The sequence below is a fragment of the Lactuca serriola genome, chromosome 3 (genome assembly GCF_051521515.1).
Source record: "Lactuca serriola cultivar US96UC23 chromosome 3, Lser_US96UC23_V15, whole genome shotgun sequence".
NCBI classification, from domain to species: domain Eukaryota; kingdom Viridiplantae; phylum Streptophyta; class Magnoliopsida; order Asterales; family Asteraceae; genus Lactuca; species Lactuca serriola.
Window position 1 is genome coordinate 248,192,831 of NC_136410.1, and position 72,089 is coordinate 248,264,919.

The 72,089-nt window shown below is 38.1% G+C and overlaps 1 protein-coding gene, 2 non-coding genes and 1 pseudogene across 4 annotated transcripts; 2 read left to right on the forward strand and 2 right to left on the reverse strand.

The window, feature by feature from the left end:
- The first annotated feature begins 31,100 nt into the window (after positions 1–31,100).
- On the forward strand, positions 31,101–36,696 carry LOC145093853 (putative disease resistance RPP13-like protein 1; annotated as a pseudogene). Its single transcript, XR_013703113.1, has 3 exons — positions 31,101–35,569; positions 36,074–36,204; positions 36,339–36,696. The product of XR_013703113.1 is annotated as a putative disease resistance RPP13-like protein 1 (transcript).
- A 684-nt stretch (positions 36,697–37,380) lies between these two features.
- TRNAL-UAG (transfer RNA leucine (anticodon UAG)) lies at positions 37,381–37,460 on the reverse strand. Its single transcript has one exon. It is a non-coding gene; the product is annotated as a tRNA-Leu (tRNA).
- A 6,332-nt stretch (positions 37,461–43,792) lies between these two features.
- On the forward strand, positions 43,793–44,365 carry LOC145096160 (putative disease resistance RPP13-like protein 1). Its single transcript, XM_079033925.1, has one exon. It carries the CDS (start codon positions 43,793–43,795, stop codon positions 44,363–44,365), a length of 573 nt encoding a protein of 190 aa, XP_078890051.1.
- A 19,272-nt stretch (positions 44,366–63,637) lies between these two features.
- TRNAL-UAG (transfer RNA leucine (anticodon UAG)) lies at positions 63,638–63,717 on the reverse strand. Its single transcript has one exon. It is a non-coding gene; the product is annotated as a tRNA-Leu (tRNA).
- Positions 63,718–72,089: the final 8,372 nt, after the last annotated feature.

Here is a 72,089-nt window from a genome sequence, read left to right on the forward strand (position 1 = left end):
TTGTATAGTATGTGGTATGATGGGGGAACTCATTATGCTTCGTGCTTACGGTTTTCAGTTTTGATTTCAGGTACTTCGCGTTAAAGGAAAGGAGCCGGCTTGATCGCAGCGCATCACACTATGGTTTTCCGCACAGGAGATCTTTGGGATTACACTCTGATATTGTTTTATGATAACATGTTTGATTATTTCTACTTTGGTTTTGACATGACATGATATCACAGATGTGTTATTACACTGTTGATTTTATAATGACATTTAAAAATGAAATTTTAGGCATGTATTTTTTAGATGTTACACGATTATTTGATGAGTGGTTCCCAGTGGATTTGGTTTCTATTCCCCCGCGAGGGAACAAGGTCATAATAGGTACTGGTTGAGCCCCAATGGGGCAGTGATATATTGTGAATAGCAGCTGGTTAGAGTTCGCACTCCCATTTGGGGGAGAGTTAGTGATTCATGGCGAGAGGCCACAACGCGAACCACTTTATTGCTCTGTAGCGAGAGCGAGACGTCACATTCAGTAGGGCTGTGCGGGATATGTCGCGTAGGGGTGCAAACGAGCCAAGCTACTCGTGAACTACTCTAGATCGGATCATTAAAAGCTCGACTCAAAACCGGTTTTAAATGAGCCCGAGCTGAGCTCGAGCTTAATATTAAGCTCGTTTATTAAACGAGCTCAAGCTCGAGCCTATGTAACTAAACTCGATTAGGCTCGCGAGCCTAAACAAGCCTTGATATAATATAATTTATTATTATTTTCAGATATTAAAATAAATACATATTTGTGAAATTATGGATTTCAGGTATTAGTAAACGAGATTCTTAATGAGCTTAAGCTTATTTAGGCACATCAAACGAAAAATGAGTCGAGCCCGAGCCTGAGCCGACCTTGTATAATTCTTTATGAGCTCGAGCCGAGCTCAGTAAAAGAAAGCTCGAATCGAGCCGAGCTCGAGCCTCGTATAACTTAAACGAGCCCGAGTTGAGCCTGGCCAGGCTCGGGCTCGGCTCGACTCGTTTGCACCCTAATGTTGCGTATGTCATGGATACCCAAGATAAGGGTAAGGCGACAGTCGATGATGTACTGGTGGTACGAGAGTATCCGGATGTATTCCCGAAGGATTTTCCCGGGATACCTCTAGAGAGACAAGTTAAGTTTCATATTGACCTAGTCCCTAGTGCGGCTCCGATAGCCAAGGCTCCATATCGGTTGGCTCCTCCCGAGATGTAGGAGCTGTCTATACAGCTGCAGGAGCTGCTAGACAAGGGTTTTATCAGGCTGAGCAATTCGCCATGGGGAACCCGATCCTGTTTGTGAATAAAAAGGACAGGTCGCACCGTATGTGCTTAGATTACCGTGTGCTAAATAAGATAACGGTGAAGAACCGTTACCCACTCCTAGGGGTGCAAACGAGCCGATCCGAGCCCGAGCCTGGTCAGGCTCGGCTCGGGCTCGTTTAAGTTATACGAGGCTCGAGCTCGAGCTCGGCTCGATTCGAGCTTCTTATACTGAGCTCGGATCGAGCTCGTAAATAATTATACAAGCTCGACTCGGGCTCGGGCTCGGCTCGTTTTTTGTCTGACATGTCTAAATAAGCTTAAGCTCGACTTGAGCTCGTTAAGAAGCTCGTTTACTAATACCCTAAATCCCTAATCCCGAAATATGTTTTTATTTTAATATATAAAAAAAATAATAAATTATATTATACAAAGGCTCGTTTAGGCTCACGAGCCTAATCGAGCTTAGTGACATGGGCTCGAGCTCGAGCTCGTTTAATAAACGAGCTTAATATTAAGCTCGAGCTCGGCTCGGGCTCGGTTAAAATCGATTTCGAGTCGAGCTTTTAACGATCCGATCTCGAGTAGCTCACGAGTAGCTTGGCTCGTTTGCATCCCTACCCACTCCCGAGGATAGATGATTTGTTCGACCAACTTCAAGGAGCATCTTGGTTTTCCAAGATTGATTTACGGTCCGGATATCACCAGATGTGGGTCAAAGATGATGATGTGCAGAAGACCGCTCTTAGGACCAACTATGGTCATTATGAGTTTGTGGTGAAGCCGTTTGGTCTCACCAATGCTCCATCCTTATTCATGGATCTCATGAATCGCGTGTGCAGACCGATGCTAGATCGATCTGTAATAGTATTCATTGATGACATCTTGGTTTATTCCAAGACCGAGGAGCAGCACGAGGATCACCTGAGGGAGATGCTAGAGACCTTGAGGAGGGAGAGACTTTTCGCAAAGTTCTCCAAGTGCGAGTTCTGGTTGCGCGAGGTGCAGTTTCTGGGGCACCTTGTCAACCGGAAGGGTATATTAGTCGATCCGGCCAAGATAGAGACCCTGATGCAGTGGGAGGTCCCGAGCTCTCCATCCGAGATTCAAAGCTTCCTAGGTTTGGCAGGGTACTACAGGAGATTTATCTAGGATTTCTCCAAGATGGCAGTTCCACTGACCCGACTGACCAAGAAGTCGGTGGTGTTTCGCTAGGGTCCTGAGCAGCAGACAACCTTTGAGATGATCATGCAGCGACTGTGCGAGGCACCGATTCTCACCCTGCTAGAGGAAATAGATGACTTTATAGTCTACTGTGATGCTTCGATCACAGGTATGGGAGCAGTGTTGATGCAGCGGGGGCATGTGACAACTTATGCCCCGAGACAGTTGAAGCCTCACCAGGCTAACTACCTGACGCATGATTTAGAGCTTGGGGCGGTGGTGTTCTCCCTCAAAATTTGGCGGCTTTACCTTTACGGGGTTCGGTAAACTATCTACACGGACCACAAGAGTTTGAGGTACCTCATGGATCAGCTAAATCTGAACATGAGGCTGCATCGATGGTTAGATGTGGTTAAGGATTACGATTGTCAGATCCTTTACCACCCGGGCAAGGCCAACGTAGTGGCCGACGTCCGTAGCCGCAGGCGGTAGTGGCTTCGATCCAGGATATATGTCTGAGGATGACAGTGATTACTCCACTGCTGGAGCAGATTAGAGAGGCACAGGTTGAGGGCCTGAAGCAGGAGCGCCGGAAGTGCGAAAGGATAATAGGCCGAGTGGCTTCGTTTGATTACGACAACTGAGGATTGTTGACCCTACATGGGAGGGTCTGGGTACCGTACTAGGGCGGAGTACAACAAGTGTTGATGGATGAGGCCCACAAGTATCGGTTCTCAATCCATCCAGGGGCGACAAAGATGTACAGAGATCTTCGACCCGATTACTGGTGGCCCTGCATGAAGCGGGATGTAGCTTGGTATGTGGAGAGATGCCTGACCCACATAAAGGTCAAGGTAGAGCATCAGAGCCTCACGACAAGATGCAACCGTTAGACATTCCTGTGTGGAAATGGGATGATATCACTATGGATTTCATTACTAAGCTTCTCAGGACCGCACGTGGGGTTGATTCGATATGGGTCATCGTGGATCGGTTGACCAAGAGCGTCCATTTTATATCGATCCAGGAAAGAATATCGGCCGAGAATTTGACCGAGATTTATGTGCGAGAGGTAGTGGTACGTCATGGAGTGCCTGTCTCGGTGGTGTAAGACCGAGATGTCCGTTTTACTTCCAGGTTTTGGAAGTGGTTTCACGACTAGATGGGTACTCGTCTCCATTTCAGCACCGCTTTCCATCCTCAAATGGACGGACAGAGCGAGAGGATGATTCAGACTCTCAAGGACATGCTTCGGGCATGTGTGTTAGATTTCGGTGGCTGTTGGGATACGTATCTTCCGTTAGCGGAATTTTCATATAACAACAGCTACCACTCCAGTATAGACGGGCCTCTCTTCGAGATGCTCTAAGGGAGGAAGTGTAGGACCCCGATTTGTTGGGGTGAAGTCGGTCAGAAAGTCATGGGGATTACAGAGGTAGTACTTAAGACCACGGAGGGGATTCAGCAAGTCTGGAGCAGGCTCCAGACTACTCAGAGCCGGTAGAAAAGTTACGCTGACAAACAACATTCAGACTTGGAGTTTCAGGTGGGGGACATGGTCATCTTGAAAGTGTCACCCTGGAAGGGTGTTATCAGGTTTCGGAAACGGAGCAAATTGGGCCCCAGGTTCATTAGTCCATTTAGGGTTTTAGCCCGGGTGGGTCGGGTTGCGTATCAGTTAGATCTTCCAATATATCCTAGCCAGATCCACAACACGTTCCATGTTTCTCAATTGCAGAAGTGCTTAGTGAATGATTCAGCAGTGATACCTCTTGAGGACCTTCAGGTTGATGATAGCCTAAACTACATCGAGAGACCCGTGGAAATTTTAGATCGCAAGACGAAGGAGCTAAGGAACAAGAGGGTAGAATTAGTAAAGGTGCAGTGGTAGCACCGCAAGGGTTCAGAGTGGACGTGGGAGCCCGAAGAGGAAATGAGGTAACACTACCTAGAGTTGTTTCCCAAGGCAGCAGACTTCGAGGACGAATTCTAAGACAAGTGGGGGAGAATTGTAACACCCGGTCTCAGGTATACATATAAAATCAAGTCAAACTTCATATTTTACTCTTGGACTCGGTGAGTTGGAGGCTCAACTTGTCGAGTAGTATCGACTTCGCGTTGGGGGATTAAGTGACCTACTCGACGAGTCGGAACACCATATTAAGAGGGTTTTGGATCAAAAATCTTGGTCTTCTTTCTCTTAGATGTATTTGTCCCCATATTAAGAGGGGTTTGGCTCAAAAATCTTGGTCCTTGATGTTGGGACGTCCCAAGTGGTTCATATCTAAGATTGAGGTTCATAGGAGGAGTACAGGCTTAAATATGCAAGCTTTATGGCCATGATAGCCCCATGCATCTTGTAGACGTCATTTTTGGGTCTTTTGAGCTTAAAGTCCCATGCATGGACGTAAAGTTCATGACTTTACATGTTATATCGACTGTAGGAGCCCAGATCTACCTTTTGAATGAGTTTTGCACAACAGAAATCGAGTTATGGACATGGACATTAGTCGACTCGGTGAGTCGTTCTTGGGACTCGACTAGTCGGGGGTTTGGTTTCCCCAACCTTTTATGATTCGAAGGAATCCAGTTTAGTTTAGATGGGATTTAGATGAGCCCAGAGGAAGGACTCAATGAAATAGACATAGTTATGGACCTGGAAACAATAGGACTCGGCGAGTTTATGAACGTACTCGGTGAGTCCAAAGCAATCTCCCAACCCATGAAGATGGAATCAATGGTGAGTCACAGACTAGAGACGCTCATATGATGAAGATTAACTCGATGAGTTCAAGGAAGAACTCGACCAGTTAGTCGAAGATTGTCCCGATGATATGATTGAAGGAGAGCTCGTCGAGTTCTTGCTAGACTCGACGAGTAAAGTCGGGGTGGGGACAGGTGAAAGAATAGGGCCTCGGCGAGTTGGCAAGCCAACTCGATGAGTCGAGTCAAATGGAAGTTGACTTTGACCAGGATGTTTGCTTTAGCCAGGGGTAAAATGGTCATTTTACCCTAAGATTAGTTATCAGTTTTTGACTAAGTGTCTTTATGGAAATTATAGCTGGATAGTCGCCGGAGCGGCAGGCAGAGATTTCTCACTCAGAGTTTCAGCGGTCAGACATACAAGGTGAGTTTCCCTTCAGTAGGAACAGGTCTAAGGCACCAAGGCCGGCCCGTTTATGTAGTTACAGTATGTCGGGGTTAGCTCGATGCAATTTATATGTGCAATTTATGTGTATAGTTTATTCTGTACTTTGGTCCGATGTCGGGGTGGTCCGGAGAAGTAGTTATGTATGCTTGATGTCTTTGTGATTCATGCATGTTTATGTTATGTGTTATATGTTCCGGACTCCGGTTCGATGTCGGGCAAGTCCGATGCAGTTTATGTGAATATGTTATATGTTTACGTTTATGTTATGCTCAGTCTATTCCGGACTTCGGTCCGATGCGGGGCGAGGCTCAAGTTATTCCAAACTAAGTTTGATGCCGAGCGGGGCCCGATGCAGTGGGCGAGGCCCATTAGTTGTATATGTGCTTTGTATGGTATGTGGTAGTTTGGGAGAGCTCACTAAGCTTTGTGCTTAGTTTCAGTTTTGGTTTCAGGTACTTCAGCTAGCAAAGGGAAGGGATCGAGCTGATGGCATGACACACACACCACAGTTGATTAGCCTGGGCGTTACTATGATATTTTATGAGACAGTTATTTGTTGACAGATTTTATGAGATTCGAATGTTTGATGATTTTATTTTATGATGATGAGATTATGTGTTGTCAAATGATTTTAAAAACAAAATTTTTGGCTTGTATTTTTGGGATGTTTCAAGTTGGTATCAGAGCCTTGGTTTGAGGGATTCAGACACGCTTTCGGGTGTGTCTGAACTCAAACTAAGGACTTTGTATAGAAATTTTCAAAAGGAAAATCAATTTTTGCAAAACAAAAGAGTTTTAGAAAAAGCGAAAATAATTTTTAAAAAGAAAAGAACTTTGAAAAGAGAAAAGGGTGTGGTGCATACAATCAGCCGAGCTCAAGTAAGTAGTCCCAAATTACCCATACAAGTTTATGCTATGTTATAATTATCAGCTTTTTTAGAGCAGCATGCTAGATTAGGACTAAAGATCTAGGAAGGATGCCTTATGTACCTGCTATATGTGTTTCAGCTTTATGAGAACTGCATGCTTGTACAGATTAGTCAGGATGATAGCCTGAGTAGTATATGCTTGATTATGTGTACTCGATGTCCGAATGCTGCTTGCTTTGTGCTTTTAGGTGTTTTAGTTGTCTTTCACTAACTAGTAAATGGATATTTTACGTTGCATATTGCGAGGATTAAATAATTTCAAAAGGTTAGGTCTAGCTCTTTTTCGCAGCTCCCGTTTGATTCCAACCGTTGTAGGGTAGGATCTCTCATTCAAATAATTATTTAGTCTGAGTAATATGTAATAGTATTCGCGAGCTAGTTAGGGGAAGAAAGAAGGGACTTATTATGCAGCTGATGGCGGAGAGTGGGATGGTGATTACCCTAGGGCAAGCCTAGGATGAGAGTAGCAGAGAACATTAGTAGTAGAAGGGACTTGGTGGAGTCAAGGCAGTTTTTGAGGAAAGTACGGATAGATGTGGAAGGTAGTATGGGCCCATACTACTGAAAGAAAGGATCCGTACTCGAATCAAGGAAGGCTGGGACAAGACCAGGGAACTTATAATATATGTGATCCCTCGAGTTATAGTAGTATTCTGACGTTTGTCATTATGTGTTTTCAGAATGGTGGTTTTACGCCCGAGACCAGCAGTCGGTAGTTTAGGTTAGGGGTGGCAATCCTCGACCCAACTCGTAACCCGACACCAACTCAACACGAAAATAAATGGGTTTGGGTTGAGATTTTTGACCCGCCAACCCACCAACCCGGCAATCCGTTTATTTCATGGGTTGGGTTGGGTTACCCATTTGGGTTCGCGGGTCAACCCGCCAACTCGATTATATATAAATATATATATATATATATATATATATATATATATATATATATTATGTCTAAAAAATATATTTAATTATTTATCAGTTTTGAATATTTGATTATCGTTTAATCGTTTTCCGATTTCAAAAATGCAAAAACTTCTTTGAGTCGACTTAGCGTGCCCTAACCCCTAAGAAGCCCCTAATCAAAAAGATATTCACTCTCCAGTATCCAAATCGCAACTCCATGCCTCTCGTCTCGTCGATTGAGGCATCGAGCCATCAACTGTCGTAGTGTCGCACGCAGTGTACACCACTCGTCTTCTCATCCTCCAGCTGTCGCACACCACTCGTCGTCGTCACTCCTGTTTATGACTTTATGTTGAATATTTAAGACTTTATGACTTCATTTTATTTTTATTTTTTAATTTCATTTTAAAATGTGTTGCTTATTAAATGGCTTATACGGGTTGGGTTCGACCTACAAACACACAAACCCATATACTTATACGGGTTATATGGGTTGGGTTGGGTTGATGTTTTCAACCTGCCAACCCGTGACCCGCTAACCTACCAACCCACATATTATATGGGTTGGGTTGGGTCAATATATTTTGAACCACCAACCCGAACCCAACTCAATTGCAAGGCCTAGTTTAGGTGTCGGGGAGAGATCAGGTTCAGGCTCTGGAGTTGAGCACTTGGATGAGCAGACTAGGGAGTTCATCTCCTCAGAGATCACGCGTAACATACTTGAGCAGACTCTTGTGATCTTCGGTTTGATCAAGGAAGGTATTTTGGAGCTCATGGATGAGACGTTGAGTGCGTTTCGCACTGATGTGGCGACCATGATAGGGTCGCGCACGCTTACGTTCAAAGAGTTCAAGGCATATGGAGCTCCTGATTACCAGGGGGCACGAGACCCCACTACTAGTACCAGATGGTTGGCAGACGTCGCCAATGCATTCCGCACCAGCAGATGTCCCGATGGGGACAAGGTTAGGCTCGCGTATTGTCTTCTGAAGGGCAGGGCAAGTGACTGGTGGGAGGAAGTCGGTAGGGCCACTAAAGATGATACTATGTTAGCTGCTATGACCTGGGGTGATTTCACGACCAGGTTCAGAGTCGATTTCGCACCTGTTATTGAGGTGCATCAGGTTTTTAGGGAGTTTCAGGACCTCTAACAGACGACAGAGATTGTGGAGGAGATTACCGCCAAGTTTAGGGTGAGGGCCCTCCTTGTTCCGCAGTATGTGGCGGATGAGGAAATGAAAAAGGCCCGATACCATGAGATGTTGCGGAGCGATATCCGCCAGTTTGTGAGCCGGTCCAACTGCAAAACGCTGGAGGATATGATAGCGAGGGCTCGTGAGAGGGAGATTGATTTAGAGGTGGAGAGAAAGAGGAAGCCAAAGATGATGTCTAACGCAGAAGATTCAGGCAAAAAGCCCAAGGTGTCTGATCACAGGTCGAAGGGACAGCATAGCCACAGTCGATGTGGCAAGTGTGGCAGATTGCACGATGAGGTGCGCAAGGCAGGGAGTTCCAGCTGTTTCAAGTGCGATCGGACCAGACATATGAGTAAGGATTGTACAGCTTCTACCTCTACCACAACATCTGATCTAATCTTCTTTCATTGCAATCAGAGGGGACACAAAAATTCCCAGTGTCTGAGTCTAGCGTCAGTAGGACAGGTGGTGGCACTCGCTCCTGCTAGCTTGAGGATTACATACAGACGATAGGGTCGGGCCGAGGCGCCGGTGGCAAAGAGCAGAGCTTTCCAGTAGACAGCTGAGGAGGCACGAGCGACTCCTGATGTGGTTGCGGGTATGTATTTTCTCCATCACTTCTTTATTGTTATTGTTTATTTCTTATGTTTATCTGTTTGGTTATAGGGTCGTTCTTAGTGAACAACATTTCTGCTATGGTATTGTTTGATTTGGGGGCTACTCGATCATTTGTGTCACTCGCTCTTAGCAAGCGGTTTAGTAGAGCTCTGGGGGAGCTCTACTTGCCCACTTGACGTTGAGATAGCTAATGACAGAACCGTCAGGGTCACGAGAGTTCATAAAGGTTTTACGCTTCGATTTGTAACACCCGTTTATTTATTAAATAAATAAATAAAATAATGAACGATTAGTAGCACTAAAATAAATAATTATATGGCAAGGCGTTGGTTTCCGGGAACCAAAGGCTACAATGTTAGAAGGCAGGGACTAAAAATGTTAACATGGCTGAAGTTTGAGCATTGGACCTTAATTGAAAAGAAATTGTCAAACAAGGGGTGGTTTAGTAAATTTTGGATTAGTTTTGTATATTATTGAAGGTAGGGCTATATGGTAACTTGTGGGACTTCATTGAAGAGATCTTGGAGGCTAAAGGAATAACTTGTGAATTATTGGGACTTTATTGAGAACAAATTTGTAAAGGAGGGGTAAAATTGTAATTATTGGAGCAGATTAAAAAGATCCCAAGGGGGAGGGACCGGACTTGTAAAAACGAGCAAAGGTGTGATTGAAGCGGGATTAAAACCTGATAGCTGCTTCCTCCCGGTTATCAACCCTAAACCTATCACATTTCTATAGTCGCCACCATTTCTTCTTTGGGCCTTTCCAGCCGCCATGCGTGAAGACTGTCGCCCCCCCTCCGTTCATTGTTCCGACCAGTCAGGGGCCCGTTGCCGCCGCTCCTTTGCTGCCTAACGACACAACAACCTCATTATCGTAGACGTCGTGTGCATCGGAGGTTGCTGAGACCGAGGAATACCGGCAACGTTGTCACTGCGTGATTCATGAGCAGTTGGGAGCTCTCGGTTGGACCATCGTCTTCCATCAACACCTTTTTCTTCGTTACCCGGTGGCCGATGTCGTGTATGACGAATGAGATGGACGGTGTGCTTTGGCCGCCGTTTCTAGGTTCCGGTCGTCACTTTCCGCGGCTGAGTTGGGGGATATTGGTCTTCAGATTGGGTTTGCTAGCATGTGTAGGTGCTAGTTCGGGTGGGAAAAAGAAGGACCGCCACCACCATCGTGAGGTGGTGGCTGTCATCGCCAAACACCACTTGGTGGGTGCTGGTGGGTATTCTGCATTTTGGAGTGTGTATTTGTGTGGCTGGGTGATTTCAACCGGAAGAATGGGTGGGTGTGTTTCTGTTTTCCTTGGTGGGTTTGTGTGTGTATAGTGTAGCTTGGCCGAAAAACCGAGAACCACCACCACCGGCCACCACAAGGTGGCTGTGTGTGTGTGTGTGTGTGTTTATGTTAGGTCGGCACCCCAGAATGGCCGTAACGGTAGGTCGGCACCCCAGAACGGTCGTACCAGGTAGGTCGGGCACCCCAAAATTACCCGACAGTATATATATTATGTGCTTGTATGGTATGTGGTATGATGGGGGAACTCACTATGCTTCATGCTTACAATTTTCAGTTTTGGTTTCAGGTACTTCGTGTTAAAGGAAAGGAGCCGGCTTGATCACAGCGCATCATACTATGATTTTCCGCACATGAGATCTTTGGGATTACACTCTGATATTGTTTTATGATAACATGTTTGATTATTTCTACTTTGGTTTTGACATGACATGATATCACAGATGTGTTATTACACTGTTGATTTTATAATGACATTTAAAAATGAAATTTTAGGCTTGTATTTTTGGGATGTTACACGATTATTTGATGAGCGGTTCCCAGTGGATTTGGTTTCTATTCCCCTGCGAGGAAATAAGGTCATAGTAGGTACTAGTTGAGCCCCAATGGGGCAGTGATATATTGTGAATAGCAGTTGGTTAGAGTTTGCACTCCCATTGGGGGAGAGTTAGTGATTCAGGGCGAGAGGCCACAACGTGGACTACTTTATTGCTCTGTAGCGAGAGCGAGACGTCACATTCAGTAGGGCTGTACGGGATATGTCGCGTAGGGGTGCAAATGAGCCAAGGTACTCGTGAACTACTCGGGATCGGCTCATTAAAAGCTCGACTCAAAACCGGTTTTAAACGAGCCCGAGCTGAGCTCGAGCTTAATATTAAGCTCGTTTATTAAACGAGCTCGAGCTCGAGCCTATGTAACTAAACTCGATTAGGCTCGCGAGCCCAAACGAGCCTTTATATAATATAATTTATTATTATTTTCAGATATTAAAATAAATACATATTTGTGAAATTATGGATTTTAGGTATTAGTAAACGAGCTTCTTAACGAGCTTAAGCTTATTTAGGCACATCAAACGAAAAATGAGTCGAGCCCAAGCCTGAGCCGACCTTGTATAATTCTTTATGAGCTCGAGCCGAGCTCAGTAAAAGAAAGCTCGAATCGAGCCGAGCTCGAGCCTCGTATAACTTAAACGAGCCCGAGTCGAGCCTGGACAGGCTCGGGCTCGGCTCGACTCGTTTGCACCCCTAATGTTGTGTATATCATGGATACCCAAGATAAGGGTAAGGCGACAGTCGATGATGTACTGGTGGTACGAGAGTATCCGGATGTATTCCCGGAGGATTTTCCCGGGATACCTCTAGAGAGACAAGTTAAGTTTCAGATTGACCTGGTCCCTAGTGCGGCTCCGATAGCCAAGGAACCATGTCGGTTGGCTCCTCCCGAGATGTATGAGCTGTCTATGCAGCTGCGGGAGCTACTAGACAAGGGTTTTATCAGGCCGAGCAATTCGCCATGGGGACCCCGATCCTATTTGTGAATAAAAAGGGCAGGTCGCACCATATGTGCATAGATTACCGGGAGCTAAATAAGGTAACGGTGAAGAACCGTTACCCACTCCCGAGGATAGATGATTTGTTCGACCAACTTCAAGGAGCATCTTGGTTTTCCAAGATTGATTTACGGTCCGGATATCACCAAATGCGGGTCAAAGATGATGATGTGCAGAAGACCGCTCTTAGGACCGACTATGGTCATTATGAGTTTGTGGTGAAGCCGTTTGGTCTCACCAATGCTCCATCCTTATTCATGGATCTCATGAATCGCGTGTGCAGACCGATGCTAGATCGATCTGTAATAGTATTCATTGATGACATCTTGGTTTATTCCAAGACCGAGGAGCAGCACGAGGATCACCTGAGGGAGATGCTAGAGACCTTGAGGAGGGAGAGACTTTTCACAAAGTTCTCCAAGTGCGAGTTCTGGTTGCGCGAGGTGCAGTTTCTAGGGCACCTTGTCAACCGGAAGGGTTTATTAGTCGATCCGGCCAAGATAGAGACCCTGATGCAATGGGAGGTCCCGAGGTCTCCATCCGAGATTCAGAGCTTCCTGGGTTTGGCAGGGTACTACAGGAGATTTATCCAGGATTTCTCCAAGATAGCAGTTCCACTGACCCGACTGACCAAGAAGTCGGTGGTGTTTCACTTGGGTCCTGAGCAGCAGACATCCTTTGAGATGATCAGGCAGTGACTGTGCGAGGCACCGATTCTCACCCTGCCAGAGGAAATAGATGACTTTATAGTCTACTGTGATGGTTCGATCACATGTATGGAAGCAGTGTTGATGCAGCGGGGGCATGTGATAGCTTATGCTCCGAGACAGTTGAAGCCTCACGAGGCTAACTACCTGATGCATGATTTAGAGCTGGGGGCGGTGGTGTTCGCCCTTAATATTTGGCGGCTTTACCTTTACGGGGTTCGGTACACTATTTACACGAAGCACAAGAGTTTGAGGTACCTCATGGATCAGCCAAATCTAAACATGAGGTAGCATCGATGGTTAGATGTGGTTAAGGATTACAATTGTTAAATCCTTTACCACCCGGGTAAGGTCGACGTAGTGGCCGACGCCCTAAGCCACAGGCGGTAGCGGCTCTGATTCGGGATATATGTCTGAGGATGACAGTGATTACTCCACTGCTGGAGCATATTAGAGAGGCACAAGTTGAGGGCCTGAAGGAGGAGCGCCGGAAGTGCGAAAGGATAATAGGCCGAGTGGCTTCGTTTGATTACGACAACCGAGGATTGTTGACCCTGCATGGGAGGGTCTGGGTACCATACTAGGGCGGGGTACAGCAAGTGTTGATGGATGAGGCCCACAAGTCTCGGTTCTCAATCCATCTAGGGGCGACGAAGATGTACAAAGATCTTCGACCCGATTACTGGTGCCCCTGCATGAAGCGGGATGTAGTTTGGTACGTGGAGAGATGCCTGACCTACAGGAAGGTCAAGGTAGAGCATCAGAGGCCTCATGACAAGATGCAACCGTTAGACATTCCTGTGTGGAAATGGGAGGATATTGTTGGATTAATGTCTAAGTCCATAACTATAATTGGTAAGACTTGACCCGACCCGACATGGTCCATTTGGGTTGCATACCATCATGCACTTGGATAGACTATAATGAGAGAAATAAGACACTTATGGTTATTAATATATTATAAGTTCTAGTATATTAATAATAAGAATAATAAGATTATTTAATTAGTATTGATCAAGAATTAATCTAGGATTAATTAAGTGATCAAAAGAAGACTAATTAAATATATGGGTTGATTGTGTAAATCATCCATACTTGTATAGTGGGCTAATGCTCCATGGATAATCAAGTTCGGCTAAAGCCCATAGGATGGTCCATGGATGCTCCATGGTGTATTTGTACCCATGGATCATGGAAATGAAAGGCCATGTCAATTAGGGTTTACATGGTGTAACCCTAACTATATAAGCATCTTATTCTTGACCAAAATTGGCCACTAGTGTGTGAAAAGAAAGGGCTAGCCGATTTCATGAGTTGTAGAATTCTCTCAAGTTATTCTAAGTGTTTTGGTGATTGTGATTCCATTTGAGGTGTCACACTTGGGGCACTAGGCACTCAAGCTTCATGAAGACTTTCTACATCAAAAAGGTATGTATTCTATCTTGTTACACTCATTGTTTTTGTATGCTAGATTAGGATAATACCTTGGAAGTTCTTATTTGCATGTATAATAGAGAAAACATAGATCCAAGGTATTTAGGGTTGCATGTACACTTAGGAGTGTTAGAATGCTCAAAACCCAACAGTGGTATCAGAGCCTCGGCTTGTTTTCTTGATATACCTGCAATAGAAGCTGAAAAAAACGAATTTGTTGCTGTCTGATCATCAGACTCGGCGAGTCCATCAGGAGACTCGGCGAGTCCATGACTAAAATGTGATCAATTCGATCCAACTCGCCGAGTTGGTTCATGCACTTGACGAGTTGGACCCCCAGACAACATATTTTCGAGTTTTTTTGGCTAGAAATGGACTAGGAACATTACCCTAAGTTGTTTTTGAACTTATAAACTTGTTTTTTGATGTGGTAATGTTCATGCTAATCCATTTTCAAAGATAATTGTCAATAGATTCATATTTTGTATTAGTTTAAGGTTTAGACTAATTACATGAAAAAGTTTGATTTGAATTATCTTGTACTTATGAGTTGCTTAGATTAATAGAAAAGTTAATTGAAATAGTTGTTTTCAATCCATTTTAATCTAAGAGTTGAGTATAAAATGTGTTTGTGTAACTTGTCCTCAAGTTACATGAAGAGTCACATTAAAGACTCATAAAATTCATAAAAGTTGGCAATGGTTACAAAAGATGAAGAGTCTTGTCCTTAAGTTATGGAGGTTCAAGAGTCACTTCATTAAGTAATAAAATATGTAACCTTAATTAATTTCATAAGTTATAAAATAAAGAAAAGTTAATTCTTTTATTAGTTTAAAGTCTTCCATAACTTGTCCTCAAGTTATGGAACTTGAAGAGTTTTTGGATTAAAACTACTTTAAACACATAAGTTATGAAATTAATTAGTTTTGAATAGTTTCAAAACTTGCCCTCAAGTTTTGGAATTTGAAAAGTTTTCACTTATGAAGACTTTAATTCCAAGTTAGCCCTTAGAATTTTAAAAGTTAAAATTCAACCCTTATACTTTATAATATTATAAGTTAATAATATATATATGTATAAGAGTAAAGTCAATCTTACCGCTAGTACGCCTCATTCACGAAGCCGGTCTATAAGGTGGGTATAAGGTTGTTGCCTATAAAATGGCAACTTAATGGGTGTCCACTCTCACCCACCGCTTGCTTGACTGGTGGAGGGTCGTTAGCCGAACGAGTTTGACAGGACTAGAATTCTCCCTTCATTAAAAGTATTAATGAAAATACTAAGTAACTAAACTCTTAATAATACCCAATCTTAGTTACTTAGGAAAAATGTGAATAAGGTGCTAACCCATGAAATTACACTTTACACTTTGTCTAAGTCGTTAGTGGAGCGTGTGTGGTTAACCGGCACACTAACTTGGACTTAACAAGGTAGGTAAAGGGTGACTTAATATTTATCATAGTATCGATGGAGCGTGTGTGGTTAACCGACACATCGATTGAGGGGTAATTTATTAAGGGTACCAAGTGATTTGCATGGTTACTTCACACCTTGTTTTGTGATCCTCGGCATCCCAGTCACAAAACCTGAAGGGCACACTCGAGATTGAAACATGCCTTTGAACAGTTCAATGAATCTCAAAGATCTAGGAGTTTCAAAACCAATTAAAACCTAATAATACATTTCGTTTATCTTGGTGGAAATTGGTGAATCGTCATTCACCTACCTTCAAATATTTTATAGCTTGGATTACGGCATACCTCTTCTAAGTTATAAAATAGTTTGTTGGGTCCTAGCCTTAATATTTCATATTGGGTGTCATATTAAGGACTTTAAATCAACTATCTTGAATATCTCCCAAAAGTTGTCTGGTTTAGGCACCTATGATCTTCCCAAATCTTTTGAAACAAGGTTTCCTAATGAAGATGATGTCCCATGGATATCATACTTCTTTCTCCTCCTCCAACTATTCTCCCTAACCCACATGTTCTCAAAAAAAAGTTTAAGGTCACTCAAGTCCTATTGGCAAGGCAAGGTCTAGGTGTGATCACATCTTGGAGATGTAGTCACATATTGACAAGCCGGGAGAGTTGGGTGTCAAAGTCTTGAGAAAGTTGGTGGTTCAATCACTTTCTAAGTCACATAGTGAGTTCCTTTGGGACACCTATGAAACAGACTATGACAAGACCCTTAATGATCTTATCTATTTGCTAAGATCAACTTCCTAAAACTTTATGGACATTGACAATGATGACATTGGATATCTAGTAAAGCTCGCTCTTCCCGATGGAAAGGGATCGGCCATAGTCAACTCGGTTGACCAAATGGTAAAGAGAAAAGCTAAGTCTGTGATAGTCTCGTGTACCATTATCAAAGGGTCCATATGTTTATATTGCCAAAGGAAGGGGCATTGGTCGCAAAACTGCCAAATTTACCTAAGGATGTTAAAGTCAATAAGTTTGACTCTACTTCAGGTAAAGTCCACTATCTAACTCTGCTAAGTTTCTATTCTGAGATTCTTGATACATGATGTGACTGGGTCACATGGTGATGTTTAAGAATCAAAGAAAAGTGAAGAAACTTAAAGTAAGAATATGTTGAATCTGATGGCGTAGATGGATTTCTATCGCATAGCTTGAAGATCGGATTCTTAAGCTACTTCTTGGGAGTTATGAGATATTGCTTAGGAATAGATAACAACAAGTTTTCATATGGGTTGTAAGGATAAGTTTTTTCCGCAAAGTTTTAAAATAAAACAAAATTTTTGATTTTATTTATTTTAAAATATCCTTACAATAGCATTTGAGGAAAACTTGTTGCTTATATGATTCCATTAAGAGCAAGAGTGGAAATATGAAATTGATTCTTTCATTTGTGGTAATGTCTAGATTTACCAAATAAGGAAAGATTCTCATCACCCAAGTTTCAATTGGACCGGAACTTGGAATCATGCAAGTTGTATAGCATGATGAATGAGAACTTTCAAGTATTGGAAAAATTAAGACTAATTACTCGGTCATATGGATGTGTGAGTCAAGTAAAGGACTAAGGGATCGAGTACACATTCTTGTGCACTGGTCAAGTCCACCACAAAAAGATTGCTAAAACTATTCGTCATAGTTTACTAAAGCACAGTAAATATGATTATACTTACAAGCTTAAGTGTAATTCTGAGACATTGGAAAAAGGTTCCAATGTAAGGCAGAGCGAATAAGAAGAATCAAATTAGGCAGAAGGATAAAAGTTTCTCAAATCTGAAAAGATGGGAGAGTACTTTAGTATCAATTTTGTGATCATCTTAATGATTAAGAAACCATATCAAAATTAGTTCTCTAAGGAAATCTTAGTGCATTCTTATGACTAAGAAGAGGTATCTTGAATTGTTGAAATGGTTAAATCAAGAAGATGAGTCATACTTCGTTCCAATACAAGTCTTAGAGTCATACTCCAAGATTGTAACTTGAGTGACATGTCTCAAAAGAAGGTTTAAAACACTTGTCAAATGTAAGACTAAAAGTTTTCTACTCTTGTACATTTGAAATTGGTAAGTTGTGATGTTTTGGATAAAACAAAGACCAACTTAGGCCAATTGTGTGAAGTGTTTGTCTTGATAAGAATCCACACTATCTCTTGGATGTTTGACAAGGGTGTCTTATAGGTCAAGAGGACAGTGGGAGTCTTAAAAGTCTTGAAAGTCTCAAGAACTAATCAAGAATAAAACCAAAAGTTCTTCACTAGCACACAACTTGAGGTTCATAACCTATCGTGTTGACATATTCTGTGCCCATTCCAGTTAAAGTTGGTTTTGCACATGAGTTCTTAGAGTTCTCAATTTGTTGCACAACAACTTGGAAGCAATGGCAGGCCCTTGAGCTGCCAGGTGGCAAGAAATTAAGATTGAGTTCAGTCCATATGAGTTAGGATTTGTCATTATCCTTGTCTTGTGACTATGGTTTTGATAATTCACATGGATAAGAACACATACACCAGTAAATCTAAGTGTCATAAGGTTTCTCTCCGATTCATGAAAATGATGGTGAGGAAACACTTTCACTAAGTAGATTTTATCTAGATAGAAATTGTGATATTTGCATTCTCAAAGTCGTTAGTGGAGCGTGTGTGGTTTACCGGCACACTAACTTGGACTTGTGAGAAGTGGCAAAAAGGTCTAACCATTATGATTACGGCATCCCTCTTCATAATTGTTTAGACACACAAGTGTGCTAACTAAGGGAAGGTGTATGCTTTTGATAAAGTTTTATCAAAACAATCTAGTATCAGAAATCTGAACTTTGGTAAGAAAGTTAGCTGATTTTTGAGTACATGTCAAAGCTAGTGGGAGCATAAGTGTTATGCTAATAATCATCATGTTAGTGGGAGCATGATAATTATGATAAGTATTGCAAGTTAGCAATGTTAATTATAGAAAACAAAAAGTTTCAATTCGTGAGGTTGCAGGGTTGGAAAAGTTGTTTTGCTATAATTAAGGGAGAGGAAATTATGCTTCATCTCAAATCTATAAGCTTAGATCGTGAGGTTTTAATCATTTAGTCAAGGATATATATATGAATTTCATGTTGGAATGGCTCAACATAAGGAAATTCTGTATATGGGTCCATTATTTGCGTTCTAAAATTCGATTATGATTACGGCATCCCTTTTCATAATCTGAATTATGAGAACTTGGCAAATTGAAATGGAAATGTTATAGCAAAAGACTGGTTTAGTCTTTATGTGAGACATCATGAATCGTGTCCCATATGCTTCGGATATAGGATCGATTACATGTGCTATATTCACCCTTTCTAAAATTTTCCAAATGCCTGGGGCATTAAGAAGGGAAAAGGTTTAGAACTGGATATGACTAAAAGGATTAAACAATTGTCAAGGACAATCTAAGGTTTACCAAAGATTGGTTACTCAAGGACAATTGGAAGTATAGTGATAATTCTGGAAGGACCATATTGACATAATCTGTAAGGAGGCAACTCTTGTTCAGAAGTGATAGTCAAAATGGAATCTGGAAATGTTTCAAAGTTAGAATTTTCAATCTGTGTAAGATTAAGGAAACTTAATGCAAGAAGGATATTTCCAAGGAGTTGATCTCCTTTGGAATACTCTGTAATGATTGTTGCCAGGTCTTTGTGAGTTTGTGCATAATCGTTACAAGAGGATCAATGCATATAAGTTTAGAATCTAAAACATTTCAGTAAATGGCATGAATTTGGAATTCCTGCATTTGCAGTAAGGATTTGGGAGTGTGAAAAGAGAATCATTGAAGTTATGTTCAATTGATGTAGTTCACAAAGTAAAGATCATAGACAAACATAGTATGCATACTTGGTGTGTGGCATGACTAGTGTTTAAGAAAACATAGTGTACATGCTTGGAGCATGGGACAACTATTGTTTTAAATTCAAGAATAAAGTTGATAGCTGAAACAGTATACAATGAATAATGTGTAATCATATGGTGATAAATAAAAGGTGTTTTATTTATGTTCAAAGGGTTGATACCATATTGGATTCAATTATTATTGTGTTTCATTTTGCATGTTTTGACTTCCCGAATAAACTGGGTTATTCTTCCGGAATGACTAAGTTATTCAAACCATCCACAGTCGGTCATATGTTGGAAGTAGATATGAATTAAGACTGTCATGGGTTGGCTTGTAGAGGTCTAAGGTGTTGGACAAAGGGCTACAACACTCATGAGTGCTCATAAGTTCTGAGTATTGGATTCAACCCGCGCTCATTGGAATCACTTCATGGATTTTATCATGAGTGATCATGAGACGATATTATCTTATATTCTTCAAACCTAGAGATATGAGTTGTTACTATGAGTTGGTTGTACATTGATTGCACGAAAACGCATACGGTAACTCGGTGTTATAAAACGTGCCTTTGTGTATGATTCAACAAGTAGTAGAACAAGCCATATGAGTCGAAGTTTATCCGTTCCTTTTACCTTCGGGATAAAAGCGATATCTGTGGGCCCCTCGATGATTTAATGATGACAAATGGAAGTGCTCGGCCGGGCCAAGACTGATTTGATTTGTTCAATTAGTCAGTCGTCATAAATTGAAAATCGGGAAACAACAAATGGACAGAGAGAATGATTATAATCCATGTCTCAGTCCATATGATATCTAGAATGGAGGAATATATGATCCCTTATCTAATGGACAAGTCACTGACAAAGGTCAGAGTTCATCTACAAGGTCAGAGTTCGACAGAAGCTTTTGAGAGCTACGATTGCCGGTTGGTTCCTGAAGTCATACGCAATAATAGTTTTAGACTTATCCAAGTGGGAGAGTGTTGGATTAATGTCTAAGTCCATAACTATAATTGGTAAGACTTGACCCGACCCGACATGGTCCATTTGGGTTGCATACCATCATGCACTTGGATAGACTATAATGAGAGAAATAAGACACTTATGGTTATTAATATATTATAAGTTCTAGTATATTAATAATAAGAATAATAAGATTATTTAATTAGTATTGATCAAGAATTAATCTAGGATTAATTAAGTGATCAAAAGAAACTAATTAAATATATGGGTTGATTGTGTAAATCATCCATACTTGTATAGTGGGCTAATGCTCCATGGATAATCAAGTTCGGCTAAAGCCCATAGGATGGTCCATGGATGCTCCATGGTGTATTTGTACCCATGGATCATGGAAATGAAAGGCCATGTCAATTAGGGTTTACATGGTGTAACCCTAACTATATAAGCATCTTATTCTTGACCAAAATTGGCCACTAGTGTGTGAAAAGAAAGGGCTAGCCGATTTCATGAGTTGTAGAATTCTCTCAAGTTATTCTAAGTGTTTTGGTGATTGTGATTCCATTTGAGGTGTCACACTTGGGGCACTAGGCACTCAAGCTTCATGAAGACTTTCTACATCAAAAAGGTATGTATTCTATCTTGTTACACTCATTGTTTTTGTATGCTAGATTAGGATAATACCTTGGAAGTTCTTATTTGCATGTATAATAGAGAAAACATAGATCCAAGGTATTTAGGGTTACATGTACACTTAGGAGTGTTAGAATGCTCAAAACCCAACAGATATTACTATGGATTTCATTACTAAGCTTCTCAGGACCGCACGTGGGGTCGATTCGATATGGGTCATCGTGGATTGGTTGACCAAGAGCGTCCATTTTATACCGATCTAGGAAAGCATATCGGCCGAGATTTATGTGCGAGAGGTAGTGGCACGTCATGGAGTGCCTGTCTCGGTGGTGTTAGACCGAGATGTCCGTTTTACTTCCAGGTTTTGGAAGTGGTTTCACGACGAAATGGGTGCTCGTCTCCATTTCAGCACCGCTTTCCACCCTCAGACGGACGGACAAAGAGAGAGGATGATTCAGACTCTCAAGGACATGCTTCGGGCATGTGTGTTAGATTTCGGTGAGAGTTGGGATACGTATCTTCCGTTAGCGGAATTTTCATATAACAACAGCTACCACTCCAGTATAGACCGACCTCTCTTCGAGATGCTCTACGGGAGGAAGTGTAGGACCCTGATTTGTTGGGGTGAAGTCGGTCAGAAAGTCATGGGGATTGCAGAGGTAGTACTCAAGACCACGGAGCAGATTCAGCAAGTCTGGAGCAGGCTCCAGACTGCTCAGATCCGGTAGAAAAGTTACGTCGACAAGCAGCATTCGGACTTGGAGTTTCAGGTGGGGGACATGGTCATCTTGAAAGTGTCACTCTGGAAGGGTGTTATCAGGTTTCAGAAACGGAGCAAGTTGGGCCCCAGGTTCATTAGTCCATTTAGGGTTTTAGCCCGGGTGGGTCGGGTTACGTATCGGTTAGATCTTCCAACATATCTCAGCCAAATCCACAACACGTTCCATGTTTCTCAGTTGCAGAAGTGCTTAGTGAATGATTCAGCAGTGATACCTCTTGAGGACATTCAGGTTGAAGATAGCCTAGACTACATCGAGAGACCCGTGGAAATTTTAGATCGCAAGACGAAGGAGCTAAGGAACAAGAGGGTAGAATTAGTAAAGGTGCAGTGGCAACACTGCAAGGGTTCGGACTGGACGTGGGAGCCCGAAGAGGAAATGAGGTAACACTACCTAGAGTTGTTTCCCAAGACAGCAGACTTCGAGGACGAATTCTAAGACAAGTGGGGGAGAATTTTAACACCCGGTCTCAGGTATACATTTAAATTCAAGTCAAGCTTCATATTTTACTCTTGGACTCGGTGAGTTGGAGGCTCAACTTGTCGAGTAGGATCGACTCCGCGTCGGGGGATTAAGTGACCTACTCGACGAGTCAGAAGACCATATTAAGAGGTTTTTGGCTCAAAAATCTTGGTCCTTGATGTTGGGACGTACCAAGTGGTTCATATCTAAGATCGAGGCTCATAAGAGGAGTACGTGGCTTAAATATGCAAGCTTTATGGCCATGATAGCCCCATGCATCTTGTAGACCTCATTTTTGGGTCTTTTAAGCTTAAAGTCCCATGCATGGACGTAAAGTTCATGACTTTACGTGTTATATCGATTGTAGGAGCCCAGATCTACCTTTTGAATGAGTTTTGCACAACAGAAATCAAGTTATGGACATGGACATTAGTCGACTCGGCGAGTCGTTCTTGGGACTCGACTAGTCGGGGGTTTGGTTTCCCCAACCTTTTATGATTCGAAGGAATCCAGTTTAGTTTAGATGGGATTTAGATGAGCCCAGAGGAAGGACTCAATGAAATAGACATAGTTATGGACCTAGAAACCATGGGACTCGACGAGTGTATGAATGTACTCGGTGAGTCCAAAGCAATCTCCCAACCCATGAAGATGGAATCGATGAGTTGTTCATACAACTCGGCGAGTCACAAACTAGACACGCTCATATGATGAAGATTAACTCGATGAGTTCAAGGAAGAACTCGACCAGTTAGTCGAAGATTGTCCCGATGATATGATTGAAGGAGAGCTCATCGAGTTCTTGCTAGACTCAACGAGTAGAGTCGGTTTGGGGACAGGTGAAAGAATAGGGCCTCGACGAGTTGGCAGGCCAACTCGGTGAGTCGAGTCAACTGGAAGTTGACTTTGACCAGGATGTTGACTTTAGCCATGGGTAAAATGGTCATTTTACCCTAAGATTAGTTATCAGTTTTTGACTAAGTGTCTTTATGGAAATTATAGCCGGATAGTCACCGGAGCAGCAGGCAGAGATTTCTCACTCAGACTTTCAGCGGTCAGACATACCAGGTGAGTTTTCCTTTAGTAGGAATAGGTCTAAGGCACTAAGGCCGGCCCGTTTATGTAGTTACAGTATGTCGGGGTTAGCCCGATGCAGTTTATATGTGCAATTTATGTGTTTAGTTTATTCCGGACTTCGGTCCGATGCCTGGGTGGTCCGGAGAAGTAGTTATGTATGCTTGATGTCTTTGTGATTCATGCATGTTTATGTTATGTGTTATATGTTGTGGACTCTGGTCCGATGTCGGGCAAGCCCGATGCAGTTTATGTGAATATGTTATATGTTTACGTTTATGTTATGCTCGGTCTATTACGGACTTCGGTCCGATGCCGGGCGGAGCCCGATGTAGTGGGTGGGTACCAAGTTATTCCAAACTTCGGTCCAATGTCGGGCGGGGCCCGATGCAGTGGGCGAGGCCCAGTAGTTGTATATGTGCTTTGTATGGTATGTGGTAGTTTGGGGAGCTCACTAAGCTTCGTGCTTATAGTTTCAGTTTTGGTTTCAGGTACTTCAGCTAGCAAAGGGAAGGGCTCGAGCTGATGGCATGACACACACCACAGTTGATTAGCCTAGGAGTTACTCTGATATTTTATGAGACAATTATTTGTTGACAGCTTTTATGAGATTCGAAATATATGTTTGATGATTTTATTTTATGATGATGAGATTATGTTTGTCAAATGATTTTAAAAACAAATTTTTTGGCTTGTATTTTTTAGATGTTTCACTTTCTTCCTTTGAATTAAGAGCTCTTTATTTGTTTTTTTCTTATATTCTTTGTCTTTATTTATTAGTCGTATTGTAGCATTTACATTAGGCCTTGAAAAAGTTGCATAACGCCTAAACCAACCTTTTGACCAAAAGTTGCATTAGGTAAAGTTGCATTGGATCTAAGACAACTTTTTCCTTCGAAAATGCAACCTTTTTTTAGATAGTTGCAATTTTTTTTTAAATGCAACTTTTTTTATTGCAACATGTGTTATGCAAAAGCAACTTTTTAATGCTCATATGCAGCTTTTTTTAACCGTTTTAGTTACGAAAATGCAATCTTTTTTTATAATAAATTGCAATCTTTATTATGTTTCTAGTAAAGAATTGCAACCTTTCTATACAACATATGCAACATTTATTATGTCTTTAATTGCAAAAAATGCAACATTGTTTACAGTCAAACGCAACTTTATTTTTGTGATTTTTCTAATTTCAGTGTGACATTTTTTTCCTAATCATATAGATGCTACATATGTTTACTACATTGCTACAAATATTCATTACTACTAAAATTACAACATAACAATAATAACATAAATATATTATATAATTTTATGGTCTCCTTTGACATGTCTAAATTCAAAATAACAACCATAAATCAAAGTCAACACAAAATTGTCAACTATAATCAACTATATATATATATATATATATATATATATATATATATATATATATATATATATTAAAAACATTCTAGTCATGTATTAAAAATAGAAGATAAATCATATTAGCAACTATCAATCTTCTGGAGGTTGTTGTTCCGCCAACTTTTGCATCATGGCTTCAAGGTTTTCTTGTTGGTTTTTAATATCTATTCACATAAGTTCTAATTCAGCCTGTATTTTTCATGGTTCTCTTGAATCTCTTTCCGCATTTCAATCAACTCATTTATTCCAAGTTCATTTGCTTTGAATGATTCCATAAGTCTCACCGAAATCATGTATGATGCATCACCACCCACTTTTTTTATCAGTCTATTAGTAACACCTCTACCATAAAGTCGACAGCATCCATCATTATCTTTTTTCATCACAATCATATAAGGATCTACGACATCACTTTCATTTTCTAGATGTTCGCACTTCTTCATTTGTTCCTACAAGGTTATTAAAAATGAATAGGATAATTTTAGTAAAGCATCTACCATTAAAACATTATTTATATTGTAAAAAACTGCCCTTTAATGGAAAAAACAGTTTTTTAATTGTGTAAAAGACAACTACTTTATGTCTAAAAATCTCCTATCAAAAGATTGTTTTATGTAAAAAAACTGCATTGTAACATCTAAAAAAACTACATTTTAACATGTAAACAATTGTACTTTAACGTATAAAAAACTGCATTTTAATATATAAAAAATTGCAATTGAATGTCTAAAAAACTACAATTTAATGTCTAAAAATATAGTTTACTATCAAAAGGAAAAACCTATTGTAAAATTGAAATACAAACTTACAATTTTATTTGCCGTATCATCATCTGTATCAAGACATACATGCTCATCTGTCCTTTTACGTATATGTTCAAACATTTGAGTTAGAGTGGGGAATTCCTTGTTTGTATATTCATTTTTCTATACTCATGATAACATAAATTTCAAACAGAAAGTATCAAAGTGTAGGAAGATAAAAACACAAATCACAAGCAAAAAGATGACGTTAATTACCATCTCGTCACAAATTCTAGCAAAACTTTTTGGACTAGCTGTGTGCATATTTTTTGGAGATTTGCGTATTTCTTTTGCCCGCGAATAGCGTTTCTACACACACACACACACACACATATATATATATATATATATATATATATATAATTCAACTGAAATACACCAAAAAACAAGTCAAATATTAAAAAACACTAGAAATAAAGATAATGTTTATGAAATTACCGCCACATCTTTTTTTATTCCATAACACTAATAGTTTTGAGAACTCTTCTTGAGGAATGCATTCAGGTTGGTTCTTTCATCTTGTTTTATTGTCCTTAAATTAATAGAAGTGTTTTTTTTTCTTGAACCTACATTTGTATACCTTATACGAATTTCCAATTGTCCCAAGAACCCAAGTTTTAGCATCATCGGGCACATCGTATTTCCCCATAAAAATCAGTAATTAGTAAAATGAAAGGAAAATAAAAGAAGATGGAAGAATAAAGCTACTTAAAAACTTACCAATGCATACTCCTATATCTTATCTTTATGAGGAACTTTGTGCCATGAAGTACATGTCAATGGGGCATAACTATGGGTACAAGCTATTTCCTACTACGTCCTTCCCCTTTGTTATCGGTTCGACGGGTTGTCCATACTCATTACATATAATGACCTCACATTGATTAACTTTCCACGTGTGAACAACATGTAACATTGTTGGTCCTCTTTTCTTGGGTGTGGAAATTATTACATTCCAACATAGAATTATATATATATATATATATATATATATATATATATATATATATATATATATATATATATTTCAATAAGAGCCAATTGTCTATTTTCTCCGCTTTTGATACAATTATGCTTTTCTGCATTTTGTTTGAATACATCCCTTCCTCTTTGCGGTCCTTTATTCCTTAAGATTAATTCACTCATACTAGTTTTTGCTCTAGATTGTTTTTCTTTTGTTACATTCGAAACCAATGGATACTTATTAGAGACATTTGGAACAATCACCCAACGTTGCCTTGTTAAATTAGCAATTCTGTTCATGGACATTGGTGCAATATACTGTGGATGATTTTGCTGTAACAAATTTACTTTTCATTATATAAGATCAACATCAAAATGAAACAATTAAAGATTTGCTAATCTGATTACCTTTTTGGATACTTCAACACTTCTAGCAACTTCGTGGTAATCTCCATCATTATTATCACCAAAATCAGGAATATAGTCTAAATCTCTAGCACCGGTATATAATGGTTTCACTTGTTTTTTCTTTGATTTTTGACTTTCTACCAAACTTGTCAAAGAATATGCAATGCTTTTAAATCCTACATCTTTTAGTCTTGCTTGGTTTTCTTGAACCCTCAAAAGCCTATTCTTCGCGTAATCATTCATTTCTTTATGTGTACTTTGATGTTGCTTGCTTTATTTTCCCATTACTGGCCTGCTCAAAAGTGAAATTATCAATTTAAGTTCAAAATACATAATACTAGCATTGTAGTATCACTTACATGTAATATTTTCCTACAAACATAAAATTAAATAAAAAAAGAAACAAAAACTTGACAAATAAGGCACAATGCAACTCTGATGCTTATGATTAAACTGAATTGAAAGGAACCTGCAAAACAACCATACATACACCTCTTGTTCAAAATCTAAAAAAAAAGATAAAAAATAAAAAACATGAGAGTTATTCCAACAAGATAAAAATACACCAATGAATGGAAAAAAGATAGATTTTTTAATATAGACTCATAATTCGTTGCATCTTCAATGTGTGATTGAAGTGTATAAAACATTTCATGTTTTTCAAGAAATTATCTAATAACAAAAAGTCAAAAAAAATCAAGGGTTGATGTTTGATCTACATAATGATTAACAGAAAGTGTCTTGAAAGAATCCCTTGCCATAAGGAAATTTGGCTCATTGAAAAAATCATTGGTTGATGTCTAATGTTGTCGTGATTAGGTTTTTGAGATGACACATTCATGGATTGCGCCATAGCATGCTTGGTGGAGTCATGACATGTCTTTTAGAACCATGATATTCATAGAGTTTAGCAAGAAACAATTAATGACACGAACCGTTTTAGTTTTTATTATTAGTTAGCTCAAATTGTCTATATTTATAAAAAAAATTATAAGGAAACAGAGTTATTGGTAAGTTTATCTTCTCCAAAAATCGATGTCTATTTTGATGTCCCGATGTACACCCTTTGTAAATCTGTTGATGTTGATATTCTCCCCTATTTCTCGATTATTTGTCAAAACTACATCAAGCTGGTTGAGTTAGTGTAGGAAGTAGGAACTCCAATTGTTGCCAAGCGTTTTTGTTTATACTTCAGCAGTTTAGGTGTCTTTGTAAAACTTTGGAACTCATGGCTTTGACTTTTGATGAACCACGTGTTGGCCCAGAGTAGTTATAATTGTCAAATGACTTATACTTACCTTCTAATAGCCCTAAAATTCTTAATCCTTGGATTATCAAGAATGTTTAGGGATGGGGTGTTAATCAACTTCTTTTACAAGCAAAGTTTGAAAGTGATGCGATCATTCTTGATAGCTATGTCATATTCTTTTGGTTTTTATTTAAGTCGGATGTTTGCTTCTTTTGGTAAATAAGATCACATGGATTTGTACATTATATATGAGGCAGTCAATCTAGTAGTTAGTTTCTGAAATGAAAAAGAATTATAGTAAGTAAACATAAATTAAGATGCAAATTGATAATGTGTGATTTTGATTATGTTCCTTTTGTTAGGTTGATTGTTTCAATTGCTTGAATGATGTTTGGGGTAGTTTTTTTATTCCTATATCCATTGTTGCTTGAATGTGTTTACACAAGAGTTTGCTTATGATGTTTTAATTCTTGAATCTCAACTATTGTAATTATAGTTGGACCATGTGTCATTGCAGGGATGCATGAGACATGGTTGCTGAAATTTGCTTTTCTTAACTTCCAACTATATGGTAGATATCTACACTACCCTTAGTAATATTATCACATATTTGAAATACTTACAGATAATATTTCTTTGTAGGTTATTTGACCCTTTATTCAATTTTCATTGACTTGTTACATGTTTCTAAATGTATGTCATATTGACTTAAGCCTTGCTAGGTGGAATATATCCATCAAGAGAGGAAGTAAGAAATGGTATACTTTCATGCATGACAACGATACTCTAACATATGATGAAATTTGGATCCTTCAGGTTGAACCATCTCACAAAAAGATGTTGATGGAACCACTCAATTTTATTTGCAACTGCAAGAAAGACAAGCTAAAATGGATGTGTGATTGCAAATAAGACAACATGAAATTAATGTGCTACGGTCATTTTGAGACATTTGAACAATTAACTTGGTAATCTGCTAAATAGTTTTTAGCTTTATGTTTTTTTTAAAACATTTGTAATGTATTTGATACATTTTTCTTATAATGAATATTTGTTTTGCGGTTGAATATGAATGTGATTTTAGGTCACATGTATTTGGTTTTTCTATATTTTGGGCTGAAAAAATATGGATTTTATTACAACTAAATTTTAGTCTTTTTAAATAAAATCATTTTAGTTACGGATATCAACGGATACATATTATGTAGTAAAATATTCTGTAGGCAATTCTTAGGAAATGATTTTGTAGGGAATCAGTAGGTAATAATGATGTAGGGAATCTGTAGTAAAATAGGTTTTTGTAGGTAATCTGTAGGTAAATTACCAACAAAAATTTCCGTAGTCAATATGTAGGAAATTCTGTAGGCAAAGCGTGGCAACCAATTACCCACGAGCTATATTCCTATGGAGCTGTTTCCGTAAGCAATCCGTAGGTAACCCCTTTTATCTACAAATTACCTACGAAATCTGTTGTAGGTAAATAGGTAGTTTTCTAGTAGTGAAATAACTAATTGTGAGACTCATGTATTACATGTGATAATTTAAAAAAAATAACTATATATATATATATATATATATATATATATATATATATATATATAATGTCAAAATATTTAAAAACTTTGAATTTATAAGAAAATAAGAAAAATAATGAATTATTAAATTGAAAATGTTTTTTTTTTATATTTTAAATTTAAACAAATAATTTAAATAAATAAAAGAAAGTAATGAGATTTAATTTTGGTAATTTTGAAATTAAAACGTAAGTTCGTTAATAAAATTGATATATATTTATTACTATATTTATTGCAATTATTACGTTAAAAGATTATATGAAATTTAATAAAATAGAAAAATTTATAAAATGACATGTGTAAAAAAAATTCAAAATAACCACAAAATGACATTTGACAAGTTGAATGAGAGTGTGACAAGTGGAAAAAAATAACCTTCATTTATTAGAGACTAGTTGTTAGCCCATGTATTACACGAGTTAATTTAAAAAAAAATTAAATATAAATGTCAAAATATTTGAGAACTTTGAATTTATAAGAAAATAAGAAAAATAATGAATTATTACAATAAAAATGTTTTTAATCTTTTAAATTTAAACAAATAATTTAAATAAATAAAAGAAACAAATAAACTTTAATTTTGAGAATTTTGAAATTAAAAGATAAGTTTATTAATCAAATTGATATCCATTTATTACTATATTGATTGCAATTATTATATTAAAATATTATGTGAAATTTAATAAAATATAAAAACTCATAAAATTACATGTGGAAAAAAAATTAATTTACAATAACCATAAAATGACATTTGATAAATTGAATGAGACTCTGACAAGTGACAAAAAAATCTTCATTTATTAGAGAGGACTAGGTATGAGACTTATGTATTACATGTGTTTATTTAAAAGAAAAACTTAAATAGAAAATTTTAAACATTTGAGAAGTTTGAATTTATAAGAACAATTAGAAAAATATTAAATTATAAAAATAAAATGTTTTTTATTAAATTTAAACAAATAATTTAGATAAAAAAAACAATGAAGCTTTAATTTAGTAATTATAAAAATATGGGTTTTGAGTCGTTTAAAAAAATAATAATGAAAGTTCAGTAAGGAAATTAATATTTATTTATTATTGAATTTAAATATAACGTGGAATTAATAAAATAAAACAACCATAAAATTTTATGTGGATTAAAAATTAATTGAAATTATCATAAAATAAATAATAATCCTATTTAAAGAAATAGACAGGGGACCTCACGTATTTTTTTTTTATCTTTATCTAAACTAAAACCTAAAAAACGTAGCTCCACAAGTACCCTATGACGAATCATGGGACAGTTCAGAAATTTCTGCACCGCGGAATCGCCACTGGCTTCAATTCTTTGACTCTTCACATTAAACATCATGGAGAAGGAGACCAGACGGTGGAGGAATCTATTCCGCAATGTCGAAATGTAACATGAATTGATGGCAGCCGGAGTCAGAATCATCGAAGTTGGATGGTGTTGGGCGACTCTAACCTCATCGAAGATCCGAAATAACTGATTCTTGTCATCATGGGCTGCCTGAGTAGTCGGTTCAGTTGTTCATCAGTTTTCATGGATAGAAGGTGAATTATGGGTCCATGGAACTTTTACATCAACAAATAAGTTTCACTTGCAAAGTGTTATTCGCTACCCTACGTCGGTGTAAACCGTTTAATTAATATATTTTAATTGAGAACAAATGGATATTAATAGTTCTCTCTCTTTATCTTTCCGTTGAAACTCCTCAATTGCAACTTTAACTTTAACTTTGTGCAACTTTAACTTTAACTTTGAGGACATTAATTTAATCTGAAATGGATCTCACTCTTCATCCATTTCTGCTGCATATAATTGAAATCATTCCCTCTTTGCATCCGTTTGATCGACACCTCTACTATATTCTCTGCTGTTACCATAAACCATGGCTGAAATCGTTCTTTCTGCATTCTTGACAGTGGTCTTTGAAAAGCTGACCTCTGAAGCCTTGAAGAAGATTGCACGCTCCAAAGGAATTGATTCTGAGCTCAAGAAATTGAAGAAGACATTAGACCAGATCCAAGATCTGCTTAATGATGCCTCGCAGAAGGAAGTAACTAATGAAGCCGTTAAAAGATGGCTGAATGGTCTCCAACATTTGGCTTACGACATTGACGACCTACTTGACGATTTGGCAACCGAGGCTATCGAACGTGAGTTGACTGAGAAATCTGGATCCACTAGCAGCAAGGTAAGAAAGCTAATCCCAAGTTGTTGCACAAGTTTCACACTAAATAGTAGGATGCATGCCAAGTTAGATGATATTGCCACCAAATTACGAGAACTGGTAGAGGCAAAAAATAATCTTGGTTTAAGTGTGATAGCAAATGAAAAGCCCAAAGTTGAAAGATATGAGGCATCTTTGATAGATCCTAGTGGTATTGTTGGACGTGAGTATGAAAAGAATAAATTGCTTAAGAAGCTATTGGGGGATAGGGATGAATTTAGTAGTCAAAACTTCACCATAGTGCCCATAGTTGGTATGGGTGGTGTAGGCAAAACAACTCTAGCTAGAATGTTGTATGATGAAAAGGAGGTGAAGGATCACTTCAAACTCAGGGCTTGGGTTTGTGTTTCTGATGAATTTAATATCCTCAATATAAGCAAAGTAATTTATCAATCTGTAACCGGGGAAAAAAAGGAGTTTGAAGACTTAAATCTGCTTCAAGAAGCTCTTAAAGAAAAACTTTGGAATCAGTTATTTCTAATAGTTCTGGATGATGTGTGGTCTGAAAGCTATCGTGATTGGGAGAAATTAGTGGGCACATTTTTTGCGGGGTCTCCTGGAAGTATGATTATCATGACAACTCGGAAGGAGCAATTGCTAAGAAAGCTGGGTTTTCCTCATCAAGACCCTTTGCAAGGTCTATCACATGACGATGCTTTGTCTTTGTTTGCTCAACATGCATTGGGTGTAGATAACTTCGATACACATCCAACACTAAGGCCACATGGGGAATTGTTTGTGAAAAAATGTGATGGCTTGCCCTTAGCTTTAATAACACTTGGGAGGTTATTGAGGACAAAAACAGATGAGGAAGAATGGAAGGAGTTGTTGGATAGTGAGATATGGAAGTTAGGAAAGAGAGATGAGATTGTTCCGGCTCTTAGACTAAGCTACAATGATCTTTCTGCCACTTTGAAGCTGTTGTTTGCATATTGCTCTTTGTTTCCCAAGGATTATGAGTTTGACAAAGAGGAGTTGATTCTATTGTGGATCGCAGAAGGGTTTTTGCACCAACCAACTACGAACAAGTCAAAGCAATGGTTAGGTCTTGAATATTTTGAAGAGCTGCTGTCAAGATCATTTTTTCAACAAGCCCCTGATGACAAATCGGTGTTTGTGATGCATGACCTCATGAATGACTTGACTACATTTGTTGCTGGAGATTTTTTTTCAAGGTTAGACATAGAGATGAAGAAGGAATTTAGGATGGAAGCTTTGGAGAAGCACCGCCATATGTCATTTGTTTGTGAGGATTACATGGTCTACAAAAGGTTCAAGCCACTCAAAGGAGCTAAAAATTTGAGAACGTTTTTAGCATTGTCTGTTGGGGTGGTAGAAAGTTGGGCTATATTTTACTTATCAAATAAGGTCCTGAGTGACTTACTTCAGGAGTTACCATTGTTAAGGGTCCTCAGTTTGAGTGATCTTAGCATAACCGAGGTACCAGAAGTCGTTGGTAGTATGAAGCACTTGCGGTATCTTAATCTATCTCGAACTAAAATTATCCATTTACCGGAAAATGTCTGCAATCTTTATAATCTACAGACACTGATCGTTTCCGGCTGTCATAAATTGATTAAGTTGCCGGAGAGCTTCTCCAAGCTTAAAAATTTGCAGCATTTTGACATGAGGGGTAGTTTCAGGTTGAAGAAGATGCCCTTAGGGATTGGTGAGTTGAAAAGTCTTCAAACTCTCTTCAGTGACATTGGCTTAGCAATAACCGAGCTTACAAAATTGCAAAGTCTCCATGGAAAAGTTTGTATTGTGGGGCTCGGCAGTGTGCAGAATGCAATGGATGCACGTGCGGCGAACTTATCGCGAATGAGGTTTAGTGAGTTAGAGTTGAATTGGGGTTCTGAGTTTAATTCTCTTCGAACGGAAACACATGAAAAAGAGGTCCTCAATGAGCTGAAGCCTCATAATAATACTTTGAAAAAGCTTGAAATCGTGTCATATAGGGGTATAGAGTTTCCCAATTGAGTTGGGGATCCCTCATTTCTTCGGTTGACTAAAGTGTCGATTGATGACTGTGAAGAATGTACATGTCTACCAAGACTTGGGCAACTACCATCACTGAGGAAGCTGATTATTGGTTGGATGAGTAAGGTTAAGGTTGTAGGCTTGGAGTTTCTTGGGACCGGCCTTGCATTTCCTTCACTTGAAATCCTACGGTTTGATAGTATGTCAGGGTGGGAGGAATGGTCAACAAATAGTGGGGCGTTTCCTTGCCTTCAAGAGCTTCGTATTGAAGATTGTCCTAATCTGGTTCGGGTCTCCCTCGAAGCACTACCTTCACTCAGGGTTTTGAAACTAATAAAATGTGATCATGGTTTATTGAAAAGCCTGGTCAAGGTAGCTTCATCAATCACCAAGTTGAAAATAGATGATATTTCAGGACTTACCGATGAACTGTGGAGAGGTGTGACAGGGTATCTTGGTGCAGTTGAATACGTAAGCATCAAACGGTGTAACGACATAAGATACTTGTGGGGATCAGAAGCAGAGGCAAGTATGGTTCTTATGAATTTAAAAATGTTGGATTTAAGAGAATGTAAAAGTTTGGTGAGTTTAGGGGAGAAAGAGGAGGATATTATTAATAGTGGGAGCAACCTAACATCTTTTCGGATCTTGAAAGTATCGGATTGTAACAGCTTGGAGCATTGCAGTTGTCCAGATAGCATGGAGGATTTGGATATTGAAAGTTGTGATTCAATTACATCCGTCTCCTTCCCAACAGGAGGAATGCAAAAGCTCAGGTCACTTGTCATCACCAATTGCAAGAAACTATTGGAAAAGGAGTTGGTTGAATCTGAAATCAACATACATAATTGGCCAAATCTGAAATCGATCACTACGTTGGGTTACTTCATTAACCTCGTCAGGTTGACAATAATAGAGTGTTCGAGTATGGAGTCATTTCCTGACCATGAGTTGCCAAATCTCACCTCTTTAACACATCTGGATATACAAAAGTGTACAAGTACGGATGCATCTTTTCCTCGTGGGCTTTGGCCTCCAAAATTGACTTGCCTTGAAATAGGAGGGTTGAAGAAGCCCATCTCCGAGTGGGGCCCACAGAATTTTCCAACCTCACTTGTTGACCTAAGATTATATGGCGGACCATATGATGACATTAGAAGTTTTGGTGAATTGTTGCATCTTCTTCCTTCATCCCTTACTGATTTTGGTATAGATGGATTTGAGAAACTGGAATCAGTTTCAAGTGGACTGCAACACCTCACCTCCCTCCAACGTCTCATCATTCAGAACTGCCCAAAGACGAGAGATCTACCAGAAAACTTGTTGCCTTTGCTTCTGGTATTTTGGATCACTGGATGCCCAAATCTGAAACAAAAGATTAGTAGAGGAGGCATCTATTGGCCCCACGTCTCCCTTATCCCTTGCTTGCGGATAGACCGAATTTTACCAAATGAAATATGAAGGCATGCCCCTCTTCTTTGAAATCTTTTAGTTAGTTATGCTTATATAATATATTTAGTAACTCATTCAAACAATTTTTCTCTACATATTTTTTAGGTACAACCTTAATTACAAGTACGTTTTTTTTGATGGATGTGATTAGGAATTAGGATTATTACATGGAAAGGTCATGATGGAAACAATAGGAATACATTCAAATCATGAAACATTTTGATGATGTATCAAAATCAACTAATAGCAACCAGGGTTTGTATACATTTCACAATGCCAATTAATATGTTGTCCATCAATGATGCATTTCATCCAATATTAATGCTAATGTATTTTGATGCCTCTAAATATGATTCCATATACTTGTGAAACCATTAAGAACATAAATCCTGTTTGATTATCTTTTTAAGGTGTTTTATATATTTGTTAAATTTATTTTTTAGAAATATTTAATTTAAATTCCTATCTTACTAATTGAGGTCAAATGTATTTTTCTCACTCTTCCACACTTATAGTCGAGCAATAAAAGATCAAATGTTGGTGGATGCAATGACTTTTTAAATGAAAGCATCAGAGGAAATAAAAGATCAAATGATGATGGTTTACAGAGAAACACATTTATATGGTGCTGCTTCTGATTTACAAGGTTTGTTTCTATCAGACTCACAAACAGGGATGTTCACTGAAAGCCCTTATATGGCTAATTTTTTTTTCCAAATTTTCTACTTCAGTTTTTCTTGTTCTAAATTTGTTTAAAATGGAATGTTGATGTATATATAGGTGAATGACTTACTGCCCAACGATCATCCATGAAAGTTAACTGCAGAACTCCTCCTAATGATCCAAGCTGTGAAGGCTCAATTTCTACATAGCCTTTATGTTGCAATCTTGTTTTGCTTTTATATAACTTTGCGATATTTACATGTTTTCTAGACTTGATTGAACCCAAAGAGAAAGAGAACATCTTGTTTTCATCAAGAGCATCCTATGACGTTTATGTTTGAAAGTTGGATTGAAAACATAGCAAAAAAAGATAACTCCATCTGCTATTCAAAAAAGTTGAAAACAGAGTCCATGTATCCTTAACTTTCATTGGATGATGTATAACTTTAATAACTCATTTTGCTTTCTGATAAAATTATTTGCCAGCAGACAGAATGCACTTTGAATTACGCTTTTTAATTTATTACTATCTTTGATATTTTTTGCTTTTCTCCACTCTAGATTCTTGTATACTTTCTTTGGAGAAACTAACTTCTATATTTACAAATAGTTATTGATTTACACCTAATGGTACTACTGGAATGATGTCCTCTAGAGAACTTCCGGATGTAAAATGACAATGCGCATATGGTCAGTTGTAGATGCTAAACTACAAAGAATCGTTAACCCTTTAGGACCTTATATTTTATGAAATAAAATAAACTTTGTTTGGACTCATAGTTGATGGTGTTAATTGCTCTTTTACATAAATTCCTCCAACCACTCAAACTTTGTGCTACAACATTAATAATACATACAACCATCATAGCGAGTTACCTTTGTTATTTATTACTCAATGATTTTAGAACGTCAATTTGATTCTGTATTTATAGTATGTATTATATTGTTTTGGTGTGATTAGTAATTCTACCTCAAATACAAAATATATAAAGTTATTTTATGTATTTTGTTTGATGTTCCAAATCAACATATACTGATATACAACTACTAATTGTGAGCAAAATGTAAATGACTATCTTTTGAACAAGTAAACAAATACCGAAGTAAAAGAGGTTTTCTACAACTAAAGATTAAAAAAACAAAAGTTTAGCATTAAAACTGACAGCTGTGGGATTTGAACCCACGCCCTTTCGGACCAGAGCCTAAATCTGGCGCCTTAGACCACTCGGCCAAACTGTCTAGCTGATAATTATACCTGGATTACTCGTAATGATCCTGTAATACAATACATAAACTTTGAAGACACAACATGCAGATTGAACTAAAAGAGCTGTTGTACGTATATTATGACTCTAAAAACAAAACAGATCATATGAGCGCCTATCATTTTACTAAATATACTAGATTATAACCCGCGTTAAACGCGGGGAACGCATAAAAAAACATACAAATGTCTATAGATGTTGCATAATAATTATAAAAAAGATTATGGTTATTAGTATTATTGAAATGTGTAGAAGATACATTGAAATCGATAAATATCTATAATTGTTGAATAACCTCTTTGTTTACAACATTTTTTGTTTTATTAATTGAATGACCTTTATCGTCACATATGGTTATGATATTGTTATATAAGCATAAGTATTCTAATTAGACATTCCTTCCATAATAATGTTACTTAATTTAAACATATATTGACAACCAATATATCGTTTTTCTTTTCACAGCATTAAATATTGATAACTATTTCATTTATTCAATTAAAGTCATAGAGTATAACTTATAGAATGTTAAATGTTATATGAATTTAATTTTAGTATATCATCAATGTAAATTCTTTTCTAAATCATGAATGGTTTATTTTAAATTGATTATGAATATACGTGGTAGCTTTTATGTTTGTTCTTACTTATTTGGTGTTTGCAAGAACTTTGCGTTAGTCTTAGCGTAACTTTGAATAATTTTAGTATATCATCAATGTAATTTGGTATATCTTTCAATTATATGAAATATCAAATAATAACATTTCATTACCATTGTGATAATTTACTTTGAATATTGCATTTTTACTAATCTTAACGATCTTATTTTTTTAATAACCGTAACGCTTTTACTAATAGTAATTACAAATTTCTTAATATCTTATAATTTTTTTTTATCTTACTTCATAATTTTTCAAAACTATACTATTATTAAGATTGACCGTCTTAATAGTTTTTTTTTTTTTTTTTTTTTTTTTTTTTTTTTTTTTTTTTTTTTCAGTCTATTCAATTTTATATTTCGTTGTACAACATTATCGTTCGTATGTATTCTGAAATTTCATTTAAAAATGCTTAATGTTTACATCTTGATATTTTTTTTTAATAAACTCATGTAATAATTATGGAATATATATCTTGTTTGAATTAACATTTACTTCCTTCACTAAATTAAATTCTTCATTAAACGGATATATTTTGGAAAGTAATAATTATAATGAGGCAACATTATCTAAGACATAAATGTTTGATATACTTTTGTAGGGAAAATACCGGGATCATTAAAAAAAATTATATAAAGAAAATACAAATTTAAATTGGATGAAATTAATTATGGATGAAAATACTGACGAAAATTATTTTGGAGGGAATTGTATTTTGTAAAGTACAGTACTATGACAAAATTCGAAATATATATTGTTGTGTAAATTTATAAATTTTATTGTTACTATATAAAGATAAAACAAAATAGGCTGGTATGTTAAACAAAAAAAATAATTTTAATGAACGTATGTAACTAAAAAATGGAATTTGAAGATGAAAATTTAAAACTTAAAAGTATGAAGAAATGTGATAAAAAAATGTGTGAAAGAGATCTAACTACAGTCGACCAATTTGGTAGTGAGAAGATCATAAGTGGACTCTGTGATAATGATCAACGAATTATTTCCTGTATGAAAAAATGTGAATTCTATAATTAGTAGATTCAAAATGTTTTAAATAATGCTAAAATAAACATGTATATTGAAGTATAGATAAACATTTAATTTTCATGTATATTGAAATGTCGATAAACATGTAATTTTCATGCAAACGACATGTTTTATGGTATCATGTAGAAAATACTTTAGAAAATAAAATGTTTTAAATACATATATTTGACTTAGATCCTGATCAACCAGGTTCATAAACCATTTCTCTCTTGAATTCTCAATAATCACTTTTATGGGATTAGTCGACACTACCTGACCAAGAAATTCTAGAACAAAAAAATAAATGGTTGTTGTAGTATAGATGTGTAATACAATAAGTATTTACGTGTAGATAAGATAGAATGTTAAAATCAAATCTTACCAAATGCAACACGAGTGTCGAGATTCCTGGCTATCAAATCCTGGAAAGTATCAAAATTATAAGGATACACCATATCAACAAAATCATTTGATACACGAACTTTGGTTGTTTTGTAGAAATTCTTCTTATGCTTATGATCAACCAACATGTAATCTCCTTCATTTCTGGCCATACTAAAACTACTAATTTCCCTTGCAAATTCTTTAACAAAGAGGGCTTCAAACAGACTAATGAGATTTTTTTTTATTGTTGCTTGTATTTTAGTGTCATGTAAGTGAAAAAAAATTGGTTAAGCTTAAAATTTTATAAATTAAAAGCAACATAATAATAATAAAAAGAAAAACTTGTACCTACTCGTTAATTAAAATCATGTCCAAGCTGTTGAACATGTTTGAGTTGTTTTTTTAAGTTTGCTTCCAAAGCAAGAGTACTTGAACACAAATGTTTCAGGTTTCCTTAGATGCATTGATGTCAGCAACCTTTTAAAAGACGATCTCATCACAATTGTTTTGTGTCATAGGTGTAAAATGAAAGAGAACACAATTATAATCAGAAAGAACTTTTATATGAAATAAAAGAGACATATACAATGTATTTATCTATAAAGATGTATGATTCATAAAGAGGTATGAAAGCTATTATAGCCGTCAACAAAATTGTTTCCATACTTAATTTTAAAGGATGTAAAAATATATTATATATTATTTCCTATTAAATCAACCTAAAAGTGTAATAGGATCATACCAAAATATTTTTAAATCATACCAAAATTAATCGGATTCTTATGACACAGTAATAATTAAAAAAAATCATAATCATCTATAATATATAAAAATAACATTTTCCTTATTAGTGTCAATTCCAAATATAGTTAATCTTTGTTTTGTTAAAGGTACATTATATTTTCCTGTTCATTTGAAAATTTTCAAAAAAATAGTTAACCGATTTCATGTAATTTGTGACATAGAAAATCGAAATATATGAATACATATATTTGATATAGGGAAAAAAAATAGAAAAAATATAAAAAACGAAATAATGTATTAACCTTTTACTGCACAACAACGAAGGTTTGAAGCAAAGAATGACGATGGAAGTTATAAAAAATAAGAATGATGTTGTAGAAGAATGTTTGAAGAAAAACAACGATTGAAAATAAGTGTGAGCCGCAGATTCAATGATGAATTGTATATATAAGTGATAATTTGAATCTAATTTTTTGGTATTAATGGTTTCCTAATAAAAATTGATTCTATATTAATGTTTTACTAATATAAACAGATTTATATTAATGATTGATATTAATTCCTTAATTGAAATGGTTTGTTACTAATATGTTTTTAAAGCTGACCATATTAAAACCTTTATAACCGGAAATTAATATTTTAAAATATGGGAAGATTTTATTGGAATTATACACATTCTATTTCAACGGCCGTAAGTTTATTTTGTTTGACAATTAGAAAGCTTTTATTGGAATTAAATATATTCCATTTGGGGGAGATGGTGTCAGCAATTTGATCTAAGGGTAAAAAACATAGGATTAAAATACAATCAATGACCCAGATTGTTTAAGATGATTTCATAAGGTTTCTCTTTTAATAATATTTAGAGATACTATCGATTAAAATAAGAGTAAATTACATGAATGGTTCCTATGGTTTGGGGTAATTTACATGCTTGGTCACTAACTTATTTTTTTAACTTGGAAAGTCCCTACTGTTTATTTTTATTACACACTTGATCCCTATTGCTTGTTTTTGTTACGCACTTAGTCTCTGTCTTACCTAAAAAGAATATTATTTAAATAGGGAAAAATGATGAGGTAAGTAATGTAAGGTATGGGGTGGGGTTGGGGGTGTGTTTATTTAAATAAATTAAAAAAAATTAAGGGAAAATAGTTTTTTAGATAAGACAGGGACCAAGCGCGTAACAAAAAAACAAACAGTAGGGACCTTCCGAATTAAAAAATTAAGTTAGGTACCAAACACGCAAATTACCATAAATCATAGGGACCATTCGTGTAATTTACTCTTGAAATAAATAAAATCCACCTTACAAATGGAAACTTTTTTTACCTAGAAATTAAATATTAGCAACTACGGAATTCATTAACTTAAAGCAAAATCACCACATAAATTACAAGTTTATATAAGACATTTAGGCCCCGTTTGATAGGTATCTTTTCAGACTCGAACATATCTTTCTGACTGAATGGACTGAAAAATACTGTTTGATGTGCACAAAAAATTGGTCTTTCCCAATAAGATATGTTTTTCCCAGAAAGTCACAAAATCATATATTTTTTGCTAAATAGGTTGGAAAAAAATTGTGTCCCATTTCCCGTCTCTTTCTTTTTTGTATTATTAATTTCTTTTTAATAAATTTTTTAATTTCTTTTTTATTTGATTATTAATTTTTTATTGGATTATTATATATTAATAAATATTATTTTTAATATATAATATTTATGTATTAATTAATGTTATTTTATTGAGTTATGAATTTCTTTTAAATAATTCTTTTTTATTTCTTTTTTATGGATTAATTCATTTTATTGGATTATTATATATTAATAAATATTACTTTATTGGATTATTAATTTCTTTTAGTTAATTTTTTTAATTCATTTTTTATTAGATTAATTTTGTTTGGACACCACCACCACCATCCTAATATATTTTAAAAAATTTTATCCATCCCACCACTATCGGACATAAACCGGGACAAGAATCGCATGTTGAGTTATTAAAAAAAAAAACTAAAATGATTAGAAAGAATAGCAATGTAACATCAACTTGAAAAGTAATTAACTGAAAACAAATTAATCGACATTCTATTTGGATTTTTAAATGATTATTGTATAATTTTGATTTTATATGACAATTTGTATGTTTTATAATTCTTCAACAATTTCATCCATAACAGTATAGAACAACAGAGTAATATTGTCATTTTCATCATTTAGCACAATCAATCAGATGTACAATCAAACATGGTTTCTTTCTCAGTCAGAAAACTTTCTCATACAACACTTTCACAGATAGCACTTTCCCGAACAGAAACTATCAAATACGACCTTATTCTAACATGGTTTGCTTGGATCAATCTTAATCAACTTTGCTCTCAGTTCTACTAAATACCTTATGCAAATAAAGGTACGTGTCTAAATCAAATGCTTATAGCACAAACATATATATATATATATATATATATATATATATATATATATATATATATATACACACACACACAAAGCAACCTTAAGGATATAGAAAATAAAGCTTAAGTTTCAAAGTGCAACTTCAGGAAATCCAATTCTTAGGAAACCTGTTAACAAGTAAGGTATCATGAGGAAACAACCAAGGATTTTTGAACAATTCAATTTTTTTTGCTACAAAGATAGAACCAGGGAACTTGTAGAGTGTGTGATACCTCTCGAGGTTATGTATGACCTTGATGATTATGTGTCTTGTTTCAGAATGGTGGTGACACATTTCGGAGCAGGAGGTTCAAGGTCCAGATCAGGTTTAGGATCTGGTTCGGGTGCAGGTTTTGAGCCGGTTGATGACAGACTATGCGAGTTTATCACGTCAAAGATTATAGGAGGCATCCTTGAGGTGAACCCGATGATTTTCGGGTCGATCAAGGAAGGGATCATCGAGCTGATGGAGGATCGTCTCAGGGTGTTCAGGAGCGACATGGCATCTGGCCAGATAGGGACTCACATACTCTTCTTCAAGGATTTCCGGGGATGTGGTGCGCCAGACATTCACAGGGGTGAAGGACCCCATTATGGCCAGGACATGGATTGCAGACATGAAGTCTGCTCAGTTGACGAACTTCTTCCCTGAGGGGTTGAAGGTCTGGTATGCTGCAAGTTGTTTGAGAGACCGAGCTCAAGATTGGTAGGAGGCGGTTAGTGATTCGATGGGAGCACTGACCATTGAGGCTATGACCCAGTAGGACATTATGACCCGGTTTAGGGCTGAGTTTGCACCGGTTATGGAGCTTCATCAGCTGGACATAGAGTTTCTAGATATGAGGCAGGCGACTGAGTCGGTGGCGGAGATTAACGCAAAGTTCTGGGAGAGGGCGTTATTGGTGCTTTAGTATGCAGGGGATGAGGAGATGAGGAAGACTTGATACCACGACATGTTGAGGGCTGACATCTGGAAACATGTCAGGTACTCGGCATGTCCGACCTTGGAGGATATTATAGCCAGGGTGAGGGAGATGAAGATTGACATAGAGCACCTCCGGAAGAGGAAGGAAGAGGCTGGGCAGGTTATTGGGGTTTTAGCATTGTCTGTTGGGGTGGTAGAAAGTTGGTCTATATTTTACTTATCAAATAAGGTCCTGAGTGACTTACTTCAGGAGCTACCATTGTTAAGGGTCCTCAGTTTGAGTGATCTTAGCATAAGTGAGGTACCAAAAGTCATTGGTAGTATAAAGCACTTGCCGTATCTTAATCTATCTCGAACTAAAATTATCCATTTACCGGAAAATGTCTGCAATCTTTATAATCTACAGACACTGATCGTTTCTGGCTGTCATGAATTGATTAAGTTGCCGGAGAGCTTCTCCAAGCTTAAAATTTTGCAGCATTTTGACATGAGGAATACTTGGAGGTTGAAGGAGATGCCCTTAGGTATTGGTGAGTTGAAAAGTCTTCAAACTCTCTTCAGTGACATTAGCTTAGCAATAACCGAGCTTACGAAATTGCAAAGTCTCCATGGAAAAGTTTGTATTGTGGGGCTGGGCAATGTGCAGAATGCAATGGATGCACGTGCGGCGAACTTATCGTGAATGAGGTTTAGTGAGTTAGAGTTGAATTGGGGTTCTGAGTTTAATTCTCATCGAATGGAAACACATGAAAAAGAGGTCCTCAATGAGCTGAAGCCTCTTAATAATACTTTGAAAAAGCTTGAACTCGTGTCATATAGGGGTATAGAGTTTTCAAATTGGGTTGGGATCCCTCCTTTCATCGGTTGACTAAAGTGTCAATAGATGGCTATGAAGAATGTACATCTCTACCAAGACTTGGGCAACTACCTGTTGGATTAGTGTCTAAGTCCATAACTATTTTGGTATGTACTTGACCCGATGGTGCATGGTCCTTTTGGGTTGCCTTCACCAAAACAACTTGATTGGAGAAATAAATAAAGAGAGAGAGGTTATTATGATTTATTAATATGTTATAAGAATAATATATTAAAGGAGAAATCATATTTGTTTAATTAATATTGGTCAATAATTAATTAAGAATTAATTTTGTGATCAAGTGTAATTAATTAAACTAGAGGGGCTGAATTGTAATTATGTGATAGTTACAAAATAAGGTAAGGATTATCTTATATATATGGTGAACGAATTTGAGGTGATAATCACTTAGAATTCGACTAGGATAAGGGTTTCTAAGAGTTATCTTATGGTTGCTTGGTGGACAAGCAACTATATAAGGATAAGGACTGAAAACCTAATCCCAACCCTATATAAAGACCCCTAAGGCCTTAGAATTCGTGTACTTCTTCCCAAGAGGATCTAAGGACGAATTCTAACCTCCCTCCTCTCTCTTTATACCTTCTCCACTTGCTTATGGTGTTTGTAAGCCTTTAGAGGAGTGACACTTGTGACTCTCAGCTTTCCAAGGTCAATTCAAGGAGGAATTGGATTGTTATTGCTATATAACAATCAAGGTATGTTCTTAAACCTAATTACATGTGAATTCTGATTTCCATATGCTAGAGTTAGGGTATATAGTCTTGGATTCAAAGTATGTACAATAGAGAAACCTAGATCCAAGCTTTAGGGTTTGTATGAGCACATAGGATGTCTTATGTCTAAAACCCATCGGTGGTATCAGAGCCTTGATTGGTTTCTATTGTATTGATGCTTGATATATCTAAAAAATTCGTTTTTTTTGGTGTTTTGGAGGCTGGACTCGCCGAGTCCAAGGTGACTCGACGAGTCCAAGCCTGACTCGACGAGTCAGCTCGTCAGATGGAGGGTACTTCGGGATTTCTTGCTGTTTTTGCTTATGGATAGTTACCTTATCATGTTAGATCAATATTAATCCGATTATATGATATATTTGACTATATTTTTGATCTAATTGAAGACATTTATCAATTAATAAGATAATTGTTTCCTTATAAGATAATTGATTAATTATTTTGAGTAATTTGATAAATTGTTTTGCAAGAAATCATTAAATAAATCAAATATGGATAATTATGTGATTAAATGTTAATTTGAATTATTTGTTATTTGATCCTTGTAGTTATGAAAAGTTTCATATATTGCCCTTTAGGTTTTATAATTTAAATTTGAACCCAAAAGTTTTGTTGTTTTGAAATTTAAATAGTTGAAACCCTAATGTTTTGAAAAAGGTTTCAAAACTTGCCCTCAAGTTTTGGAATTTAAATTTTGATTAAATAGTTTAATTTTGATGCATATTTAAATTCTAAACCCTAATGTGTTGAAATGTTTCAAAACTTGCCCTCAAGTTTTGGAATTTAAAAGTTGATTAAAAGTTTAATTAGGAATGTTAAATTCTATAACTCTAGTATTGTTTTGAAAAAGTTCACATCACACCCTTATGGTTTTATTAATTAATTAAGGTGTATAATTAAAGGAGGTTTAATAAATCCATAAAAGTTTAGGTTAACCATTTAATAGAATTAAAAGTGTAATTGTTAAAGTTAACCACATAGTATTTTAAAAGTTATAAAATACACCCTATACTATATATAACATTAAAAGTCTAACATTATATATATGTATAACTAAAAGTCAGTCTTACCATTAGTAGGCCTCATTCACGAAGCTGGTCTATAAGGGGTGTTTAAGGAAATTGCCTATAAAATGGCGATTGAATGGGTATCCACTCTTACCCACCGCACTCTTGACTAGTGGAGGGTCGTTAGCCGAACGGGTAGGATAGGACGAAACCTTCCATTATAAGTATAATGAATTACTAAAGTAACTAAATGTTTTCATAAAATTCCCAATCTTAGTTACTTAGGCAAAAGTGAATTGATGCAATTCCATGAAATTACACTTTGTGCCCTTGCGAAGACGTTAGTGGAGCGTGTGTGGTTAACCGGCACACTAAATGGGTCTAAGCAAAGGTAGCAAAGGGTGACTCAATGTTTGTCATAGTTCGGTGGAGCGTGTGTGGTTTACCGGCACATCGAATAGGTGACTGTAACATGTGAGGGCACCATGTAGTTTGCATGTAACATCCCAAAATTTAAGACCAAAAATTTCTTTTTAATAAAACATTACTTTAACCAAGGACATCATTCCATAACATAATCTGAGTATAGGTTTTCAAAACACATGTTTATTATCAGAGTAAACATTCCCAGGTTGACTAATCTATGGTGTGTGCCATGCGATCACCCCGAGCTCCTCCCTCCGCTACCGGAAGTACCTGAAAACAAAACTGAAAACCGTAAGCACGAAGCTTAGTGAGTTCCCCACCTTACCACATACCATGCAAAACCACATACTGCACATACTGGGCCACGCCCGCTATCCGGGGCCTCGCCCCCTACTTCGGGCCTCGCCCGCTACAACGGCCTCGCCGCTCCAGACCCCGCCTGGCTTCGAGCCTCGCTCGGATACAGATCTGTTTCACTTAGGCCTCGCCTGTCACAGGGCCTCGCCCTCTAACATATAATAGCACATAAACATATCACATAACATTACATAAACTAAACATATACTAACAACTCTTGCTCTAAGGCCTCGCCTATCTCTGGGCCCCGCCCGAGTTCTGCTACTGATGAGTCATGGAACCTCGTCCATACTCCTGCTGATAGTGAGGTTCGGGCCCAGCCCACCCTCACTCCTTTCCTAACTTGGGCCTCGCCCCTGCTCTGCTGCTACTGAGATGTGGAACACCATCCACACTCTGCTATTGGTGAGATACGGGACCTCGCCCTCTCTCACCTCCCTACCAGGCACATACAAGTATCACACAGACAACAAGTATAGACTATCACATAAACCGCTCCTTGGGCACCCGCCCTCTGTCATTGGACCTCGTCCAAAAATCATACTAGCATACTGTGCCTAGGGCTAACCCCCGGGTCTTCTACTCATAACTACATGGGCCGGCATTGTGGCCGTAGACCCATTCATACAAAGGGAAACTCACCTGATATTGCTGAACTGCTGCTGCTAACCCCTTTGACCGCTACCTGACCGCTAACTCCGAATTGCTGCTCCGCTAGCTCCCCGAGCTACCAACAACAACCCAACACTTAGTCTAACTGACCTTCAAAGGTCAACCAAGTCAACTCTGGTCAAAGTCGATGTCCTGGTCAAAGTCAACCTTCCAGGTCAACCCTACTCGCCGAGTCACCCTACTGACTCGCCGAGTCCATAAATCCAGAGTCCTTCCACTCGCGACTCTACTCGCCGAGTCAGCCCCTGACTCGCCGAGTTTACTGATTCTCGATTCCTGTCCTGACCAACTCACTGAGTCCTGGCTCGACTCGCTGACTCGAGTCTTAACTCGAAGGGTTTGGGACCACTCGACCTGACTCGCCGAGTCTAAGAACAGACTCGCCGAGCACACGACAAACTTCATCCAACTCGACGAGCTGTTCATCTAACTCGCCGAGTTCATGCCCATCTTCATCCGACTCGACGAGTTGTTCATCCCACTCGTCGAGTTCCTCCTCATCTTCAAGCTACTCGCCGAGTCCACTCGAAGGACTCGTCGAGTCCACTAAGATCCACTTTCATGCAGAGGACTTTCGAGTCATGCATGAGCTCCAAACTATAGATCTACCCTCCCCAAGCCTATTTCCCACGTAAAGTTGCAAACTTTACGTGTAGAGAGTGAGATCTAGGCAAAATACACCCATAGCTAGGGTTTAGGACCAAGAGACTCCAATTTCCACCCAATGGCTGATACTTTCTGGGATTACAAACCAAAATAAACATGGATCTGAGGTAGCAACCTCAGATCTGGACCTCAAGCTCAAGATTGGTCTTAAACATGGCTTAAAAGCCCCAAAACTCATAACCAAGGGAAAATCTGGAGGAGATAAACGAATTGATACCTTCTAATGCTCTGAAATGCTTCCCAAACTTCAGATCCAAAGCCACTCCCTGATGCTTCAAGGATTCCCACTCCTTCTTCTTCCTTAAACCCACTCAAAAATGGCTAGAAGCTTGAATGAACACAATGGGGGCTTAAGGTGCGGCGTTTTGGGTGCAAGAGGCTGTAAAGGAGCCCTAGGAAGAAGATTAAGATGCTTAAATAGGCTCCAAGCCCCGGATTTAGGGTTTTCCTCGCACAGACCAGACTCGCCGAGTCCACTTGGCCGACTCGTCGAGTCGGTCACTTTCTTATCGACCCGGATCCCGCTCCGACTCGCCGAGTCCTTCCTTTGACTCGTCGAGTCCCTCTTAAATTTAGGGTTTCCTTTACTTTCTTGGCTTTCAAAATCCTGGGTGTTACAACTCTCCCCCACTTAAACTGAACTTCGTCCTCGAAGTTTATCATGGCCCACCGCCTGCGATCTGCCTCCAATACCCAACACCAGCCGCCTACCTGCGCTGGTCTTCCACCGAATACTGCACTGAACCCACAGGGGTTCTCCACTTCTTTCCTTGCGCAAATCTCTTGCCTTCCCAAGGCAAAGTCTCATTACCGACTTTTCCTTTGACACTGTGAAGGTCCTATCCTTCACTAGCTCCTTCATCTCCCTGCTATTTCCAGGACGGGTCATCACCGTCAGCACTCACTGACACTCCTTCCTGCCAACACTTGGTGTCGAGCACCCCTCGACTCAACTAACTGAAGTCCACCATACGCTGCATACTCGCACTGCCACCGACTGGCAATTTAACTATTCCCCAACTGACTTCCTGATAAACCGGGACCGCCCTGGTCCCTACCAACCTATCAATGACTGGATTACCGGTTCCCACCGATAGCTAGTCCCAACACCATCCCTGGTCGCTCTCAGCGACTTCCAAGGATACCTCGACCATCTATAACTGCTCAATCAGTCCTGCCATCCAGGCACTACAAACCTGGGATCCCCGATCCCTTAACCTGACACTAAAATCCCGACCAGGTCCCACCTGCGCTGCTAAAAACTCACGGGCCTTGCCCACAGGTCTCACCCGACCGTACTACTGAGCAACCCTGCTCCCAGGTCTCACCTGCACCGCTAATCTCATACGGGCCTCGCCCACGGGTCTCACCCAACTATATACTGGAGCGGCCTCTCCCAAGGTCTCACCTCTCTAGAGCTATACAGGCAACTCCCTACTACTCTCATCCACTACACATTCCTGATCCCTACCTGATCACTAGGAGATAAGGGCCTCGCCCCGACTCCTGCTAACGAAACTACTAAGGAATGCTACGGCTTACCCGTAGTCTTACATCCCTACCACTGACTGCTAATACGAAGGCACCCACGTGCCATCGACTTCTCAAGATCCTTATTCCGACTCCCGCGAGTCCTTCAGGCGATCCACAATCTGAATTCTCAATCATAACCAACCATACCATCCCACGCGCTAGCTGATATGGAGTTTCTCAAACTCCCAACTCTGGAATCCTCAATCCATCAAACGTTGAACTACTTCTCTTCCCTCTCGGAGGTCACGTACTCGTTCTGGGTCTGCGTGCTCTTCTCCGGGCACACCCGGAGGATTCTCCCCCACTTCGATCCTGCTTATCCCTTGCTGCTCATCACTCAAAGAAATCCCGATCCTTGCTACCATTCCATAACCCATCCACTGAGGAACCCAAGCCCGCCATAGCTAGGGCTTTAGCCAATCCATCACAAACACTGCACCACTCTGAACTAACGAAACAACCCAAATCCCTCCCAAGCATGCTACAGTTACTGCATCCTTCGAAACCTTCTTCAATAGAGCACATTCCCCCCTAACTCCCATACAAATATCCAAGGTATGCAAATGGCATATAACTCGATCACAATCAACCAATCAAAATAAAACACTCATACCGATAATGATGCAGAACCATAACAATGAAATCATGCACAAAATAAGAGAACTGAGAATGGAAATTGCATACCTGCAACGTCCGGCGATGCTCGCGCCTCCAAGGTCGTCATCTGAAAAGCCCTGCTCCCTGCTGCAGGTGCCTCTACCCGGCCCTGACGGCCATCTGCGATCCTCAAGGTTGCAGGGGCGGGTGCCATCACCCGTCCTGCTGAAGACAAACTGGGGCACTGGGCCTTCTTGTGGCCCCGCTGGTTGCAATGAAAACATATCATGTCTGATCCCTGGGCGGCGGTAACAGTACAATCCCTGCTAAAATGACCAGTCCGACCGCACTTGAAGCAGCCAGACTCACCACCGCTACCACTCCTGCACGCGCCCCCGTGCGCCCTGCCACACTTTCCGCATCGACTGCGGTCCTGACGATCCCTCGATCTCGAATCCGATCCCTTGGGCCTTTTGCCCGAACCCGCTGATACCTGAACCTCATCCGGCTTCCTCTTCCGGATCTGCTCCAAATCAATTTCCCTTTCCCTAGCCCGAGAAATCATATCCTCCAGCGTCTTACAGCTGGACCTGCTCACGAACTCCCTGATGTCGTCCCTCAACATCTCATGGTACCGAGCCTTCTTCATCTCCTCATCCGCTACATACTGCGGAACAAGAAGAGCCCTTTCCCTGAACTTGGCGGTGATCTCCGCCACAGTCTCAGTAGTCTGCGTCAAATCCTGAAACTCTCGTGCCAGCTGCTGCACCTCAATAATCGGCGAAAACTCTGCCCTGAACCTGGCCGAGAAATCACTCCAAGTCATCGCGTCCAACGCGGCATCATCCCCCAAAGCATGACCAATCTCCTCCCACCAATCCCTCGCTCTGTCCTTCAGAAGACAGGAGGCGAGTCTAACCTTGTCCCCCTCGGGACACTTGCTTGTACGAAAAGCGTTGGCAACATCAGCCAACCATCTGCTGCTAGCAATGGGGTCCCTAGCCCCATGATAGTCTGGTGCCCCGCAGGCTCTGAACTCTCGAAATGTCAAGGTACGCGCCCCCATCAATGCCATCATCTCAGTACGGAAGGCTCCCAGCCTCTCCTCCAAGATCTCCAGTATGCCCTCCTTGACCGTGCCAAAGATCACAGGAGTCTGAGCTAGAATACTGCGCGTAACCTCAGCTGATATCAACTCCCTCATCCGCTCCTCGAGCTGCTCGGTCCCTGAACCCGAGGCTGATCCCTCTCCGGCGCCTGATCCGCCCGCTGGTCTCTCTCGCAATGTCACCATGCTGAAAATATACCACAACCATAATCAGAATACCCATCATTGATACAAGATCAAACATGCTCTACCAGGTTCCCGGTCTTGCCTCCGCCCTTCCTGAATCGAGTACGGATCCTCTGCTTTCAGTAGTACGGGCCCATACTACCTTCCACATCTATCCGTACTTTCCTCAGGAATTGCTTTGACTCCACCAGGTCCCTTAACCACTCATACTGCTCCCAACTCTATCTCATCCTAGGCTTACCCTAGGGAAACCTCTGACTCAACTCAAACCAGTCCTCAGCTGCTGAAGGTCTCCTCGTGATGCCAATCAGCCATCACCTGGATACCATCACATGCGACGAGGCTTAGATAATCCTTCAAGTAAAAGACTCGTCCCTACAACGGTTGGACTCAAACGAGAGCTGCGCAATAGGGCCAAATCCAGCACTCTGAGATTATTCAACCCTGATCACATGTGACGTGACGTATCCACCTAATGGCTAACTCCCATCACTTAAAATCCCATAATGCACAAAGCAAGCAGCATTCGGACAAGGGGAAAATCTAACCACAACATACTCAACAATCATATCCACATAGCAAGAATCTGAACTAGCAGGCAACACAAACTCATAACCTCAGGCATAACCTAAACAGGCTATCCTACTACTGTCTAATCAGCACTATCATGCAACTCAAAAGCACAAATAACAGGCACATAAGGCATCATTCCTAGATCCTTAGTCCTATTCTAGCATGCTGTTCTATCAACTGATAATCATAACATAAACTTGTATGGGTATTTTGGGGTACTTACTTGAGCTCGGTTGATTGCATGCACCACACCTCTTTTCTCTTTTCAAAGTTCTTTTCTTTGGAATTCTTTTTGTTTTTCTAAAACTGTTTTTCGTTCTCAAAATTCTTTTTACAAAACTGTCCTTTCACTTTTGAAAACTTTTTATCCGACCCCTCAGTTTGAGTTCAGGCACACCCGAGAGTATGCCCGAATCCCTCAAACCAAGGCTCTGATACCAACTTGTAACATCCCAAAATTTAAGACCAAAAATTTCTTTTTAATAAAACATTACTTTAACCAAGGACATCATTCCATAACATAATCTGAGTATAGGTTTTCAAAACACATGTTTATTATCAGAGTAAACATTCCCAGGTTGACTAATCTATGGTGTGTGCCATGCGATCACCCCGAGCTCCTCCCTCCGCTACCGGAAGTACCTGAAAACAAAACTGAAAACCGTAAGCACGAAGCTTAGTGAGTTCCCCACCTTACCACATACCATGCAAAACCACATACTGCACATACTGGGCCACGCCCGCTATCCGGGGCCTCGCCCCCTACTTCGGGCCTCGCCCGCTACAACGGCCTCGCCGCTCCAGACCCCGCCTGGCTTCGAGCCTCGCTCGGATACAGATCTGTTTCACTTAGGCCTCGCCTGTCACAGGGCCTCGCCCTCTAACATATAATAGCACATAAACATATCACATAACATTACATAAACTAAACATATACTAACAACTCTTGCTCTAAGGCCTCGCCTATCTCTGGGCCCCGCCCGAGTTCTGCTACTGATGAGTCATGGAACCTCGTCCATACTCCTGCTGATAGTGAGGTTCGGGCCCAGCCCACCCTCACTCCTTTCCTAACTTGGGCCTCGCCCCTGCTCTGCTGCTACTGAGATGTGGAACACCATCCACACTCTGCTATTGGTGAGATACGGGACCTCGCCCTCTCTCACCTCCCTACCAGGCACATACAAGTATCACACAGACAACAAGTATAGACTATCACATAAACCGCTCCTTGGGCACCCGCCCTCTGTCATTGGACCTCGTCCAAAAATCATACTAGCATACTGTGCCTAGGGCTAACCCCCGGGTCTTCTACTCATAACTACATGGGCCGGCATTGTGGCCGTAGACCCATTCATACAAAGGGAAACTCACCTGATATTGCTGAACTGCTGCTGCTAACCCCTTTGACCGCTACCTGACCGCTAACTCCGAATTGCTGCTCCGCTAGCTCCCCGAGCTACCAACAACAACCCAACACTTAGTCTAACTGACCTTCAAAGGTCAACCAAGTCAACTCTGGTCAAAGTCGATGTCCTGGTCAAAGTCAACCTTCCAGGTCAACCCTACTCGCCGAGTCACCCTACTGACTCGCCGAGTCCATAAATCCAGAGTCCTTCCACTCGCGACTCTACTCGCCGAGTCAGCCCCTGACTCGCCGAGTTTACTGATTCTCGATTCCTGTCCTGACCAACTCACTGAGTCCTGGCTCGACTCGCTGACTCGAGTCTTAACTCGAAGGGTTTGGGACCACTCGACCTGACTCGCCGAGTCTAAGAACAGACTCGCCGAGCACACGACAAACTTCATCCAACTCGACGAGCTGTTCATCTAACTCGCCGAGTTCATGCCCATCTTCATCCGACTCGACGAGTTGTTCATCCCACTCGTCGAGTTCCTCCTCATCTTCAAGCTACTCGCCGAGTCCACTCGAAGGACTCGTCGAGTCCACTAAGATCCACTTTCATGCAGAGGACTTTCGAGTCATGCATGAGCTCCAAACTATAGATCTACCCTCCCCAAGCCTATTTCCCACGTAAAGTTGCAAACTTTACGTGTAGAGAGTGAGATCTAGGCAAAATACACCCATAGCTAGGGTTTAGGACCAAGAGACTCCAATTTCCACCCAATGGCTGATACTTTCTGGGATTACAAACCAAAATAAACATGGATCTGAGGTAGCAACCTCAGATCTGGACCTCAAGCTCAAGATTGGTCTTAAACATGGCTTAAAAGCCCCAAAACTCATAACCAAGGGAAAATCTGGAGGAGATAAACGAATTGATACCTTCTAATGCTCTGAAATGCTTCCCAAACTTCAGATCCAAAGCCACTCCCTGATGCTTCAAGGATTCCCACTCCTTCTTCTTCCTTAAACCCACTCAAAAATGGCTAGAAGCTTGAATGAACACAATGGGGGCTTAAGGTGCGGCGTTTTGGGTGCAAGAGGCTGTAAAGGAGCCCTAGGAAGAAGATTAAGATGCTTAAATAGGCTCCAAGCCCCGGATTTAGGGTTTTCCTCGCACAGACCAGACTCGCCGAGTCCACTTGGCCGACTCGTCGAGTCGGTCACTTTCTTATCGACCCGGATCCCGCTCCGACTCGCCGAGTCCTTCCTTTGACTCGTCGAGTCCCTCTTAAATTTAGGGTTTCCTTTACTTTCTTGGCTTTCAAAATCCTGGGTGTTACATTGCATGGTTATTCACACCCGCTTTGTGATCCTCGGCATCCCAGTCACAAACAAGAGGGGCATATCGAGATATAAACATGCCATTGAAAGTTCAATGTATCTCAAAGGATCTAGGAGTTTTCATAGATTTAAAACTTAAATTTCTTTTTCGTTTTTTCATGGTGGAAATTAGTGAATCGTCATTCACTTACCTTCAAATATTCTGCAACTAGATTACGGCATCCCTTTTCTAGGTTGTAGAATATTGTGTTGGGTCCTAGCCTTAGTATTTCATTTGGGTGATTTACTAAGGAATCAATCAATCAACTAACTTGAATTTGTTTTTCTCCCGTTTTGTAGATGTCAAAGTTCGACAACTATGGTCTTCCCAAATCCCGTGGAACAAGCATTCCACATGAAGATCGTATTCCACGATTCAATCGAGGAACGAGAAATCATGCTTCACTTCCTCCTCCTCCTCCTATTGTTCTCCCTAACCCACAAGATCGAAGAATTGAAAGGTTCAATATCACTAAAGCCCTATTGGAAATGAAACATGAAGATGGTAAACCCGTGTGTGCCCACGTTCTAGAAATGAAATCACACATTGATAGGTTGATAATGTTAGGTGTGTCATTCCCAGATGAGTTGGCTGTGAATTGGGTTTTGCAGTCACTTCCCGAATCATATAATGAGTTCAAAAGAAAGTATTATATGATGAATCATGACGACAACCTCATTGACCTAACTTACATGCTCATTGCCGCTGAATCAGAAATGATTTGGCGAAGCAATGGAGCGTATTTGTTGGAAAAATCAACCGACCATGCTTCCGAGGACGTTCTAGGAGAACCGACCTGCGTTTACTGCCAAAAGAAAGGGTGTTGGATACAAGTCTGCCCAAAGAGCCTGACGAGTCCAGAAGATGGGAGAGTCAAAGAGTATGGCTGCGCTTCAGGTAAAATCCACTATCTAACTCCATTAAGTTCCTATTCATTAATTCTTAATACATAATGTAATAAGATTGCATTTGAATGTTTTACAGGATCGGTGAAAAGAAAGGAAGCTTGGTGAAAGAGCAAGATGAATCTAATCACAAGGAATGGATCTTGATCGCATGGACTTGAAGATTAGATTTTGATCTTAGATAGTTATGATAGAGTTGTTAGAAATTTTTCTTTTGAAGTACATAGTTTTCAATGGATTTTGCATTGTAAGGACATATGTTTTCCGCTGCTTTTATAAATAAAATAAATTTTCGTTTTACTTATTTATTTATTTGTTTATTTCCTTGCAATGAAATCGTCATGAAAATTGGTGTTTGCATACTTCTACAACAAATGGATTTGTTTCTTATTATATTATGGAAAGTCGAGAATTTACCAAATAGGGAGAGTTTCTCATCGCCCAAGTTTCAATTGGACAGAAACTTGGAATCATGCAACGTGGATGCACGATGAATGAGAAATTTTGTATTTGGAAATTAGACTAATTCATTGACAAAGTGTCAAGTGAAGGACTAGGAGATCGAATACACAAAGTTGCATGTTGATCAAAGTCCACCATAAGAGTAACAATGATATTCGTCATGATTTACTAAAGGTTTAGTAAATATGATTATACTTACAAGATTAAGTGTAATTCTGAATTGATTAAAGGGTTTAAATCAATAGCAGAACGAATAAGAAGAATCAAGTAGGCAGAAAGATAAAAGTTACTCCATTCTAAGATGAAGGGAGAGTACGTTTTATGCTTTATGATAGGTCTTAATGATTAAGAACCATATCTCAATTGATCCTCTAAGTGAGTCTTAGTACAATTGTATGTCTAAGAAGAGGAATCAAGAATTGAAGAAATGGTTAAATCAATAAGTCAATCATACTTCGTTCCAATAACAAATCTTAAAGTTAAGATTGTGACATTGAGTAAAAGGTATTAAGAAGGTTTGTAACTTTCATTAAATGTGGAAAGTTGTGATGTCTTGGATAAGACAAAGACCAACTAGGACCAATTTATGAAGTGTTTTGATAAAAACTACACTAACTCTTGAATATTTGTTTGTCAAGAAATGGTTATTGACAAGAGAACCTTATATGTCAAGGAGTCAGTGGGAGTCTTAATGGTCTTGAAAGGTTTCAAGAACAAATCAAATAAACCTTAATGGTCATCACTAGCACACGAGTTGAGGTTTACAACCTATCGTGTTGACATTATTTTGTTTCTGTGCCAATCCAATCGAGTTAATTATGCATGTGAGTTCTATGAGTTCTCATTTTGAACGCATAAAAGGCAAAGCACCCTAATCAATGAAAGGTACATTGATAGGAAAGGGTGAGCTGCTTAACTACTTGGAAGACATGGTGGGCAGCTGTGCTACCATAAGGCAAGAAATCAAGATTAAGAAAGCTCGGTCCATATGAGTTTGAATTTGTCATAAACTTTAGTTTTAACAAATTCACATGGATAAGAACACATACACCGCTCAAATCTAAGAGTCATAAGATTTCCTCCTTCATGAAAATGATTGTGAAGAAATGCTTTCACTAAGAGAGATTTTAAGAAGATAGTGATTGTAAAATTGCATTCTCAAATTCGATTATGGTTACGGTATCCCTTTCCATAATTTGAATTGTGAGGTTTGGCAATTAGTCTTAATTGTTTAGACACACATATGAACTATCGAAGGCAAAGGTGTATAAGTTCAAGAAGCCTTGATAAAAGATTATCAAAGCACTATGTATTAGAAACATGGACTTAAGAAATTCAATAGGTATTGTCTTTCTGGAAGTTAAGATGTTTAAGAATACATGTCGAAGCTGGTGGGAGCATAAGTGTTATGTTTTATAATAATCATCAAGATAGTGGGAGCATAAAAGTTATGATTGTATGATTATTAAGGAAAGTATTGCAAGGTTAGCAATATTAATTATAGAAAACAAGAGTCATACTTTGCAAAGTTGTAAGAGTTGAAAGGTTGTTTTGCTATAATTAAAGGAGAGAATATTACGCTTCATTTCAAATCTAAAGGATTAGGTTGAGAAATGTTAATAAATTTAGTCAAAGGTACATAGTGTGTTCTTAAAATTTCGATTATGATTACGGCATCCCTCTTCACAATTCGAATTTTGAGAACATAGCAAATAAAACATTATGCGTCGTGTCCCATACGCTTTGGGTATAGGATCGATTGCAAATGTTTTAATGTTTGACCATTCTAAAATTTTCCAAATGTCGAGCGCATTTAGAGGGAAAAGGGACTAGAATCGGTTTTGACTAAAATAATTAAACAACTATCAAAGGACAATCCAAAGTTCGACGAGGATTGGTCACTTGTGAGTAGTTGGAAGTATAGTATTGGAAAATTATGGAAATGTTTCCATAAGGGATGGACCACATCGACATTATTAGGAATAGATAAGATTCTATTAAGAATGAGTTGTCATATGGAACATATGGAAGTGTGTCCATATTGGGAATTGAATATTGAGAAATCTATGAATAGATTAGAAACTTCTATGCAAAAGGATGTTCAAAGAATATACTTTGAGTGAGAGACATCACGTCTATGGAATTGTCTTGTAACAATCTCCGATAGAGGACTTTGTAATATCATTGGCAATAGTCTTTGTGACTTTGGTGCAGTAATATTACGAAAGGATAGTTGCATATAATGTTAGAATCTAGAATATTCTATAAGTAGCAAGAATTTGATATTCTTTGACTTATGAAAAACGGATTTGGAGTTGTAAAATGAGAATGATTGGAAATGTGTTCAATTTGTCTATTTCACAAAAGTAAGAACCAGAGGTAAACATTGCGTGCATGCTAGGAGCATGGGACAAGTGTTGGAATTCAAGTAAGAAGTTGATTACCCGAAACGACAAATAATGAGTAATCAATATGGTGATAAATAAAAGGCGTTTTATTTATACTCAAAGGTTTGAGGCCATATGGGATTAGTATTATTCTTGTGTTTCACATTTGCATGTTTTGACTTCCAGAATAATTGAGTTTATTAAGAATAATTGAATTATTCGAACGGGCCACAGTCATTCATATGTTGGAAGTAGATATGAAGGAAGACTGTCGTGAATTGGTGTGTGGATTGTCTAAAAGAGTATTAGACATAAGCAAATGTTTGCTGCAACGTTCATGAGTGCTTATGAATATGATTTGAGCATTGGATTAAACCCACGCTCACTTAGTTCACTCCATGAATTGTATCACGAGTGATTGGTGAGACGATAACATCTTATATTCTTGAAACCGAGATGTGTGAGTTATATCTTGCGAATCGGTTGCACATTGATAATATGTAAACGCACTAGTAACTTGGTGTTATAAAACATATTGTTGTGTGTGATTCGGTGCGTGAGTGCAAGCGAGCATTGTATCAAAGTTTATCCATTCCTTTTATTCAAAGTAGGATAAAGGCGATATCTTTGGGCCCCTCAATGGTTTAGTGATGACAAACGTAAATGCTCGGCCGGGCTAGGGCTAATTTGATTTGTTCAATTAGTCAGTCGTCATAAATCGAAAATCGAGATATAGTACAAAGAGAATGATTTGAAATCATATCTCATACGATATCTAGAATGGAGGAATATATGATCCCTTATCTAAGGACACGCGTATTTGATGTGATCAGAGTTGACAGCGGCTTTGGAAAGCTACGATTGCAGATCAGGATCCGAAGTCATACGCATAATAGTTGTTAGACTTATCCAAGTGGGAGACTGTTGGATTAGTGTCTAAGTCCATAACTATTTTGGTATGTACTTGACCCGATGGTGCATGGTCCTTTTGGGTTGCCTTCACCAAAGCAACTTGATTTATTAATAAATAAAGAGAGAGAGGTTATTATGATTTATTAATATGTTATATGAATAATATATTAAAGGAGAAATCATATTTGTTTAATTAATATTGGTCAATAATTAATTAAGAATTAATTTTGTGATCAAGTGTAATTAATTAAACTAGAGGGGCTGAATTGTAATTATGTGATAGTTACAAAATAAGGTAAGGATTATCTTATATATATGGTGAACGAATTTGAGGTGATAATCACTTAGAATTCGACTAGGATAAGGGTTTCTAAGAGTTATCTTATGGTTGCTTGGTGGACAAGCAACTAGATAAGGATAAGGACTGAAAACCTAATCCCAACCCTATATAAAGACCCCTAAGGCCTTAGAATTCGTGTACTTCTTCCCAAGAGGATCTAAGGACGAATTCTAACCTCCCTCCTCTCTCTTTATACCTTCTCCACTTGCTTATGGTGTTTGTAAGCCATTAGAGGAGTGACACTTGTGACTCTCAGCTTTCCAAGGTCAATTCAAGGAGGAATTGGATTGTTATTGCTATATAACAATCAAGGTATGTTCTTAAACCTAATTACATGTGAATTCTGATTTCCATATGCTAGAGTTAGGGTATATAGTCTTGGATTCAAAGTATGTACAATAGAGAAACCTAGATCCAAGCTTTAGGGTTTGTATGAGCACATAGGATGTCTTATGTCTAAAACCCATCACTACCATCACCGAGGAAGCTGATTATTGGTAGGATGAGTAAGGTGAAGGTTGTAGGTTTGAAGTTGCTTGGGACCGGCCTTGCATTTCCTTCACTTAAAATCCTATGGTTTTCTAGTATGTCAGGGTGGGAGGAATGGTCAACAAATAGTGGGGCGTTTCCTTTCCTTTAAGAGCTTCGTATTGAAGATTGTCCTAATCTGGTTCGGGTCTCCCTCGAAGCACTACCTTTACTCAGGGTTTTGAAACTAATAAAATGTGATCATGGTTTATTGAAAAGCCTGGTCAAGGCAGCTTCATCAATCACCAAGTGGAAAATAGATGATATTTCAAGACTTACCGATGAACTGTGGAGAGGTGTGACAGGGTGTCTTGGTGTAGTTGAATACGTAAGCATCAAACGGTGTAACGACATAAGATACTTGTGGGAATCAGAAGCAGAGACAAGTAAGGTTCTTATGAAATTAAAAATGTTGGATTTAAGAGAATGTGGAGTTTTAGTGAGTTTAGGGGCCCACAGAATTTTCCAACCTCACTTGTTGACCTAAGATGACATGAGAAGTTTTGGTGAATTGTTGCATCTTCTTCCTTCACCCCTTACTGATTTTGGTATAGATGGATTTGAGAAACTGGAATCAGTTTCAAGTGGACTGCAACACCTCACCTCCCTCCAATGTCTCATCATTCAGAACTGCCCAAAGACGACAGATCTACCAGAAAAGTTGTTGCCTTCGCTTCTGATAATGTGGATCTCTGGATGCCCAAATCTGAAACAAAAGATTAGCAGAGGAGGCATGTATTGGCCCCACGTCTTCCTTATCCCCTGCTTCCGGATAGACGGAATTTTACCAAATGAAATATGAAGGCATGCCTCTCTTCTTTGAAATCTTTTAGTTAGTTATGCATATATAATATATAATATATTAAGTAACTCATTCAAAGCATTTTTCTCTATAATTATTTAGCTACATCCTTATTTACAAGTATGTATTTTCAAAAGTTCTTTTCTGTCTCCATATATATTTGGTTTATAACACGGATATGCTTACTGATTTCAGATTTTACCATTTATTTTTGTTGATGAATGTCATTAGGAATTAGGATTATTACGTGGAAAGGTCATGATGGAATCAATAGGAATACACTCAAATCATGAAACATTTTGATGATGCATCAAAATCACCTAATAGCAACCAGGGTTTGTACACCTTTTCACAATGCCAATTAATATGTTGCCCATCAATGATGCATTTCATCCAAGATTAATGCTAATGTATTTTTCATTAAATATGTCCATTTTGATGCCTCTAAATATGATTCCATATATTTGCGAAACCATTAAGAACATAAATCCTGTTTATCTTTTTAAGGTGTTTTATATATTTGTCGAATTTAATTTTTAGAAATATTTAATTTAAATTCATATCTTACTAATTGAGGTCAAATGTATTTTTCTCATTCTTCCACACTTACAGTCGAGCAATAAAATATCAAATGTTGGTGGATGCAATGATTTTTTAAATGAAAGCATCAGAGGAAATAAAAGATCAAATGTTGATGGTTTACAGAGAAAGACATTTATATTGTGCTGCTTCTGATTTACAAGGTTATGTTTTAGAGTTAGATTGAAATCTGAGCAAAAACAGAGAACTCCATCTGCTCTTCCAAAAAGTTGAAAACCGAGCCCATGTAACTTTGACTTTCATTGGATGATGTATAACTTTAGTAACTCATTTTGCTTTCCGATAAGATTATTTTCCAATTGCCAGCAGACATAATGCACTTTGAATTAGGGTTTTTAATTTGTGCCGAGCTTTGATATTTTTTTGCTTTTCTCCACTCTAGATTCTTGTATACTTTCTTTGGAGAAACTAACTTCCATATTTACAAATAGTTATTGATTTACACTAGATTGTTGTTTAATTGGGAGTGATGTCCTCTGGAGAACTTCCTCCTGTAAAATGACAATGACCATATGGTCAATTGTAGATGCTAAATTAAAAGGAATCATCAACCCTTTAGGCTCACAATATATTTTGTAATGTAAAATAAACTTATGTTTGGACTCATAGTTTATGGGGTTAACTGCTCTTTTACATGAATTCCTGGAACCACTCAAACTTTGTACTCCACATGCATCCGGTATTGGAACTAACTTAACACTAAAAAACAAACTAATAGTATTAGGAGTGGGGCACACATGCCCCCAATGGCTAAAATTTTTTACATATAAATATTCCAATTATTTTAAAATGTTTATGTAAAGGCCATTATGTTTTAAAAAAATTCAACAATGCCCCCAACAAAAGAAAATGATGAAATTGCCACTAATGATCATAGCTGATGATAACCCAAGCAGCCGTCAGATAAGACCATCAATATCAAGCATCTACTGATACACAACTAATCCTGAGAAACAAAAATATAGCATAGCAAAAGTCGTATGTGACATCCATTTGTTATAATCTTTTAACTAAAATAATACTCCAAAACATATTTTTTTGTCATGAAGATATAACATCATAAATCAAACATGTTAGAGTGTGAATCTCACTTAAATATAACTTAAAATGATATGCTTTTATGTATACTCTTAGTAGCTTGTTACACAAAGTCTATATATACAATGCATCTCCCCCCGCTTCAAATTTGAGACTGATGGTTCGCGAGTTAGAATTGTTATTTATTACACAATGATTTTAGAATGCAAATTTCATTCTGTATTATCTGTATGTATTATACTGTTTTGGTGTGATTAGTAATTCTACCTCGAATACAAAATATATAAATTTATTTTATGTATTTTGTTTGATGTTCCAAATCAACATATACTGATATACAACAACTAATTGTGAGCAAATATAAATGACTATCTTTTGAACAAGTAAACAAATACTAAAGTAAAAGAAGTATCCTACAACTAAACACTAAAACACAAGTTTAGCATAAAAAATTTGACAAAGTAAAAGAAGTATCCTACAACATTAAAAACACATAAAACACAAGTTTAGCATAAAAAATTTGACAGCTGTGGGATTTGAACCCACGCCCTTTCGGACCAGAGCCTAAATCTGGCGCCTTAGACCACTCGGCCAAACTGTCTGGTTGAAAATTTATTTTGATCAAGACTTAATGATCCTATAATAAAATACAATAAACTTTGAAGCCACAGCATGCAAATTGAACTAAAAGAGCTGTTGTACGCAAATTATGACTCTAAAAACAAAACAGATCATATGAATGCCTATGATTTTACTAAATACTATCGATTAAAATAAATAAAATCCACCTTACAAAATGCAATCTTTTATTTTTACTTAGAAGTTAAATATTAGCAACTACGGAGGTCCTAATTCATTAACTTAAAGCAACATCACCATGTAAATTACAAGCTTATATCAGACATTTATTCTAACTTGGTCTGTTTGGATCAGTATCAATCAAATTTGCTCTCAGCTCTAGTAAATACCTTATGCAAATAAAAGTATATGTGTCTAAATCAAATGCTTACACTACAAGGATCGAGCCCTATGCAGACGACAATTCTGGACTCTGTACCAACGACATGTCGTCGGTAAAGGGTATACAGACGAAATTTCATCGGTACAAAGTTGTCGGCATAGCTCCGTCGCTATAAGTCAAAAATGTCTTCGGGACACGAAAGAAAAAACGAGTGATCCTTCATGGTGTATAAAAGTAATCAACCAAATAAAATATGAGAAAAATTATATATCATGGTGTATTGAAAGGAAAAAAATAATAATAAACTTCATTCACTCACGTACACACTGTGTTACATAGGAAAAAAAACAAAAAAATTACCTCAAAATCGGTGGTGAAGATAGCAAAATAACTGGAAATCGTTTTCTCCGGCGGTGGTGAAGCTTGTTGCCGGCCGGCAGTGATGATGAAGGCTATGATTTAGGGCTCCAACAACCGGAAAAATCCCCCAAAATCGGAATAAAACTCAAGCTACGACAAATTAAGAAGAAATCAAGGACCAAGAAACTTACCTATAGGTCGACGATGAAGCGGACCGGCCAGAAATCACCCTGCGTCGCTGAAGGTTTAGAGGAAAAAGGAGTGCAGGCGCGACTGGAAAATGAACGCTGATACGAGTTTTGTTATAGGGAAACCCTATACTGACGACAAGTCGTCAGAATAGGTAAAGGAAAAACGACGCCGTCCCACTTTACGTCATTAAAAAAATAAATAGAAAAAAGAAAGTTTTCAGGACGACATATCGTCTGGACACATATTTCACACGGATCGATCCCACTTTTTCCAGATGACAAGTTGTCGGTATAGAAGTACGAAACGACATCGTTTTCCTTTTCGGCGACACGGATTAAAAATAAATCGAAATTATTTTTTTTAACACCCTATACCGACGACATGTCATCGGCATAGGTGGACGAATACGACGGTGTCTTTAATTTCTGCAACAAGGAATATAAATAAATCAGAAATATTTTTTTAATATCTTATATAGACGACATGTCGTCTGCATAGGTATTCGACATACCGCCAATATTTTGCCCCTTCCCGTCGAGTCTATACCGACGACTTGTCGTATGGATAGGGTTTCTGGTCAATGAGATATTGTCAAAGTTGGAAAACGTTTTACCGACGGCATGTCGTCGGTATAGTGTGGCTTTTGCCGACGACATATGTCGTTTGGATAAGTGTCGTCTCCATAGGGCTCGATCCTTGTAGTGTTATGGCATATATATATATATATATATATATATATATATACACACACACACACACACACACACACACACACAAAGCAAACTTAAGGATATAGAAATTAAAGTTTAAGTTTCAAAGTGTCACACCCCAAGACCAGAACGGCGGAAACGTCCGAGGCGGATGACTTCATTGTGTAGTATCATAACAATTGCATATAAATGAAACATAGCAAATCCAAACAACATACATCAATATAACAAGCCTACATTGTTTTACATCATGATTATGTTCTCAAATTTTACACAAAAGAAACATCGGCAAGCAATTCCCAAAATACATCAAAATAATCCTAAGTTCGCGATCCATAACCTGCTTATTGGTTTCCTGAGAATACAAGTCGTTTGAAAAAACGTCAACATAAAATATGTTGGTGAGTTCATAAGCATTTTTGTATAAAACTTCGTTGATAGTTTAGAAATCCAGAAAATCCAATATTTTATTATCAAAATAGTTGTGAGTCTTGTTTCTAATCGAGTATAGTTGCATCTGTCCCTTAGTTCATCGTTTCCAAATCGTATTAAATTGTTTTCCTCCAAAAAATCCTATATTTTTTGATGTAAATAAAATATAGTAGTCTTAATAAAAGTATAACACTTGTGTGGAAAAAGGTTTTGTTGAGGTAATCAAAACATAGTTGATTGTAAGCCAAAAGTGAATTCTTTATAAACACATTTATGATATATTCTTGTGAGTCATTATAACCATACTGATGTGACGGAGTGCCTGTTATGACGTTCTTCAGGCGTCGGTTTTGTTCAAGACATTTGTCACCCTAGACTGACCGGTCTAGCTGTAGCGAACAACGAAGGTGCAGGGTGTCAACCCCGTCTAGATCTATACACAAATTCTTACTCTCTCTCCAGGAGACTCTAGTTATAACTTTTACAGGACTTAAAGCGTACAATATTGTATTAATATACGTACTGTGAAGATTTGTATGACTAGAATACTAACCGATATTTGAGCAAATCATGAAAACCATTATTTACAAAATAAATAATAATACTTGTAGTCGTAACTAGATATTTCATTTCGTTCGTTTCGTTTGTTGGAATCAATCCACTTTGAATATTTATCAAAATGACCCAATGTTATCGAAGCCGGAAAACAACCCTTTTCCTTTATAAAATACTAAGTGCGACTCAATTGTCGGAAAATGCCAAGTTATGATTTGTATATAACCTTGACTTGTGTGAGTTTATGACAGCAACTTTATGACACACAAATATTTCTGTCATAAAGGCTCTAATTGGACATCTTCCTAACGAAATTATTGATTCCAAATAGTCATAAAATGCCCCCTGATAGTTTGCTAAAAGTCATTAATATAGAATAAAGTTCCCTATTTGAAGATTCTAGCAGTAGTGTTAGCTTATAAGGTCTATTTCGGCAACTTTTTGTTTATGTATATATAGAGACATGGAATAAGGGAGTATGCTGGACACACCCAAAAGCTTGGGAGGCTCTTTTGTAAACAAGTATTCCTTATGAAATGATTTAAAATATTATTTTATACTTCTTGAGATTTGAAATTTTCATGTTCATGGGAAATTATATTAAAATAGTAATATCTCAACACACATACCAAACATACGTTCACATGCAATTATCTAAGAAATTTAGAACAAGAGTTGACTTGTACTCTCCCCCAAAAACAATAAAAGCTTCGAAAAAAGTGTGGTATGAGGTTCACCTTGGTTAGCTTGTTGTGTGATTTGAAGAGAGGCGAGGAAGTTTCCAAGCTCCAAAACTTGGAAGATTCTTAAATCTTTAGAGTACTCTAAGAACAATTTTTATGTGTAAATATAATGAAATCTAAGAATAATGTGAAGAATTATTATTCAAAGAGGATAAAATACTTACAAAAGAAATCTGGAAATTTTCTTTGAAGAAGATGAGACTTGAAGCTTGAGTAAGTGGAGAGCACCGTTAGGAGCTTTTTGGAAGTGAAAATGCGAAGTGGAACTTGGGGAGGAAGGGTTCACATATCTAAATGGGAGGATAAGGGGGTGACTTGACATTTGCATGGAGGGTTGGTGGGTAAAGCTTATTTTCTATGGGTACTGTGTGTTTTATTGAGATTTGCATGGAAAATAAGAGATTTACCTCACATCATAAAGTCAAACCCCCTTTTATCTTCTTAAAATCTCTTTAAAAATCTTGGATATTATTTTATATAAATATGTTTAAAATAATTAATTTTGGCATAAAATAGGGGTTTGAGGGGTTTAGGATATTAAAAAATCGAATTTAGAGGGATTCCCGACGTCAAAATGTCAAAAACTGAAGAAAAGGTCCGAAATGAGCAAAAATCCGAAGCCTAGAAGCGAATTCCGGAGTCCATATTGAATTTTCGGAGTGATCTACTTAGTTCCGGAGTTACAGGCGAAGTTCCGAAGCTAAGTTTCAAATTTCCGGAGTGCTCTTCTCGGATTCCGGAGTCAGGATTGCGAAATCCGGAGGTCTGGTTTGGATGTGCGAAGCTGGCTCCCAATTCCGAAACAGCGCGAGGCGAGGTCTTCCGGAGCGAGGTTCCGAAGCAACCGTAACTTTCCGGAGCATGCGAGATCCGAAGCAAAAAAAGGGGTTCTGAAGATGCGACTTCTCTTGGCTCCTTAGAAGACATTCCGGACTAAGAAGGTTCCGGACCAGGAGGGTTCCGGACCAAGAGGGTTCTGACCAAGAGGTTCAGGATCGACCAAGAGGGTTCAAGACCAAGAGGGTCCTTTTGGGCTTTTCTCCTTCGGTTTTAAGTTGTTTTCGACTGAGGAAGGTACATGGAGAGATTTGGGAGAGATTTCACATACTTGAGAGATTTGGGAGAGATTTCACATACTTGGAGAGATTTGGGAGAGATTTCACATACTTGGAGAGATTTAGGAGAGATTTCACATACTTGGAGAGATTTGGGAGGGATTTCACATACTTGGAGAGATTTGGGAGAGATTTCACATACATGGAGAGATTTAGGAGAGAGATATACGGTGGGAGAGATTGAGAGAGACTTTATCGGGAGCCTTTATTAATGTTTTTATTCGTCGAGCAAGGACTTTAGACTTAGTTACATCCCATTTTGAGTGTTATACACCCCTGAAGGGTACTTATTAGTATTTTATAGAGCTGTTACTTCCTTAAATTAGATTAGGGTTTTAAATTTTGAACATTTGGAACTTCCAAGTTTTACTTTGCATTCGGATTTATAGTTGTACATTAGTAAGTTAAAGATATCCCTAACATATAAACACTAGTTGAGTTGAGCATGTTGACTTGTTGACCTTGACTCGACTTTGACTTGACCAGAAGATTGCCGGTTGTCACACAAAGTGCGACTTCAGGAAATCCAATTCTTAGGAAACATGTTAACTAGTAAGGTATCATGGGGACACGGGCTAGGCAGATGCAGTGACGAAGTGGAAAGTCCCGAGATTGAGGTTCTAAAGGATTTTTGAATAGTTTAATGAAAACTTTTTTTGCTGCAAAGAAAAGCTTCTAATTGGGTTGAGGACTATAAGAGGATCCCCTTTGTATGTTCTTGTTTGATTGTTGCATAGGGATATAAAAGCATGGTCCAAATACCTGATTGAGTCTTTCAAAGTTTCGTGAAGCTACGTTAAGCAAGTTCATCAATAGTCATATATCTATGTAATAGTAGACCTATGTACGTGAAACTGGGAAAGGGAGTACCTAGGATCGAAGCATAGTTATACAAAGATTGATTTGGGGACAAAATTTTATTAAGTGTATGAGTTGTAACATCCCATTTTCATTTAGCTATTTAAGTATTCGTTTTAATTATGTCGTGTGTATTTAATAGGAATGCAATGATTTAAAAATAATAATAATATGTAAATAAATATATAAGTACATAACAATAGTATTAAATGTTAGAATCCTAAGTCACGTAGGACCTTGGAGACCAAACAATCTAGTTTATGGCAAGTTGGTCTAAAGCAAGTTTTTGTATTCTACAAGTTGGTATCTAGGATTATATATGCATTAGATTGAGTTATGATCATTGATAGACACTGTATACACCGTGAGTTTTGAGTGATTTTCTTAGAATAATCAAAGTGCTATTTTGGTTAATTGTGTTTACATATTCTAAACTTGAATTGGTAAGAAGTTAAAGTTAAATGTAAATGGCTAAATTAGGATTTTTTTTAAATACTTCAAATGTTAACTTTGACATTCATTGGATGATGTATAACTTTAGTAACTCATTTTGGTTTCTGATAAAATTATTTACAAGCAAACAGAATACACTTTGAATTACGCTTTTTAATTTATGACTAGCTTTGAATTTTTTTTACTTTTCTCCACTCTAGATTCTTGTATACTTTCTGTGGATAAACTAACATCCATGTTTTCAAATACTATTTGATTTAAACCTAATGATACTACTATTCTAAGTCTATTGTAGACACCAGGTTGTTGTTTAATTGGGAGTTATTCATTTGGAGAACTTCCTTTTGTAAAATGACAATGATCATATGGTCTGTTGTAGATGCTAAATTACAAGGAATCATCAAGCCTTTTGGCTCACCTTATATTTTGTGAAGTAAAATAAACTTATATTTGGACTCATAGTTTATGGGGTTAACTGCTCTTTTACAAGAATTCATGGAACCAATCAAACTTTGTACTACACATACATACATCCTGTATTGGCATTTTGTTACCTTGTTTGCTTTTGTAGAAGTTTTCCCGTTATTTTGTAATCAATTTAATTATGAAACAAGAAATGATTTTTGTGACGGACTTAACACCTAAAAAACAAACTAACAACTATCGACAAGGTATACATGACACATTAATTAGTAGTCCAAGCTTCAAGTGTTACTGTTGGATTAGTGTATAAGCCCATAACTATATTTGGTATGTACTTGACCCGGTTGTAGCATGGTCCTTCTGGGTTGCCTTCACCAAAGCAACTTGACTAGATGAATAATGGAGAAAGAGGTTATTATGGTTTGTAATACATTATATGAATAATATATTAAAAGAGAAATCATATTAATTAATTAACATTGGGCAAGAATTAATTTAAAATTAATTTTGTGGTTAAAAGAGGTTAATTGAATTAAAGGGACCGAACTTGTAATTATTGGATAATTGCAAAATGGGCTGAGGAACCCTTGGAAAGGGGTTGGACGAAATCTTATGGGAGCCCATAAGGATTTCGTCCAAGGGGCTAAGTTCTGGAAGGTTCTTGTGGGCTGCTTAGAGCCTAAGCAACCGAATGAGGACTTTGACTGAAACCCTAATTCCTTACCTATATAAAGGGTCCCTAGGCTTCATAATTTCGGCAACACCAACCCTAAGAATAGTCCCAAGAGCCGAAATTACCTTCTCCTCTCTCTCTCTAAGATTCTCCAATTTGCTTTCGTGTTTGTGATCTATTAGAGGCACAACATTTGAGGTGCTAAGGTTCTCAAAAGCTCAAGATCTTCAAGCTACAATCAAAGGTATGTTTCTAACTTGGTTTTAGTTATAGAAATCGAGTTTTGTTGTATGCTAGATTAGGGTTTGCAAGCCTTGGATATGTAGTAGTGATGATTCTGATGGCATGTGCAAAATTAGAAAGATCTAGTGATTCATCATACAAATTCAAGAACATAAGGAGTAAATAAATCTTTGTAAGCTCTTATTAGATCTAGAAAGATTATACAAATGGGTCTTGTATACAAATTCTCTCTCTAGTCTAACACTCCAAAATGGACTCTTACATAATGGGAGTCACTCACTTCCTATTTATAGGAAAAGACTCAACCCATTTACACATACAAAGAGGAAAGCCTAAACACTACATCCAAGCATGACTTTGCACCCTAACATTCTCCCCCTCAAAGTTAGGATTGGATGTCCGGCTTTAATCTCCAACGAGCTAGTGCGATCAAGACCAAACTCCCCCTCAAAGTAACACCGGTCTTCAAATCCGCAAATGAATATTCGACAAACCCGAGAAGCTTCGAATACCCATCATTCTTCCCCTTTTTATAATCAAAAAATGATTATAAAACCCACTAAGGATGAGAAGCGCCTGAGGAATAGTCTTCACAATACTCCCCCTTGATGTGTACCAAAAATGAATCACCAAAAATCTTGCACGGAACAACAATCACGAAAAAGCCACAAAAAATTTCCAATTTATGAAATTTTTTGACTTTTTGGGTGAAAGTTGCAAGATTTTTCAAAAACCGGGTAGAAATTATCACTTTCTGAAACTTGCAGGGACCCGTTGCGCCAAAAACAGCCAAATATGCGAAACTCTAGCCCATTTGCGAAACCGGGCATAAAGCGTAATTTCGCACAAACTGCAGGGACCAAAACTGAAAATTCTGCAATTTTTCAGCTTATATTACCCATTTTGCGAAGTTGGGTCAATTTTGTCATTTCGTGAAAAGATCAGGGGTGCAAACTAAAACTCTTTGTTTTCTTCTTCCCCAATTCACTAATCAGTGAAAGACTTCTTCGCATGTTCCAGATTCGCATATTCCTTACAAATGCTTCGCATCTTTAACCCAATTAACCAAATGTGAACCTTGTTTTCCTTATATGCGAACTCAATAGATGCGAACCCGATTTTTCTTTTATATGGAACTGCTCCCAAATGCGAACAGTATTACAACCTTATGTGCAAATCTTGTTTTACCATTAACCACACATTTTTCTCACCAAATGCGAATTTATGTTTGAAATCCAGATGCGAATACAATTTG

Excerpts from the sequence above, each read along its gene's own strand:
- LOC145096160 (XM_079033925.1), top strand. The coding sequence starts at position 43,793 with ATGAAGATTGACATAGAGCACCTCCGGAAGAGGAAGGAAGAGGCTGGG.